Source organism: Quercus suber, unplaced genomic scaffold (assembly GCF_002906115.3).
Source record: "Quercus suber isolate HL8 unplaced genomic scaffold, Cork oak 2.0 scaffold_143, whole genome shotgun sequence".
In the NCBI taxonomy this organism is placed as follows: Eukaryota; Viridiplantae; Streptophyta; class Magnoliopsida; order Fagales; family Fagaceae; genus Quercus; species Quercus suber.
This window is the reverse complement of record NW_027069604.1, coordinates 481374-552655: the sequence shown is the minus strand read 5'-3', so window position 1 is coordinate 552655 and position 71282 is coordinate 481374. Positions and strand designations below refer to the sequence as shown.

Here is a 71282-nt window from a genome sequence, read left to right as displayed (position 1 = left end):
TTAGCGATCAGGGTATATATACCCAAGTAGTATTTTAATTAAGGATAAAGTTTCGCTACAAAATCGATTGTAGCCTTAGGCTACAAACTCACTCAATATCTTTTCATTGAAGGTGAATTTTGACAAATCCACCATTGGATTATATCTTCTTCTTATATCCTCCATGTTTGCAAAATTTCAAGAAAATTAAAGATCAATAGCTATGTCATCGATAAATTTTTAAATTGTAAGTTTTTGTAATTTAAAATTATGCATAAAATATAATATTATAGATTATATTATAAATAAAATCCGATTGACACAAAAATTAACATATGTATTAAGAGTATAAAGAACATGTAATTCAACGGTTAGAGTTTCAAAATATGCACTAATATTTATTTTATTGAGTAAATTTGTAGTTTAAGACTACAACTAATTTTGTAGCTAAATTTTGTCCTTTAATTAATAATGAATTGAATGAAAGTGATGATTGCGGAGCGGGGGGAGAGGAGGCTAGGCCTAGGGTGCAGTCAATCCTCTGAACTGTTATAAAAATAAATAAAATTGACCCATGGAATGGGATTGCGTTTGCAGGCAGAAGGAGCGCAATGATATTGTCATGGCAATTCCAATTGGCATTTGGGGGAGGACATTATTAGAGTAGATAGACAGTTTTTGTGGCGTGTTTGTAAAAAAATAGTACTGTATGTTGTTTAGGATTAGGATGAGAATTAATATGAGTCGCACCTGCACCCGCACCCGCACCCGCATTTTATTATTAATCGGTCCCTTGTGTTTGTGTTTGTGTGTTCCTCTCAGACTCAGTTTTATTATTGAACAATACTACATCTACACTACTCTGTCTCCTTAACTTTAATAGTTAATTCATTTTCAGCGTGTGTTGTGAGTTGTGAGCTAGTTGTTGTGACTTGAGAACGTTACTAACATTACGTGATAGAGATAGATTCATTATATAATAAATAGTATAAACTAGGAAGGGCCAACTCCAAACTGGAAGGGGGCCAGAGAGAGAGACAGAGAGAGACGGTGATTCCAATGTTTGATTGAAATTTCGATCATAACTTTGTCTATCGTTCGTTTTATAGAAAAGTCCCAACCTTGGTTGGTATTTGGTAAGGGGAAAGGGAAAGTAGGGTCTAGAACTTTTTAGAAGAAGAAGAAGAAGGTAGTTACAAATATCATATAGATACTACTACTTCAGTCTTCACATATGATATAGTTATAGTTACAGTTGGTTGAAAGAGGAAGAGGAAGAGGAAGAGAAAGAAGAAGAAAGGGAAAAGAGGGTGTGGGTGTGGATGAGATGGTGATGGAAAGGGAAGAAGAGGGCGGTCGAGTAGTATTTAAGGGAAGAGAAGAATTTGGATTGGGATCCAATACATTTCAAGCTATTCTAGCCCTCGGAATATGGCTGGGAGCTATTCATTTAAACGTCGCTATAGTCCTCTTCACCTTCCTCTTCCTTCCTTTTTCCAAAGCTCTCTTGTCAGTTTTCTCTCTCTCAATTTCTTTATTTCTTTTATTAAAATCAAACAAAATTGCAATTTTCAATCTTTACCTATTTTCTATTAACAGGGTTTTGGGTTTGCTTGCTGTATTAATGTTCATTCCCATCGACGAACAAAGCAGATTAGGCCGACGTTTGTCCAGGTACCTCTCTACTCTCTACTTCACACTCTTTTCATTTCCTTTTTTTCTTTGCCTACTCCTATCTCTTATCTATTACTACTCTACTATTTGCCTATTCTCAAAAAATTTTAAATGCTCTTTTTTTATTATTATTATTAATTTTGCAGGTATATATGTAAGCATGCTTGTAGTTACTTCCCAGTGACTCTGCATGTAGAGGATATAAACGCCTTCCATCCCGATCGCGCTTATGGTTTGTTTTCTTTTCTATTCTGGCCCCCCCTTTTTTCTTGTTGTCTTACTTTAATTTAAATTTGCTATCTTCAAATTTCCTGAATTACTATTACATGCCTTCCCTTGCATTATTTGATTATTATTCCACCAACAAATCAATTTGCCCACATGTTTTTATTTTTATAACCCATTTCAATTTCAAGCTTTTTACTGCCTTCCATCCAACTAACTTCCTGTCCTAGTCCTTGCATTTATTAAGCCTTAATTTTCTTTCACACCACAATCACAAGGTAGTATTGGATGAAGGGAAAGGGACCCAAATCAATTATCTTTCCACACCAATCACATCATGCACCCCAAGCTGTTGGTTGGGTCTTCAACACTGGTGTATTTGCTATGTGCACAACTAAAGTGAAAATTTTGAGCCTCAATCACAAAATGTAAACAGCGCTTAAGTTTTAGATAAATTATTTTCAACATTCATTTCTAAAGCGATTTATTATATCATGTTTGTTTGTTACCTTCAAGGAGCAGTTAGTGAATTGCAGAGGGTTCACCTTTGGAACTTACCTAGTCTACTACCGTTTCATTTATTTTTTCACTTTTGCCTTATGATTTATTGTGGAGGGCACTTAAATGTCATGTTTCGTTAATCAAATATGAATGTGACAGCTTGATGGAGTGACAAGATTGGTTTTTGTTTTACCGCTGGTATCATAATATCCTTTCTCAAGTTTTTGTATACACACCAACCGTCCCTGTAGGTGGGATGGTACTTCCCATTGCACGAAGTGCTTGGGGGTTCATGGGAGGGGGGGTTCATGGGAGGAGGGGTTCAAGCTACAGGGTCAGAAACATATTGATGTTTATATTTCCAACCATCTCAAAAATAGGTTTTGCGTACGCTCATAGAGAGTTTTCTGTAGTTCTTAGTTTAATAATTGAATCCAGAGAACTCTTAGTTTAATAATTAAATCCCTAGACCTATAATTCAACAGTGGTTGTTATTATTAGGATGAACTAAGATGTGGAAGCTGAGCAATATGATTTTGGGTGAATACCTGGTTCAGGTTTTGGAAGATATATCAGAGAGGTGGTGTTGTTACTTGATGCAGGGAAGGTGATGGGCTGTGATATGATTTAGATTAGATGTAAAGAGAGTAGCTTAGAACACGTTGATAGGTGGTTAGGCACCTTAGCACACAGTTCTCAAATAAAGCTCTCAAGGCTTATTTTGAATCATATACCAAAACTGTTTTACAAAGTGCTTATGCTACTTATACTAATTGTTTGGCATTGGCAGCCTCTAGATGGTTGACAAGTGTCTAAATCCTATTGGTGAATGCTTAAGAAATCATCTAACTAACTAACTAATTAGTTACGAGAGGATTATGATATAGCTACTTGAAATGGCCTACATCAGGACTCTCCATCTTAAGAAGCACTTGACCTCAAGTGTTCTTAGCTGCCATAAGATTTGTATGAAGTTATAGGATGATACAGTTGCCTTGTATGATGAGTTTGCTGTTGTTGCAGCACACCAAATGCCGCTGCTTCTGCACAGCCAAGTCCTACACAAATGAAACACTAATGTAGATGCATCTGCATCAGGAGGACTCCCTTTCTTGAAAGCAAACTTGTCCTCAAGTTTGGTTGACCCTCCAGTTTTAAAGACTTTTCATCTTGACCATTGGTTTGGGATTTGTTTTCCCCTTCTTTCATTGCTATGCGTAGTGAAGCACTATCTTGTACAAACTATGTGTGCTGCACCTTCCACCCAAGATGGCTTGCCTATTGTATTCACATGTTTGTATGGCAACTTCATCACAAAGAATGGAATAACAACCTCTTGAAACTCAACTTCATCTCCTTTATTTAAGCAAGACAGATTTTGTTGAACCTTCAAATCTTGCTTGGTTAAAATCTCTTGAGACTCCATACTCTCATAACTACCTTTCTCAATTACCAAGTCACAACTTCATCCTTCAATGTTGAAACCAGTAGGAAAGAGTGTAGGTTTATGCTGTTTGTCATCCTCCATTTCTTGTTTTGGAACTTTCATAGCCCTTGTCGCTATTGAAAAGTCATTTTCTTTCTCAACAATAGCATCTACTCCTTTTTCCCTATACTGTTCATAAACAGGTTCAGCCATACTTGTTATGCAATCACTCAATTCTTGTCCTTCCTCGCCATTTTGTTCTTCAATGCAGCTATCAAAAATAGGCTCCCTCATATCTTGGTCTTCTAACTCTTTAATCAGCAAAGAACACAAAGTTCTCAAATTAAAGCTCTTAAGACTTATTTTGATCACATATCAAAACTGAATACAAAGGAGAGCCTAATCTGCAATTTATACAAGCTGCACTACACTAGCAGTTACTGGATTGGCTCGATTAAAGACTTAATCTGATTGGTAATTGGAATCTAACCAACTAAAATATTTACCAAATGAGTACAAATGGATCTAAGTGACTGCTATGACAATAAAAACCTCTAACCCACTGTTTGGACACAAGCAACTATTTCTACTGGTTTTGTGTTCAGCTACAAATGTAAAACTACTTAAATGCCCTGCATCATTACTCCTACTGGGTTATCAGAGGTTGGCACTATAGAACTTGTATTCTGCTAAGAGATATTCTTTAGCTAACTTACACGTTATTGCACATTATTGTAGTCCCATGATGAGCAGGTCCTATACATTGCTTGTCTAATGATTAAAATCTTTGCTTGCTTTGTTTTTTCTAATTTTCCAACTTTCATTCTTTCACTGGATGCCCTTTTTTTTTGTTGGGGGGGAAGAAGAAGAAGAAGAAGGTAGTTACAAATATCATATAGATACTACTACTTCAGTCTTCACATATGATATAGTTATAGTTACAGTTGGTTGAAAGAGGAAGAGGAAGAGGAAGAGAAAGAAGAAGAAAGGGAAAAGAGGGTGTGGGTGTGGATGAGATGGTGATGGAAAGGGAAGAAGAGGGCGGTCGAGTAGTATTTAAGGGAAGAGAAGAATTTGGATTGGGATCCAATACATTTCAAGCTATTCTAGCCCTCGGAATATGGCTGGGAGCTATTCATTTAAACGTCGCTATAGTCCTCTTCACCTTCCTCTTCCTTCCTTTTTCCAAAGCTCTCTTGTCAGTTTTCTCTCTCTCAATTTCTTTATTTCTTTTATTAAAATCAAACAAAATTGCAATTTTCAATCTTTACCTATTTTCTATTAACAGGGTTTTGGGTTTGCTTGCTGTATTAATGTTCATTCCCATCGACGAACAAAGCAGATTAGGCCGACGTTTGTCCAGGTACCTCTCTACTCTCTACTTCACACTCTTTTCATTTCCTTTTTTTCTTTGCCTACTCCTATCTCTTATCTATTACTACTCTACTATTTGCCTATTCTCAAAAAATTTTAAATGCTCTTTTTTTATTATTATTATTAATTTTGCAGGTATATATGTAAGCATGCTTGTAGTTACTTCCCAGTGACTCTGCATGTAGAGGATATAAACGCCTTCCATCCCGATCGCGCTTATGGTTTGTTTTCTTTTCTATTCTGGCCCCCCCTTTTTTCTTGTTGTCTTACTTTAATTTAAATTTGCTATCTTCAAATTTCCTGAATTACTATTACATGCCTTCCCTTGCATTATTTGATTATTATTCCACCAACAAATCAATTTGCCCACATGTTTTTATTTTTATAACCCATTTCAATTTCAAGCTTTTTACTGCCTTCCATCCAACTAACTTCCTGTCCTAGTCCTTGCATTTATTAAGCCTTAATTTTCTTTCACACCACAATCACAAGGTAGTATTGGATGAAGGGAAAGGGACCCAAATCAATTATCTTTCCACACCAATCACATCATGCACCCCAAGCTGTTGGTTGGGTCTTCAACACTGGTGTATTTGCTATGTGCACAACTAAAGTGAAAATTTTGAGCCTCAATCACAAAATGTAAACAGCGCTTAAGTTTTAGATAAATTATTTTCAACATTCATTTCTAAAGCGATTTATTATATCATGTTTGTTTGTTACCTTCAAGGAGCAGTTAGTGAATTGCAGAGGGTTCACCTTTGGAACTTACCTAGTCTACTACCGTTTCATTTATTTTTTCACTTTTGCCTTATGATTTATTGTGGAGGGCACTTAAATGTCATGTTTCGTTAATCAAATATGAATGTGACAGCTTGATGGAGTGACAAGATTGGTTTTTGTTTTACCGCTGGTATCATAATATCCTTTCTCAAGTTTTTGTATACACACCAACCGTCCCTGTAGGTGGGATGGTACTTCCCATTGCACGAAGTGCTTGGGGGTTCATGGGAGGGGGGGTTCATGGGAGGAGGGGTTCAAGCTACAGGGTCAGAAACATATTGATGTTTATATTTCCAACCATCTCAAAAATAGGTTTTGCGTACGCTCATAGAGAGTTTTCTGTAGTTCTTAGTTTAATAATTGAATCCAGAGAACTCTTAGTTTAATAATTAAATCCCTAGACCTATAATTCAACAGTGGTTGTTATTATTAGGATGAACTAAGATGTGGAAGCTGAGCAATATGATTTTGGGTGAATACCTGGTTCAGGTTTTGGAAGATATATCAGAGAGGTGGTGTTGTTACTTGATGCAGGGAAGGTGATGGGCTGTGATATGATTTAGATTAGATGTAAAGAGAGTAGCTTAGAACACGTTGATAGGTGGTTAGGCACCTTAGCACACAGTTCTCAAATAAAGCTCTCAAGGCTTATTTTGAATCATATACCAAAACTGTTTTACAAAGTGCTTATGCTACTTATACTAATTGTTTGGCATTGGCAGCCTCTAGATGGTTGACAAGTGTCTAAATCCTATTGGTGAATGCTTAAGAAATCATCTAACTAACTAACTAATTAGTTACGAGAGGATTATGATATAGCTACTTGAAATGGCCTACATCAGGACTCTCCATCTTAAGAAGCACTTGACCTCAAGTGTTCTTAGCTGCCATAAGATTTGTATGAAGTTATAGGATGATACAGTTGCCTTGTATGATGAGTTTGCTGTTGTTGCAGCACACCAAATGCCGCTGCTTCTGCACAGCCAAGTCCTACACAAATGAAACACTAATGTAGATGCATCTGCATCAGGAGGACTCCCTTTCTTGAAAGCAAACTTGTCCTCAAGTTTGGTTGACCCTCCAGTTTTAAAGACTTTTCATCTTGACCATTGGTTTGGGATTTGTTTTCCCCTTCTTTCATTGCTATGCGTAGTGAAGCACTATCTTGTACAAACTATGTGTGCTGCACCTTCCACCCAAGATGGCTTGCCTATTGTATTCACATGTTTGTATGGCAACTTCATCACAAAGAATGGAATAACAACCTCTTGAAACTCAACTTCATCTCCTTTATTTAAGCAAGACAGATTTTGTTGAACCTTCAAATCTTGCTTGGTTAAAATCTCTTGAGACTCCATACTCTCATAACTACCTTTCTCAATTACCAAGTCACAACTTCATCCTTCAATGTTGAAACCAGTAGGAAAGAGTGTAGGTTTATGCTGTTTGTCATCCTCCATTTCTTGTTTTGGAACTTTCATAGCCCTTGTCGCTATTGAAAAGTCATTTTCTTTCTCAACAATAGCATCTACTCCTTTTTCCCTATACTGTTCATAAACAGGTTCAGCCATACTTGTTATGCAATCACTCAATTCTTGTCCTTCCTCGCCATTTTGTTCTTCAATGCAGCTATCAAAAATAGGCTCCCTCATATCTTGGTCTTCTAACTCTTTAATCAGCAAAGAACACAAAGTTCTCAAATTAAAGCTCTTAAGACTTATTTTGATCACATATCAAAACTGAATACAAAGGAGAGCCTAATCTGCAATTTATACAAGCTGCACTACACTAGCAGTTACTGGATTGGCTCGATTAAAGACTTAATCTGATTGGTAATTGGAATCTAACCAACTAAAATATTTACCAAATGAGTACAAATGGATCTAAGTGACTGCTATGACAATAAAAACCTCTAACCCACTGTTTGGACACAAGCAACTATTTCTACTGGTTTTGTGTTCAGCTACAAATGTAAAACTACTTAAATGCCCTGCATCATTACTCCTACTGGGTTATCAGAGGTTGGCACTATAGAACTTGTATTCTGCTAAGAGATATTCTTTAGCTAACTTACACGTTATTGCACATTATTGTAGTCCCATGATGAGCAGGTCCTATACATTGCTTGTCTAATGATTAAAATCTTTGCTTGCTTTGTTTTTTCTAATTTTCCAACTTTCATTCTTTCACTGGATGCCCTTTTTTTTTGTTGGGGGGGGGGGGGGACCCCTATATATATATATATATATTTTTCTTTTCTTTTCTTTTTGATATAGGGAAGTGGTGTCCTAACATTTGGCCAAATTATTCCACTTGCTACCCATGAGACACCATGGAAATCCCATAAACCAATATTGTGGTGGATTGAACTTGGGACTTCCGGGTTTACATCACACTCCAAACCTAGGAGCCCACCACCCCGGTGCCCCTAGGGGATCTGGTTGTCCTTGTTTAGATAAAGTACTAATTTTGGTCTGTGTTTCATGCAGTCTTCGGTTATGAACCACATTCAGTTTTGCCAATTGGTGTTGTTGCGCTTGCTGACCTTACAGGTTTCATGCCACTTCCAAAGATAAAGGTCCTTGCCAGTAGCGCTGTAAGATTTTTTTTTTAACCTTGAAGTTGTTCAATATATTCATGGAGCCTTTCTCTGCATTCAGTCTCACTCAACATGTCTTAGAAAATTATTAGGTCTTTTACACGCCATTTTTGAGGCACATATGGACATGGTTGGGTCTTGCACCTGCAACAAAGAAAAACTTTATCTCCCTTTTGAAAGCTGGATATAGTTGCATCGTAGTGCCAGGGGGAGTGCAGGAGACATCTCTTATGGAGCATGGTTCTGAGGTTTAATCCTTTTTAACTCTTCCTTGTGTTCTGTGTTTACGTCTAGTCAATATTTACATGTACTCATCCATTTCTTTCTTCTAAAAATTGAATGCCCTGTGTATCCGTGGTTTACTCCCCAAGAGTGGGTCCAAAGGCCCTTTGCCTTGGTGAGGTTCCACATCATTAGGGGGAAAAAAATCAAATAGGCAATATTGAGCACTTTCCTGATTGTATAATCATCTAAGTTTTGTTGCATTGAACTTTGATCATAGACACCCCCCACCCCCTTGTCTCTCTCTCTCTCTCTCTCTCTCTCTCTCTCTCATGCACACACATACATAGATACGAATCTAGAGGTACCATTTCCTTTTTTTTTTTTTTCTTGCTTGGTTAAATTGGGGATTTACAGTCGTGCCTCCTTTGTAGATTGCCTTTCTTAAGACGAGAAGAGGATTTGTTCGCATAGCCATGGAGATGGGCCATCCTCTGGTTCCAGTTTTCTGCTTTGGTCAGGTAATGACTCTCCCTCTCTCTCATATTGGAATATCTGGTAAGTAGTAGGTTTAGGATTCTAATTGTCATAGTTGCATTGTGCCTGATATGCAGTTAATGGTTTTGTTTTATTGGTCTGTGATGATACTGGTGCAATTGTTGCGCAGCCAGTTGGATCAATTTGTTGCAGATTTTGCATGGCCCACATGTCAATCGCTTACTATTATGTTGACTAATATTTTGTTGTCAATAGTGCATTTTGCTTTACCCAAAACAGTTAATTTATTCTTATTCTCCACTCTCCTCTGTAATTGTGAGACAGTCACACATCTATAAGTGGTGGAAGCCGGGTGGGAAGTTGTTCCTGCAATTTTCTAGAGCTATCAAGTTTACCCCAATATACTTCGGGGGAATTTTAGGGTGTGTATGAATTCCTCTTCTTGAATTCCTTTTGTTTTACTTTTTGGCCTGTGACTTCTGGATGCATTTGTTTGAGAATGTTTGCAGCAAAAGCATATGGAAATGTGGAGAGATTTGACTATTATCTAGAGTTGGTTTTCTCTTTTGCAGATCTCCTGTACCATTCAGACATCCAATGCATGTGGTGGTGGGTAGACCAATTGAGCTCAAGAAAAATCCACATCCCACGATGGAAGAGGTATCAAATTTTAATGCCACTGCAAAATTTGAGCATGGTTATTTATTTATCAATGTCGATCCCTTGGGAGTTTCACTTTATCACTTTTTAGTGGAATCATCCGGGTGTTGGAAGCTGCTCAGTTTGCTGATTTGTTCGTTTTCTCTCTTCAGGTCATTGAAGCTCATAGTCAATTCGTTAAAGCACTTCAAGATCTCTTTGAGAAGCACAAAGCACAGATTGGCTATGCTGACCTTCAATTGAAAATTCTTTGATTAGATCTTGATTTGTATACCATATGTTCCTCCATTTCTATTCAATTATTATATTTGTCATAGTTGGGTGAATAGAAAAATAAGGCATCGCAGCAGTCTTTCCTGAACATGATCTCTATTCAATATCATTTTGATCCTCAAAAAAGTGTGCCAATTTAGTCCCCACTCGTACTCAGCATGTTTCATTGTTACCCTTGCCATCATTTGGCTCAATATTACAATTACACTTGGTGTGTGTTTGACACAAATTAAAAAGTCAGCTTATTTTACTATTTAACTTATTTTAGCTACTATTTATAAGCTCCACTATATTTTTTAATATTATTCATGAACCTTTGTACTATTTCAGCTAATTTTTACTTTTATTTACAATATTTTCAACAAAAAGTTTTCAATTTATAAGCAGATTCTAAACAGATCTTTACAAGGAATATGGCAAAGAGAAAATTATTTCTTGCTAAATTTTGGGTAAATGCGACCAACAATAGGCGAAGATTTATAAAAACAAATTAACAAAAAGTGTTTTGAGACCTGAGAGTATGGTATGTTGGCAGAAAAGAGTGTCCTATCATCATTATCACCTTCACTCTCATAATAGTCAGAAGAAGAGTTCTCGTCTTTTGCCAAATCCATCACACGATAATGAGAAGAGTTTGCCTTTTCAAAGAACTCCCATCTCCTTTCATATGGTAGGAACTTGTCGTTTTCCCATTGCCAGTGATGGCTAATGGAAGTCATCAAATACGTTTCAAGTTTACCAAAAAGAAAATACCTTTCAAGTTTACCAAAAAGAAAATACCTTTCAAGACTCAGTACAATGCATCCAGAAATGCGACAAAATATTCACCTCCATTTTTAGTGCCTTAAAAGAGGGTTTATGCAATGCTATTTTCCATATTACAAGTGGGAAAAATATTGAGCACGGGACTAAGTGTGCGTTTGGAAAGCGCGTTTTGTGCTTACCAAACGTGTTTGCGTTTCTATCTTTTTTTTTTTTTTTTTTTTAGCATTCCCAGAGACAGAGACATAAAAGCTGACAGTAGCCGCATTTGTTGACTTTTGTCCATGAACAATGCATTTGTGCACTGTTTACGGACCCATAATTTTTACTTTCAGCAACTTTTTCATTAAAAATGGGCCCTACGGTACTATTCACACATTTAAAAATTAAATTTTCAACATCAACTTCCCCCACCTCCCCTCTCTCTCCCTAATAAAGTTGTTCACCTAAACCTACCAAATTCAACTCCACTCTCCCATAGAGGCACTCACCTAGTGGAAGGGCAGGATAGAGGTCATGGAAGAGATACTTCTCTTTACAATTGAAAGGTGTCAATAAGAAAGCCAGAGAAAAATTCAGCATAAACTGACGAGTCATTTCAATTCAAAACCCAACCCCCTCCCCGCCTTTTTTTCTCGACTCAGAAAAAGAGAGAGAGAGAGAGAGAGGGTACTGTCAATGTCATTCAGATCTCAGTCTTTCATTCCTAACTTAATGTTTTGAACTTTAACTGAAAGCTGTAATTTTTGGTCCTCAATATCTTTCAAAACTGAAAGCAAATTAGCCCGGTACACTTCACATTTTCTTTGCGCGCGTTCAAGTTGGTGCGCTAGCTTTTGGATTCTCCTGTCTTGCTCATCCTGCAGGCATATGCAATGTTCATTCACACCATTCAAAACAAACGAAAAAAGGAAAAAGGGTTGGGGGGGACCAAGAGTCATATGATGAGCATTATTATCATTCAACACAACATCAATTTAAATATCAGTTACACTAGAATCAGTATTTTTCACACTGAATGTCAGTTGGGAAGATTTGAATCTTGTTCTTCCTCCTGTTATGCCATTAGCACTGAGCTACAAGGGCTTTGAATGAATTTGAGCAACTTCTTCAATCCATATGTGAAAGCAACCTTATACATGTCAAACGTACCAAACAGTTTTCTCCATTGCATATAATGTTCCCAACATATGTTTTTGTCAGATATACTTACAGGATCTATTCTATTCCCAACTGCACCCCAAGGTATTTACTAATTTATCCAAAATCCTAATATCCATTCACAGAAGGGGTCAATAACCCTCTAGTCATACTAAGCCTGGATAGTTACATGTCTTGACAACTTCTACTTCCCGACATAGTCCTCAAAGACATTTGCCATTATATACCTGATAAAGATATGTAAGTGATTTATCATTCAATCCTGGTCATTCAAGTTTTGAATATGATATGTACCTTTGTTTGAGACCAACTCATTTTTTCTGTATGCATACTGATATAAAGACTAACAAGTGTCCCAACAGGATTCAAATTAGAACCTATAAATCAAGACAATTAGAGATGGGTTCAAGCTACACAATTCTCAACTATTACTCCTTAAAAGAAAAAAATTTTTGATTCCAATTAGATCTAACACTGGAACAAATACTGCTTTACGTCACTGAATTTTCCAAAGGTGTTCCTCTCACACAGGTTAGAACAGCTCTTTCTCACCAATGTCATCTTCAGGTCTCGTCCTCAAGACCTGGACAGCTCAATCCCACCTAGATACTGAGAAGCTTGGCCTCTCCTCTGCTCTTCTCAGGTTGACCAAGTCCAACTGAACGAAGGCTTGGTGGGTTGCCAGGATTGCACCCGTCAAAGAAGTACCAGAACCTCTATAAACCCTCTTAAACCCTTGGCGCATAATAGCAAAGGGCATAACTTCTTGTCAGGTCTTTAAAACGATGATTGAATAAAGAGTGATTGATATGCAGCAAACAACGTAGCAGACATAAAGAATTTGCAAAGCATATGACAATCTATAACAGTTGCATCCAAGCTCATTGGCACCACTTTTAAGTACCAAAATCCTCTTTGGTTGAAACAAATAATTTCAATTTGAGGTTCAACAGAAATTTAACGGATAAAATCTTAATCCAAACTATTGGGGATCTATTATATTGATTGAAAAAAATAAAATGAAGCAGTGACTATGAGAAAACCAGACCTCATGGAATCATGTATGAGAAAACCAACTTTATGAATATTTTTTATAAGAGAAGAATTCAAGAGAGAAACAAGGGGAGAAGGGTTTGCATTAAAGAAAGGAGAAACTAAGAATACAGAGCAGGTTGATAAGAAGGAGAAGAGAGATCAGAGAGTAGATTGAGTAGTAAAAGATGATGATGAGAGAATTTAAGAAAATAAACCTATGTGGAAGGTGATAGTTAAATCTAATAGATATCAAAGATCTTAAAAGCGTGTAGCATTTGAAAAGTTACACTAGTTGTAAGCTGAACCGATCTCATATATAGATCTGATGGAAACAAAGGAATTATCAAGCCATATATAGATCTGAGGACAGAGGTACCAGTTCTGTTACAAATAGCATATGTCATGTATTAGTTTACTAATGCTTAATATTCATACAATCTAAAATGGTTAGGGCAAACAATACCATCTCTATAAAGGACACTGAATTACTTTGAGATTAAAAAAAAAGGGTTCTTCATTCTTGATTTGCAAGTTGATTGGAAAAGAAGTGAAACACTAGCCGGATAGATGAGTGCCATATAGCTGCTAAAGCCCAATCACTAAGCTAACTTGCCAAAAAGGCATATGAATTCCACTGGCTCCTTAAAAATGAACAATTGCTTGCACTACGAAGGAATTATGCAATTAAAGAATAAATTATCCAAGAAGTGCCATTGCTTTTTTTTAATAATTGAAATAAAAATAAAAAATAAAAGGAAAAGAAAGCAGATGAGAAAATTAGAAGCAAGATAATGGATATGGCTGGCATGAGATGATACAGCGCATATCAGAGCCGAGGAGGTCACAGATTGTAAGTATATGAGTCCTAATGATTTTGGTAATCTGTTAAACAAGATTTTGAAGAATACTAAACTCTTTTGGGGGTTGATTATTATCCAAATCATGGAGATGGTGGATAATAAAAGAGAAATTCAGACATGATAGAACAGAGGAAAGGATTCCCCGGGAGCAGGCATTGTCGGATGTCCAGAGACAATCATAGTCCGCGAGAGAAATGACCATAGAATATAAACAATCATAGTCCATTCACAACAAAATAATGAACCATCACTAAAGCACTGTAAATATCACAAAATTCAAAGCAGAAAGCACTATAATATAGTACAGATTTGAGCACTATAAGGATTTATAAACACGTTGTAGCCCAGTGCTGAAAGCATGACAGTTGGAAGGGGGGTTATGGTTGTTCATGTAGAACTCAGAGAAATTCAGACCCATAAATAAAACTTCTATAAAAACAGTTTAGAACAAGTCTGATTTGCATAATTTGGGACATCTTGACAAGTGAAGGATAAATCATGGATGTTTTCAAATTTCAACACACCAGTACAATATCATTATATTATTACATGACTGGTAAAAAATTTACTAATTTTTTTTTTAATAAGTAGGTAAAAATTTTTACTAATACCAACATTAGAGCATATGTGAAACCTTTTCAATGCTAATTTGTTCTTTACATAAATATTATTTTCAGTAAAATTATAAGTCAATTATAACGTCTCCCTTTAGGATAATTATTATGAAGTACTTGTTTTCTATTTGAATGGTTATCATAATATGGTCGTTGAAATTAATCCCAAATTCAAGTTGTTTCCATTTCTTTTTTATTTTTTGAGATTCCATTTCTCATTTAAATAGAATTAATATTCCCAATTAAATGTCCAACCTCTTTTACTTGTTACAAGAATTTTGGTCGTTCAAACTTCACCTTAAGGAGTCCGTGCTTTTATGTGTAGCATAGATAATTAAAAAGCGTAAGTGTATCCTATAATTCTAAGTAGAGAAAACCTGTACAGTAAGTTCATACTTCATATTATATACAAAATCCGAGTTATTTATTTGCTAGAAGAACAGAAATAAGCCTTGAGAAATGTTCCAAGGGATAAAAATAAATAACTTATTATTTATATTAAACTAAAAAGAAAGTAAGAAGCAACTAACTGAAGTAAAATAACAGAAAACAACTAACCACAGACAGAGGTTGTTCTAAACCACTTTGATGACCCCCACAAGTATTAGTTGCTACACTTCCTTGATGCAGACAATCTTCTCTGCCAGTTGCATTGACAAAGGCACTTTCCCTGCTGTTCTTTTTAGCAAGAGCAACTTTATTTGCAGCTTCCTGAAGAGCACCCACCGCCACATTATAAATTTCTGCAGTTTTAACTCCATCATCAACAAATTTAAGGGCCTCATTACGAAGATTATTGTACCGAACAGTAAGTGATTCTCGTGAACCATTCAACAGATTGCTGGCACGTTCCTCTAATATGACACCACTCTTGGCATTCCTTGTCCAACGTTTTAAAACATAATGAGATGGTAGAGTGAGAACATTTGTCACCCTAAAAACTGTCAGTATGTGTCGGCAAAGAAGACCAGAGAACTCAAACATCTGGCAACTGCAAGTTGCTTTCATCTCATGAATGTTAAATGAAACAAAGTAAGCTTTATGATTTTCCCCAAATTTCGCAACTTGATATGTTGTGATTACCTCCTCATCAACTTTGGTTGCCAAAAAAGTCATTGTCTCAACCAACTCCTCTTGAAACTTCATAAATAATTTCCTTGTGTAAAGCTCAGCTGCCTGTTTCTCCATGGGGGATGGGGTCTTAAGGACAGAAGCAGTGTTTATCGTATCATAATCTGCCTTGACTTCTTTTTCATATCGACTTTCTAGAGCCTTTTCATACTGCTTAACAAACAGCTGTAGGGTTGTTGATGCATTGACATATCCGTCAAAATAAGAGTTTATACTGTCGCTGCGTTGTGTTATTGACATTTCAGCAAAGAATGTATCCCTCAAGTACACTGGGACCCACTGCCTCCTGTCAACATATATTGTTTGTAGCCATTCATGTTCCCTGAGATCATATCTATCAATTAGAGAGAACCAACAGGACTCGAACTCTTCAATGGATTCTGTCATGTTGACACACTTGTGGAGCTCTGCTTCAAAATTGGGATGTTCAGAAAGCACATGGGATAGCTTTTCTTGGCATTCTTTAAAGATGTGCCACTTGCAGAAACGGTGACGGGTCTCAGGAAGAACCTGAGTAACAGCCAAGCGAATTACCCGATCATGATCAGAGGTGATTGAGACTGGAGGCCGCCCAGACATTGCCTCGAGCCATGTTTTAAACAGCCAGACAAAGGATGCCTCAGATTCATTTATGAGGAGAGCACAACCAAACAACACAGGCTGTCCATGATGGTTAACTCCTGTGAAAGGCGCAAAGGGCAATCGATAGCGGTTTGATCTGTAAGTGGTGTCAAAGGTAACTGTGTCTCCAAAGTAAGTGTAGTTAGTCCTTGCCTTGGGATCAGCCCAGAAAATATTGCTCATGCACTGATCCTCATCATCTCCCTGCACAGCATAGAAAAGAGAGCGGTTCTCAGCTACAGCTTGCCTGTTTCTCAAGTAGTCCAAGAGGAGCTGGGTGTCACCTCCGAGGGTCCTTTGGCGACTACTCCTCATGTAATTCCTACAGTCACGCTCTGTGAAACCAACATTGCTAATTCCACCATATTCTTTAATGAGTGCAGACATAATTCCACTGGGGCCAATCCCAGCACCCTGCAAGGTATCTATCAAGGACTTAGCGGAACCAGAGACATGACGATGAGAGCGGAGACAGTGGACCTTATCTGGGGGGACCAGCTCATGGTTATGGTCTCTGACAAAATTGGAAACAACCCATCTGGCAGAATGAGAATCCTGAATTTTGACAACCAACATGGCCTTACAACCAACACGGGTTTCAGCACGGGGGCGCTTGACCCTGCCATCAACATGGCCAGGTTTGTCCTTGTCCTTGTCAACACGGAAGCCCTCTTTGGCACAGACAAAAGACCTCTGAATGATGGCGCCATCACGTCTGGAGCGGCGAGACATGCTGACACGGGTGCTGAAGCCAACACGGCGGGCATAGGAATTGTAGAAGGCCTTGGCAGCTTCTTCTGATTCAAATTCCATTCCCTCAAAAGGTTCGAGATTAGTGTCAGGTGGAGGGATGGTGGTAGTAGTTGAAGTTGAATTGTGAAGAAGGTGATCTTCATCATCATGGACATCAACAACATTGAGAGGGTGGTCAATGTCCATGGCATCATCAGCGAGACCAATCATGTCAAATTCAATGACCTCGTTACCCAGCTGGGTCAGAGGTTCAAACTCCATTGTCACTATAGCTATAATGGCCTATGACTATGAGCTAAAAAATCCTATTCATACTAAAACAATTACAAATTCCAAACAATCAAACCGGTTCTGAATACAGTACAATACAACAGAAATAGAATGACTGAGGGAGAGAGCGTGTAAAAATTAATGTAAAAAAGAGAAATGAATAATGATATGATAATGATGATAGCTCATCTGAAACTGAAATCATCTGGGATAATAACCATTTACAAGAAAGAGACAACTCTAAACTAAACTAAACTAGTAGTAGAAGTAGAAATAGAATAGAGTAAAAGTACAACTGACCGGACCGCACATTCTTCTTCTATTAAATACAAACAAACATTTCTCAAAGCAAAAGCAGCTCCAGGCTCCAGCTACAAACGATTTTGGTAGACAGACAAGACCGAGTGAGAGAATGTAACTTTGGCGGAGTTGGGTTTTGTTTTTCAACTCACTGTTTCAATTTCAGTTTTAGTTCAGTTTTAGGGCTTCTGATATTATATTTGTCCCAACCATCAGGACCTTCATCTTTATACCCGTTCGATTCATCATCAATCTTCTCCATCCTTCCATCCTATCCATCCCTTTTCTTTTTCTTTTTTATTAGGGAATTACATTAAAATTATTTCAAATTTGCTCCTAAATTTAAACTTCCAAAATTTATTATATACTTTCATTTTAAGGCATTTACCCTTCCCACTTATTTTTTTACCTAGTACAAAAACAGATATTAGAGGGTAAAAAGATAGCTACCTTAATAATGTAAATCAATAACCAAGATAAAATAAAGGCTTCAAATTAAAACAGTTTCATAAGTTTAAGACTTTAATAAACAAAATTAAAAATCCACTTGCTTGAGAGTTTCTCCTTCTCAGCCTGTTTGTATAATAACTAATCCATCATTATTATTATTATTACTAGTCGTAGATCCACGCGATACATGAGAATAAATAATTATTTTGTATTGTAAGATAATGTATAATTTTTTGAAGATAATTTATTCTCTCTAAAAATTAAACAATTTATATTCAGTCCAATTAGGTCTATATTTTGGTTCATTTAATCAATTTCGGTACCCCTTCAATCCATTTTAAGACTAATTGGGACTTAAATTGATTCTTTTTGTAGGTTTTCTTATCAAGTTTTGCTTGAAAATTCAATTTTTCTTTTAATTTTTGGGTTGAAAAGTATGAAATTTTATTATACTTGAGCTCAACTCTTTAGTTTTGAGTTAAAAATACAAAGAAAAATACTAAAATAGACATTAAAAATTAGAAATATGAGCCTTAAAAAATCAAAATGATAAATATTCAAAAGTCTTATTTGGTCCACATTGGTTCTATTCGGTCCATTTTGTCCTCTTTGATCCACTTTAGTCTTATTCGGTCCTGCTTAGTCCATTCTTCCCTCTAAAGTTTTATTCGGTCTAGTTCGGTCTATTCAATCCACATTTCCTCTATCTCGTCCACATTGGTCCTATTCTGTCCACTTCTGTCCATTCAGTTTACATTGTCCCTATTCGGTCCACATTAGTCCTATTCTGTCTACTTCAGTCCTTTCGGTCCATTCTATCTACTTTAGTCCTTTCGGTCCATTATATCCTATTCGGTCTATTCTATACACTTTGATCTACTTCAGTCCTATTCGGTCTTCTCTGGTTCTATTTGGTCCATTTTGTCCACTTTCGTACTATTCGGTCCATTTTGTTTACTTCGGTCCATTATGTCCACTTCCGTTCTATTCGGTCCATTCACTCGTATTCAGTCCTATTTAGTCCACCTTGTTTCTATTCAGTCCATTCGGTCCTATTCTCTCCATTTGGTCCACTTTGTTCCATTTGGTCTAATTCGATCCATTCAGATCACGTTGATTCATTTTGGTCTACTTCGATCTATTTTTGTGCACTTACATAATGGGAAAAAACATGTTTGGGTTGAAAGCACTTAATTTGAATCCAAATTTATTATAATAAAAAAATCTCAAACTCTTAATATCTAAAATCTTAAGCATAGCATTTATTGTTGCTATGCTTTTGTTAAACCACATTAATGAAGCATTTCAGTCCAATTCGATATGACTAATTTGAAGTGGAAGTCTTTCTAAACATAAAAGTTATGAATATACAAATGTAATCTTTAGGACAATTATTCATTTTTTTTTTATGTCCTTACTTTTAAATTAATTGCATGAATTTCATTATTTATTTAAGCAAAATAAATATACATACATACATACATACATACATATATATATATATATGTATGTATGTATGTATAATTTTTATTTAAATAAATTATTCATTCTTTGAAAGGAGATTATTATGATAATCAAAATTCATATCAAACTTACACTGAATAAGTTTAATTTATTCTCTAAATTTTGTTGGAGAGAGAGAGAGAGAGAGAGAGAGAGAGAGAGAGAGAGAATACTTGTGATGAGGAACTAAGAAATGCTACACCAAAACGTATGAACCTAAAATAGAGTTTTAAAAATCACAATGATTCATCAATATCAAGTAGAATTGCAATAAAGAACAAACAATCAAGAGAAAGAGCAACTTTTTCAAAACAGAATATGAGAGAGAATAATAAGAAATTTATAGAAAATAATATGAAAAGGAAAAAAAAATATAGTAATAAACACCAAATTATCCAAGTCATGTTATGTAATAAAATAACATTGTATTCTTATATACTATCTTTATAATGCAATATGATAACATCTATTAAATCAAAGAGAATAAAAAAGTAAAACAACTTAAAAACACAAAATTTAATCGCATCAACCCAAGTAGAGTTCCAAATAATACAAAATTCATCAATCTAAAGTAGAGATGCAAGAAAAAAAAAATAAAAAAGTCCACAAAAAATGAAGAAAAAAAATGAGAGAGAGAAATAACCTTTTGTGCATGGAAAACGAGAGAAAGAAAGAGAGAGATATAACATTTTGTGTGTGAAAAACATATGAATAGAATGGAAAAGAGAATTGTAAATTTATGGTAAGAGGAGGGAAATAAAAATAATAATAAAGGAAGATAAAGGGATAGAGAAAAAGTGAGATTAAAGTAAAAAGTAGTGGAGAAATCAAAAAGTAAAATGGAAGGGAAAAGTTAGGACCCGTTTGGATTAAGGGAGGAAAAAAGAATCAAAAATAAGAGAGAAAATGTTGAAAATTGGTGGATGATGTGGCTCAACAAAAGCATCAATAAATCTTTTAGATATATATAGATTTCAACAATCTAGTAAATATATGCATCACATAAAGCTTATTAATTTTTCACAGACCTGGTTTTTTGTTTTTTATTTTTTTATATTTATTTATTTTATTTTAGATCTCATCTTGCTCACTGTCAATTCAACTCTTTTAATTGCTTTATTATGCTGTTTTTCTTTATCATATAAATTCTTAAATCTGTCAAGGTAGATAGTGGCTACTTTATAGATGAGCAGTTATTATTATTATTTAATCAATAAGATGATATCATACCAACGGTTGTTTTGCAGGAGGAAGTGCAAATTAAAGCAGTAGAACAAACTGATGCAACGTACCACAAAGACTGCACCAAACCCGAATGAACTGCACCTTTCCTTTCACAATGACTATGCCAAACATTGGCAAGGCAATATGCCAGTCGCTTTTAATCATTTGCATCATATGTCATTGTTATAATAGAAAACATATATATATATATATATATATATACACACATATATACACACAACACAAAATGACATTATGTTGTTGGTCCTCAACATAATTCTAAGAGAACCTTGAACAAGAAAGATAGGAGATCCTCAACATTATGTTAGTATTAGCTAGTTGATTTAGACCAGAAATATATTACTAATGTTTTGTGTCTACGAGAGAACTCTCTCAAGTCTCAATCATTATGAAATTTATAGGTGATTTTTTATGCAAGTAAAATTATATTATTTGAAAATGAAAACAACTTCCACTTACCTTCCCTATGTTTCTAGTAGGAGCATTACAAGCATTAAAAAAGAAAAGAGTTTGACTAACATATCACATATATGATCAGTGTTTACCCAGAAACTACTCAAACATAACAATATCACAGCGGATGTGTAGCTTGATAGTAGGAGTCATCGAATTGCTTCACTTGATAAGTGGTTTGAGCAATTGCCCCAGCAAAGCCCCAGTGGTACATATGGTATTATCCATTACCGTCACGTAACGTGGAATAGATGAGTTCACACTGAAGACTTCCTTTTTCATTCAGCAGATAAAATAAAAAATAAAAAATAAAAAATAAAAAAGCAAAAAAACAAACAAACAAACGATCACAAAGCTCACAAATAGGCAAACAAATCCTTTAATGCTTTCATAATCTCTTCCGAGTACTCAAAATATTCTCATCCTTAAATTGGGTCCAAAATGCTATTTTCCAAAGCTCACAAATAGGCAAATAAATACTTTAATGCTTTCATAATCTCTTCCGAGTACTCAAAATATTCTCATCCTTAAATTGGGTCCAAAATGCTATTTTCCAAAACTCAACAACACCTCAACCAAAAAGAAAGGATAATATTATCAAATAACATCAAAGGGCTAAAGAGTCTAGAATTTCAGGTTATGCACTTCGAACTGCTCCCAAAAAAAAAAAAGTTGCTGTATTCTTGCTGCTGACAATTGTAGTGGCCATGATTTTGGAGCTCCCACTCACTATTGTCTGCAACGGTTAAAAACACCCAATGTGTAAGTCACAATCTCTGAAGTCGGCAGAGGAGATAAGGATTAATCCCAAGCATCAATCATTAGAATGCCCTAGTACATAAAAATAAACCAAGTTTGTAAACAGTAAAAACATTGAAAAAACCAAAGCATATATGAACAAATCAATCTTCACGTTAATAAAAAGCAATTGGTCAGCACTCAGCATCAAGCATTTAACGATGAAGAAGATCAATCTCAAAGTACAACTCCAAGCCATTGAGCTTTGAATAAAAAATTCAACAACTAAAGCATTGTTTTGGGACAAGTTACCAGCCAGAAGTTGGGGAAAAAATTACCTAAAGCTTGAGAATGTACATCTACCTATGGCAAATTACCTAACTAGTAGTTCCTCCACATGACTAGGTACCTCAAAAAAAGGGTATTCAAGACCGGAGGATAACAGTTGCAAAGCAACTGCGATGACTAGGTACCTCAACAAATTGAAACTAGACGTTTTTGTCTAAATGCCTTCACCTATTTGGCACATAAATTGCATTTCAGAATACTAATACTGATAAACTCTCTTTGATGGGCTTGAGACATTTACTCTTCCACAATTTATGTATTGTCTATAGGGCTCCTTGTAAGTTTTCTCTTATTTACTTCTTCTAAATCAAATAACATTTTTTTACTTACCTTGATATCATCTCAACCACCCCAGAACAAGCTTTTGTTGTTTGCTCATTTATCCCTACCATAGATTATTGTCATTCACTCTTTCAACAATTCTTCATTTGTTTAAAAGTATTGACAAAAGAACATTACAGCCACAGAAAACAAAAAAGCTTCTCATCCTTTTTAAAAAGCCATCAAGTGAAGCTAAATAAATTTAAAATTAAAAAAAAAAAGTAAAAGAAAGATCATTTTCCTCTGAACTTACTAATCATCTGTTTCAAATCAAGCATGAGAATTTTGTGGTTAAATGACTAAAGGAGTGTCAGAATTGTGTGGCTAAATAATTAAATTTATCATTGTTTGTGTAATTAGACACCTGCAATCATTGATTTAATCTGTTAGAAGTGGAGGATATGAATTGTTCTTTGATGCAATACATTGAACTGCTAGTTGGGAATCTGATTCTAATCCCAATTCCAAGCCAATTGTAATCCATAGTACTAGTATGGGTACAGATATTCAATTAAAGAGAGAATATCGTTAGCCAACATCCCTTATCAACTCAAAGAATGTACCCTGCACAGGCCAACAATGGAAAGAAAGGCATCATTCTTTGCATAGTATGTCACAGCTTCTATCTAGCCCCCTCTTTTTCTTTCAAACAAATAATGAGATTCCACCAATCTATTCTCAACTAGAGTATGTATCGAATAGTTAACTTACTTACACCTAAAGAAAAATGATCCCGCCCCAACAAATTAAAAGATATATACTTTTCTCAATGCTTAAATCATTCCTATTCCATGCTTTGCCTATGGCCTAAAAAGAATTGTGTGCCAAGTCATGTCATGATCCATGGTGCAGTAAATCCACCTACATACAATTTTGCTTCACTTATTTTGCAATTATATCTGCCCTCTCGGAATTGCTCTGTAATAAAAACAGCTGCTAATACTTAAAAGGCATTGCTTCACTTAACCATTAAATTCCTTTCCATCCCACCACCACAAGAACATGGCTGAAAATGCCTATTGCATTGCAGGGAAGATCGTGCAGCTGCTTGGATCCCTTATTTACGAGGAGCTCAGCTCAGCATGGGGCGTACAAAGCGATCTGAAAAAGCTTGAGTGCACCGTGTTAGCCATTAAGGTTGTACTCTTAGATGCTGAGGAGAAGCAAGAAAGTGACCATAGGCTGAACCATTGGCTAGGACAGCTCAAAGATGCGGAGAATGTCTTGGATGAATTTCAATATCAAATTCTGCAGAAGGAAGTCCTGAAGAGATGCAGGAGCACTCGCAAAAAGGTGGGTTATTTCTTTTCTGGTTCTAATCCACTTGTATTTCGTTTTGAAATGGCACGTAAAATCAAGGGTATTAGGGAGAGAGTAGATGATATTTCAGATCTTAAGGCTGAATTCAATCTTGCTGCACGACTTGAAGATAGGAGGACAACAATTTACCGGAGGGACATCACCCACTCCTTTATTCCTTCTCAAATGTCATCGGTAGGGATGATGACAAAAAAAAGATAATAAATCTTTTGATGCAGCATGATGTTGACGAAAATGTCAGTGTAATTCCTATAGTTGGGATTGGAGGTTTGGGGAAGACCACAATTGCCAAGTTGGTGTATAATGATGAACAGGTGGTTAGACATTTTCAATGAAAATGTGGGTGTGTGTGTCTGAGGATTTTGATGTTAAAAGATTGATAACAAAATCCTAATCAGCAGTTGGTATTGATGAAATTTGAGCATAGATCAGTTGCAATGCGTTTAAGAGAACATATAAAAGATAAGAAATTTCTTCTTGTCTTAGATGATGTTTCGAATGAGGATCATATAAAATGGATTGAATTGAAATTTGTTACTTGGCGGTTGCAATGGAAGTAAAATCATAGTGACAACACGGAAAGCTCTGTTGCACTATTATGAGCATGCAAAGTCTTACAATTTAGATGGTCTATCCCAAAAGGATTGTTTGTCTTTGTTTGTGAAATTGGCATTTAAGGAAGGAGAAGAAAACAATATCCAAACCTCTTAGAAATTGGAAAAGAAATTGTCAAAAATGTAAGGGGTTCCATTGGCAGTGAATACTTTAGCCTGCCTACTCTATTCAAAAGTTGATGAACATGAGTGGATATCTATTAGAGATAATGAGATATGGCATTTAAATCAAAAGGAGAGTGGCATCTTACCTGCATTGATGCTCAGTTACAATCAATTGCCATTTCACTTGAAGCCATGTTTTGCATATTGTTCTATTTTCCCTAAGGATTTTGTATTCAATAATCTTCTCTTGATTCAATTTTGGATGGCACATGGAATTCTTCAATCACCTAAGGATGAAAATCTAGAGTTGGAAGATGTTGGCAACTTGTATATAGGAGCTGTTGTCGAGATCTTTCTTTCAAGATGTTGAACAAGAAAATATCTTGTATTTTACCTTTAAAATGCATGATCTTATCCATGATCTTGCACTCTCAATTGCCAAAAGAGAGTGTTCAGTAGTACCAAGAAGTTCACCCTTGCTCAGAAGTTTGTCACCTGTCATTTTTAGACAATGGGCAAGAAGTTACAACACAATTAGAGAAGTTGAGCAAAGTTCAGACTATTATTTTCCAAATAGACCAATCCATGTCCTTACTTGAAACATGCATCTCAAGATTTAAGTACTTGCGGGTGCTTGACCTGAAAAATTCATCCTTTGAGGTGTTGCCAAGTTCTATCGGAGTTTGAAACATTTGAGATATTCGACCTTCATTCTATCACATAATCAAGCAACTTCCAGATTCCATTTGCAAGCTGCACAGTTTGCAAACTTTACTGCTTGAAAATTGCCACAATCTTGAACGGTTGCCGAAAGGTATAGGGGACATAATCAAGCTCAGGTTTTTATGGTTACAACAAAGCATACCTACTTGTCAAAGAAGGCAGTAGGTGCTTGAGTTCTCTTCGATCTTTGTGGATATGGAGATGTGTGAATCTAAAATGTGTGTTTGAAGGGATGGGAGGGCCGCCTCACCTATCTTCGAACATTGGTTGTTGGAGATTGTCCAAGTTTGACCTCTTTGACATTGAGTATCAAACACCTAACTGCCCTAGAGACCCTGATAATTAGGGATTGTAAAGAGCTTAGTTTGATGGAGGAGCGGGAGAAGAAGACAATCAAGATCTCAAGTTGAGCCTCCAAAATTTAATGTTTTTCGTTTACCAAGTTGGAGGTTTTGCCCCAATGGCTTCAAGGATCTGCAAACACTTTACAGCTCTATGGATTGGAGGATGTGAAAATTTCAGGCTTTGCCGAGAGTGGTTGCCATGTTTGAAATCACTACAGATACTTTGGATTGACAATTGCCCTAAGTTGTCATCTCTACCATAGGGGATGGAGGCACTAACAGAATTGTTGATATATGGTTGTCCTGATTTAAGTAGAAAATGTAGAGAAGATTGCTCATGTACCACAGATTGTTCTTGATGAGGGTAGCGTAAATTTACCAACACAAGATGATGAGGTAAGGGCAGATTTGTCTTGTTATTAGTATTTTTGTCCTATTATTATAATAGTCTTTACAACTTTTTTTTTTTTTTTTTTGTGCTATGAACCCAAACCCCCTATTTCATTTATATATAAATTAAAAAAAAAAAAAAAAAAACCAGCTAAAGCTCTCTGTCCAAATTAGATTCAAATTAAATTAAAACCAAAAATATCTTTTTGGATGAAATTGAATTTCCAAAACTAAACTGGTCTTCTAAATATTTATTTTCCCCACACTGATTTAGAAAAAGAGAGAGAGAGAGAGAGAGAGAGAGAGAGAAGAAGAAGAAGAAGAAGAAACATTTAATCCTATTTAATTCACGGAGGAATTGAATCTTGTTTCTAGAACATTGTGTTTCGATGTTTGGGCAGCAAGGTATTGACACGTAAAATCTTAAATGTACATATTAAATTTTTATTTATTTATTTTTCTTTTGTATAATCATTTTTCATAGTATTATCCTTATGGCTAGTTTTAGATATGCTATATAACTACAAATTTCATTTCAGGAGTTCAATACAAGTCACAACCAATAGAATCTAAATGTTGCTCAATTCAAAGTCACAAGTTCCTTCCATAATTCGTAAGCATTTCTTCATTACAATTTGGATTACAATATGTAAATAAATAAATACTTATGTTATTTAATTTGCTTTTAAGTGATGTAAATAAATAAATATGTTATTTTGCATTTTGTATTTTATGTAAAAATAAACATTTATGTCATTGTAATTCAAAGTAAGATGTGTAAATAAATAAACGTGTTACGTGTATACTACCCTAACTACATTCTTGTGCATAAAGTTGAGAGATCCATGGATTAATATGTTCAAGTATTTGTTCTTACATTCATGTTTTATGATTCTTTTTGGTAGGCACTAAGGACTTTGTGGAATAACAAGCTTAGTTACTAAGAAATGTGGGGTATAACAAACATTGAATAGAGTGATATTTGTATCTAAAATTATAAGTTTTCAGTTCTATAAGTATTAACAAAAGAACATCACTGTCACAAATAACCAAAATGTTCTTTATCCTTCTTAAAAGCCATCAACTAAAGATAAAAACCCCAGATTATTTTGTTTGAACTTATTGCTCATTTGTTTCAAATTAAGCATGCCATATCTAAAGTCATAGTTCATTGACTCTATCTGCCTAGCATATGCCCACATTTCTAGATTTACATTCTCCTTTCTTTTCCTTGGTCATTAAAAGCCCCATTCATATGGTAAGCACAACAGAATAACTTCATTATGTCCTACATGAATGTCCATAACCAACAAGTAAAATATGTTATCGAAACTTAAGCTCACTATAAATCGTTCATGACTAGAAAATATGTTATCAAAACTTAATCTTCATTCATGACAAGAAAACTAACTGTCACAAAAATTTTAAAAAAAAAAAAAATCCTGATCTGATTATTTTCCATCCAGTTAGAAGAACAAAATTGGTGTCATACCCGTTTAATAACTCAACGATAAGACTTATCACTAAATTCATTCAGTTCTATGTCATCCTTGGAATAATTTTTCTTACGCCCATAGTTAAGTTTGTCTCCTTTCAGACTTGTCATGTGACAAAAAGTTTTAAAATACTTTGGGCCATCCTAGAGAAAATGATTAAATGAAAACGATCCTAAATTAACTCAATGTAAAGCATATCAGAGTCATTTGGCGGCTTCGTCCTTTTTGGCCGAAGATCTTTAAGATTATACTCATGTTTTTCCTTAGAATCATATTGAATCCCTTCTAGTCTCCTACTGTTCAAGTGCTTCCAATGAAGGGGAGTCCCTTAAGTATTTAAAACTGCCAGCAAGTATTGTGCAATTCGCTCCTCACCTACCACTGAATCTTTTACAGACCCTTCATGTGCATTTAAGAATTTGGTAAGCATTATCAGATAGAATAAGGAGTACAATGTGACAAAAGTAATTTCATATTGACTTGAACAACTACCCCCAACCCCCAAAAAAACCACATATACTGAAGCTGAATCCAATTTCTTTATTGCAACCAAATCAGCTCAGGTTGAGTAGTCTATGACTTCTCTTAATCGTGATTGTAGAGTCACTTATTTTTGAATGTTTACAACACTGATCTTTCAAGCAAGATTAGCACATCTAAAACTAAAAAAGCATGCAGGTAGCTATGTGTATATGTTTGTGCACATTCACATGTGCACTGTAAGAAATCTCACAAGAAACTAGAGAGAAATTATTTGCAAGAGCATGATACCTGCAAAAGCCGGCTTCAGTTCTGTCTCTATGTCAGGGATCCTTAGGACCAATACACCCGGAGTTTCTAGGACATATATGCTAGGCCGATGCACAATCTGCAGCTTAACAATTCAATGTCAGCATTTAAACATACATAGATGTTGAACCAAAAGAATTCAACAGCAGATCAACAACAGAGGGAGAAAGGAAACAGTAGATAGAATAAAAAATAAGATTTTAAAAAGAAAAGGAAAGAGGCAAATGATTGATGATTTAGCCTGACCTTAAAAACATGTCTTTAAATAAAGTTTATGCAACTGATTCAGTGTTCGTTTGGGAATAACTTATTTAATTTTTTACTGAAAACTTTTTGTTAAAAGTATGCTAAAATATACTTGTATTTTGAAAAAGTGAGAAAAAGTAAGAAAAAGTGAGGATTTAAAAAAGTGTAAAGAAAAACTAAAAAGCAAAAAACTAGTTTATAAACTAGTCCCAAACTAGCTTGTTACAAACTTTTCTTTTTATATAAGTAATGCAATTTTGTTGATATCAAAAAAATAGTGTGGCCCAACTACACACATGAATCTATCAAATCAAAAACAGAACATAATGGCTGACTATGCAAAGCTGACATCCAGTCCAACAAGGTTCTAAAGATAAATAATTTGAGATCATGCAAAGCTCTCTCCGTATCCTCAAAATTCCAATTTTTCCTCTCTCTCCATAAGCAACACATCAAACAATGCCGGGGCAACCATCCACAAATTCCCATTCCAATGACGACAAAAACAACCAGGCCAGCAAACTAACAACTCAGCAACATTCTTCAACATCACCCAACAAACTCCAAATAAACCAAACACCATAGACCACAAATTGGCAATAAAACCAGATACCTAAACCAGATAGTTTATTTTCCTATTCATGTAAAGCTACAAATGCTTGCCAGCTAAAAAAGAAAATCAAAAGTAAAAAAATAAATAAGAATTAGTAAGACAGTTAGCAAAATTGGGTTGGGGCGTGGGGGCAATCAACCAATTAAGTCAGAAATAAATTCCTTGCAATCAGTTTGCTTCTCATAAAAGCAACAACATCAACTGTGAAAGACACAAGAAACTAGACTTTCAGTCTCTCTTTACTTTCTAAGGTAATAAACCATAAGACACAGAATCTCTTCACCTTGTATCCAGCAATATCTTGAGTAACACCAGGAGTGGGACGACAGTAGCACGCTTCATCTTCTCCTGCACTATGAAAGAAAACAAAAGCAGTTATTGTTCAATAAAATTTAATAAACTTCCCCATAGTTCCATTTAAAGACAATGACATTTAAACATAATCTAGCATAACATAGTAACAGCTTACCAGGAAAGCAAGACGATGCAATTTGATGGATCGAATTAATTAAAACTGACTTAGTAACGTTAGGAACGCCAACCATGAAAATAAGTAGAGTAGCTTCCCTTGAAATCACTTCCTTCGGCTTGAACTCCACTAGCTTGAGAAGCTTTTGGTACATGAACCATGATAAAACACCATCATCACCTCACGCATTCTAAAATATTAGAGAGAGTGGACAAAGACACTGATTGACACTGACACAGACATTGAAACAGACAATATAGGACACGACACGAAAGCACCATAACTCTTGAAAAATTAGGACAGGATTGCTACAACAAATAATTAATTAAATGAATAATATATCTTCATATTTATAGACATATTTTATGTTTAGTTTAAGTTTTAAAAGTAAATAATTACTGTCAAAATTTTTTAAAACATGTCTAAAATCAAATGAATCTTTTTTAAATAAATAAATAAAAAAAATGCTAAAGTTCCATTTTAGTCTCTTGACATTTACTTCAATTGTCAAATTAGTCCTTAAGATTTATTCTTAGTAAATTTAGTACTTCATTTTGTGAAAATGAGATAATAATTCGGTCCTTCTGTCCAAATCTTTTATTAAAAAATATACACATATTTATACTTTAGTGCATTCTGTGTAAGAGATCAATAAATTATTAAAATTTATTATCACACCCCTAGGTTTTTTTTTTGTGATTAGAGAATGTAGTAATCCCAAATTATAATAAATGCTCTAAATTAACCCTTACCCAAAAAATAGAAGAGCCTCTGAGCACGCGCATGAGCGCGTGCTCAGAGGCTAGTATTCCGTAATTATTATCCTTTTTTTGCCAATTTTGTTTATATAGTAATCAACGTGTTATTAATTGGAAGATAATGCTATAATTTAATATTAACCTATATGGGGAGGAAAAAAAGATCCATTGAATAAATCTTATAAATAGTGCATATAATGAAAATACATAATGAAATCGTAACAATAAAACTATTTACAAAATACATGAGGTGACCTTTACAAAAGCTATTGTGAAAAGATGATGGATCAATGTAGAAAAGTGAAATATTTACATCAGGTAAAACTATAAAATAAGTCATTACATCTGAAACATAGAATATGTGAACTTATTAATATTATGCCGGCTACGGTGGAGAAGTTGGTGGAGCAATGTCATTTGTTTCACATTCTAATTACAAGTATTTGTTCTTACATTCATGTTTTATGATTCTTTTTGGTAGGCACTAAGGACTTTGTGGAATAACAAGCTTAGTTACTAAGAAATGTGGGGTATAACAAACATTGAATAGAGTGATATTTGTATCTAAAATTATAAGTTTTCAGTTCTATAGAAAGTATTAACAAAAGAACATCACTGTCACAAATAACCAAAAAGTTCTTCATCCTTCTTAAAAGCCATCAACTAAAGATAAAAACCCCAGATTATTTTGTCTGAACTTACTGTTCATTTGTTTCAAATTAAGCATGCCATATCTAAAGTCATAGTTCATTGACTTTGTCTGCCTAGCATATGCCCACATTTCTAGATTTACATTCTCCTTTCTTTTCCCTGGTCATTAAAAGCCCCTTTCATACAGTAAGCAGAAAAGAATAACTTCATTATGTCCTCCATGAATGTCCATAACCAACAAGTAAAATATGTTATCGAAACTTAAGCTCACTATAAATCATGACCGGAAAATATGTTATCAAAACTTAACCTTCATTCATGACAAGAAAACTGTCACAAAAAAAAATAAAAAATAAAATCCTATTCTGATTATTTTCCATCCAGTCAGAAGAACAAAATTGGTGTCATACCCTTGTAATAACTCAATGATAAGACTTATCACGAAATTCATTCAGTTCTATGTCATCCTTGGAATAATTTTTCTTATGCCCATAGTTAATTTTGTCTCATTTCAGACTTGTCATGTGACAAAAATTTTTAAAATACTTTGGGCCATCCTGGATAAAATGATTAAATGAAAACGATCCTAAATTAACTCAATGTAAAGCATATTAGAGTCATTTGGCGGCTTCGTCCTTTTTGGCCGAAGATCTTTAAGATTATACTCATGTTTTTCCTTAGAATCATATTGAATCCCTTCTAGTCTCCTACTATTCAAGTGCTTCCAATGAAGGGGAGTCCCTTGAGTATTTAAAACTACTAGCAAGTATTGTGCAATTCGCTCCTCACCTACCACTGAATCTTTTACAGACCCTTCATGTGCATTTAAGAATTTGGTAAGCGTTATCAAATAGAATAAGGAGTACAATGTGACAAAAGTAATTTCATGTTGACTTGAACAACTCCCCCCAACCCCCAAAAAAACTAAATATACTGAAGCTGAATCCAATTTCTTTATTGCAACCAAATCAGCTCAGGTTTAGTAGTCCCTTAATTGTGATTGTAGAGTCACTCATTTTTTATGTGTGTATATGTTTGTGCACATTCACATGTGTACAGTAAGAAATCTCACAAGAAACTAAAGAGAAATTATTTGCAAGAGCATGATACCTGCAAAAGCCAGCTTCAGTTCGGTCTCTATGTCAGGGATACTTCGAACCAATACACCCGGAGTTTCTAGGACATATATGCTAGGCTGATGCGCAATCTGCAGCTTAACAATTCAATGTCAGTATTTAAACATACATAGATGTTGAACCAAAAGAATTCAATAGCAGATCGACAACAGAGGGAGAAAGGAAACAGTAGATAGAATAAAAAATAAGGTTTTAAAAAGAAAAGGAAAGAGGCAAATGATTGATGATTTAGCCTAACCTTAAAAACATGTCTTTAAATAAAGTTTAAGCAACTGATTCAATGTTCATTTGGGAATAACTTATTTAATTTTTTGCTGAAAACTTTTTGTTAAAAGTATGCTAAAATATACTTGTATTTTGAAAAAGTGAGAAAAAGTGTAAAGAAAAGCTAAAAAGCAAAAACACTAGCTTATAAACTAGTCCCAAACTAGCTTGTTACAAACTTTTCTTTTAATATAAGTAATGCAATTTTGTTGATATCAAAAAAATAGTGTGGCCCAACTTTACACATGAATCTATCAAATCAAAAACAGAACATAATGACTGACTATGCAAAGCTGACATCCAGCCCAACAAGATTCTAAAGATAAATAATTTGAGATCATGCAAAGCTCTCTCTGTGTCCTCAAAATTCCAATTGTTCCTCTCTCTCCATAAGCAACACATCAAACAATGTGGGGGCAACCAGCCACAAATTCCCATTCCGATGACGACATAAACAACCAGGCCACCAAGCTAACAACTCAACAACATTCTTCAACATCACCCAACAAACTCCAAATAAACCAAACACCATAGACCACAATTTGGCAACAAAACCAGATACCTAAACCAGATAGTTTATTTTCCTATTCATGTAAACCTACAAATGCTTGCCAGCTAAAAAAGAAAATCAAAAGTAAAAAAATTAATAAGAATTAGTAAGACAGTTAGCAAAATTGGGTTGGGGGGTGGGGGCAATCAACCAATTAAGTCAGAAATAAATTCCTTGCAATCAGTTTGCTTCTCATAAAAGCAACAACATCAACTGTGAAAGACACATGAAACTAGACTTTCAGTCTCTCTTTACTTTCTAAGGTAATAAACCCTAAAACACATAATCTCTTCACCTTGTATCCAGCAATATCTTGAGTAACACCAGGAGTGGGACGACAGTAGCACGCTTCATCTTCTCCTGCACTGTGAAAGAAAACGAAAGCAGTTATTGTTCAATAAAATTTAATAAAATCCCCATAGTTCCATTTAAAGACAATGACATTCAAACTACATAATCTAGCAAAAAAATAGTAACAGCTTACCAGGAAAGCAAGACAATGCAATTTGATGGATTGAATTAATTAAAACCTACTTGGCAACATTAGGAACGCCAACCATGAAAATAAGTAGAGTAACTTCCCTTTAAATCACTTCCTTCAGCTTGAACTCCACTAGCTCAAGAAGCTTTTGGTACGTGAACCATGATAAAATACCACCATCAGTCATCACCACACACATTCTAAAATATTAGAGAGAGTGGACAAAGACACGGATTGACACTGGCACAGTCATTGAAACAGACAATATAGGACACCATAACTCTTGAAAAATTAGGACAGGATTGATACAACAAAGAATTAATTAAATGAATAATATATCTTCATATCTATAGACATATTTTATGTTTAGTTCAAGTTTTAAAAATAAATAATTACTGTCAAAATTTCTAAAAACATGTCTAAAATCAAATGAATCTTTTTTAAATTAAAAAAAAAAAATGCTAAAGTTCAATTTTAGTCTCTTGACGTTTACTTCAATTGTCAAATTAGTCCTTAAGATTTATTCTTAGTAAATTTAGTACTTCATTTTGTGAAAATGAGCTAATAATTCGGTCCAAATCTTTTAGCAAGTTAAACAGTTTAAACATGATATATGTTTAATTCTGTTAAAAAATATATACAATCATCAAACAATAAGATCTATGAAATGACAATGTTTTTAGTAAAATTTGTAATTTAAAATGAATGCTTAAATTGCATCATTGGCTAACAGATTTTTTTATGTAATGATCCTATTGAGTAATTTTTTACATGGTGAGGGAATCAATTGAATTTCAACCTCCCAAAAAGAATCCTCCTAACAAAAAACAAAGAGGACACGCGTGGAGTGTCCAGGCGTGTCCGACACGGACACGAACTCGAGGTGTCCGTGGTTGACAGGTTGTTAGCACGCTATATTCACTAATAACAAACCTTGTGCACAGAGGTTTTGATATGGGCATTAATGGCGATGCAATCTTGATGACGTTTGTTAGGGTTGTCCAAGTCTTTCTTTTTTGGCGGAGAAGAAGGGAATGAGGACTTCAACGACAACACCCGCGTGTCTCTGATGGGCCCATCACCACCACCACCGGTGTTGAAACCCAATTTCAAGCCCATAATCTAACACACAAACAATAACATGTTGTATGGTTTTGCCGTTTCTGAAGGAACAGTGTCTCTTTTTTTAAGTGGCTACTGGCTACTTCCTTGGTAGTGGAGCTACTCGTAGATAACGTACAGCAAAAAAATAAAGAAAAAAAATAAGAGAGAGGAATAACATTTTGTGTGCGGAAAATGAGAGAGAGAAAGAGAAAGAGAGAGAGAGAGATAACATTTTGTGTGTGAAAAAAGTATGAATAGGATGAAAAAGAAAATTGTAAATTTATAGTAAGAGGAGATAAATATAAAAAGAAAAAGAATAAAGGAAGACAAAAAGACAGAGGAAAAGTGATATTAAAGTAGATGGTAATAGAATAATGAAAAATATAAAATAAAAAGGAAAAGTTAAGGCCTGTTTGGATTGAAGGAGAAATGAAGAGGAGTGGAGGGAAGTAGAGTAGAATTGACTGAAAATATGCTAATTTTTGGCTAAATATACTTTATTCTACTCTCCTCGTTTCCTCTCAATTCAAACAGACCATTAGAAAAAGTATAATAATAAGTTGGAAAATTAATAAGGAAAAAAAGAATTAAAAATAAGAGAGAGAATGTTGAAAATGGGTGGAAGATGTGGTCATTGATGTGGCTCATAGTCAATTCAACTCCTTTAATTATTTTAATATGTTGTTTTTCTTTATCATATAAATTCTTAAATCTGTCAAGGTAGATAGCAGCTACTTTATAGATGGACAGTTATTATTATTATTAATATTTATGTACAGTACTTAAGTGTTGTTCCTTAGATTCTTTTCTTAAGATTCTGTCACGTGGCTTTCTTATAATGAATGGAAGTATACTTTTTAAGTTAAGCAGCTACATGACAAAATCTTAAAAAGATAACCTAAAAGGCAATACTTAAAATATTGTATATAAGTTTTGTCCTACTATTATTATTATTATTATTATTATTATTATTTTGATAGGGCAGTTATTATTATTATTATTATTATTATTATTATTACTTAACCAATAAGATGATATCATACCAACGTTTATTTTGCAGGAGGTAGTGCAAATTAATGCAGTAGAACAAACTGATACAATGTACCACAGGGACTGCACCAAACCCGAATGAACTGCACCTTTCCTTTCACAATGGCTACGCCAAACATTGGCAAGGCAATATGCCAGTTGCTTTTAATCACTTGCATCAGATGTCATTATTATAACGGAAAACATATTTATATATACGACAGCTAAATGACATTATCTTGTTGGTCCTCAACATAATTCTAAGAGGCCCCTGAACAAGAAAGATAGGAGATCCTCAACATTATGTTAGTATTAGCTAGTTGATTTAGACCAGAAATATATTACTAATGTTTTGTGTCTACGAGGGAACTGTTTTAAGTCTCGATCATTATGAAATTTATAAGTGATTTTTTATGCAAGTAAAATTATATTATTTCAAAATGAAAACAACTTCCAATTACCTTCTCTATGTTTCTAGTAGGACCATTAAAAAAGAAAAGAGTTTGACTAACATATCAAATATACGATCAGTGTTTACCCAAAAACTACTCAAACATAACAATACCACCGCAGAAGTGTAGCTTGATGGTAGGAGTCATTGAATTGCTTCACTTGATAAGTGGTTTGAGCGATAACCCCAGCAAGGCTTCGGTGGTACACGTGATATTACCCATTACCATCACGTGACGTGGGGTCGATGAGTTTACACTGAAGACTCCCTTTTTCATTTAGCAAAAAAAAAAAAAAAAAAAAAGAGATCACAAAACTCACAAATAGGCACACAAATCCTACAATGCTTTCATAATTTCTTTCGAGTACTCAATATATTCTCAGCCTTAAATTGGGTCCAAAATGCTATTTTCCAAAACTCAACAACACCTCAACCAAAAAGAAAGGATAATATTATCAAATAACATCAAAGGGCTAACGAGTCTAGAGTTTCAGGTTATGCACTTCGAACTGCTAAAAAAAAAAAAAAAAAAAAACTTGCTGTATTCTTGCTGCTGACAATTGTAGTGGCCATGATTTTGGAGCTCCCACTCACTATTGTCTGCAACGGTTGAAAACACCCAATGTGTAAGTCACAATCTCTGAAGTCGGCAGAGGAGATAAGGATTAATCCCAAGCATCAATCATTAGATTGCCCTAGTACATAAAAATAAACCAAGTTTGTAAACAGTAAAAACATTGAAAAAACCAAAGCATATATGAACAATTCAATCTTCACGTTAATAAAAAGCAATTGGTCGGCACTCAGCATCAAGCATTTAATGATGAAGAAGATCAATCTTTAAGTACAACTCCAAGCCATTGAGCTTTGAATAAAAAATTCAACAACTAAAGCATTGTTTTGTGACAATTTACCAGCCAGAAGTTGGGGAAAAAATTACATAAAGCTTGAGAATGTACATCTACCTATGGCAAATTACCTAACCAGTAGTTCCTCCACATGACTAGGTACCTCAAAAAAAGGGCATTCAAGACCAGAGGATAACAGTTGCAAAGTAACTGCCATGACTAAGTACCTCAACAAATGGAAACTAGACATTTTTATCTAAACGCCTTCACCTATTTGGCACATAAATTGCATTTCAAAATACTAATACTGACAATTCTACACAAACACAGTGATGTTCAGCTTATAAACTCTCTTTAATGGGCCTGAGACATTTACATTAGATGCCCTATGTAAGGTTGCATACAACTAACACACATAATATATGGGAAAACTATTGTTAACTAACATCTTATGGAAAGAGTGCATTAATACAGATACTTAGGTCTAAATAAAGAAGATGCGCCTCATTTAGAAGGCACCTAAAGCCTCTAACATCTATCAAGCAGTATTTTACACTCTTCTGCTCCTTTTTTCCATTAACCCCATTCTAAAAGTTCTTAGGACTTGACCACCAAATATAGCTAGTTTATAAATTCTTAAGATAATTTTGAAAATTTTGCCAGAAAATCACCCAAAAAGAAAAGAGAAAATTACTAAAAGCCCTGAGCATGAAACCACCTTTCACTCCCCTAAACCTGGGAGTAGTATTTGTTAAATATTCCAATGCACCAATCTATGAGCTTCCTTGAGCTAAAAAGAGGTACAACAGAAAAAGGAAAAAATATACATACATATATATATGCGCGCAGGAAGGAGAATATAAGCAACTCTGCTAAACCGCAGATGTGTAGCTTGATAGTAGGAGTCATCGAATTGCTTCACTTGACAAGTGGTTTGAGCAATTGCCCCAGCAAAGCCCCAGTAGTACATGTGATATTACCCATTACCGTCACGTGACGTGAAATAGATGAGTTCACACTGAAGACTCTCTTTTTCATTCATCAAAAAAAAAAAAAAAAAAAAAAAAAAAAAAAAAAANCCAAAAATTACTCAAACATAACAATACCTCCGCAGAAGTGTAGCTTGATGGTAGGAGTCATTGAATTGCTTCACTTGATAAATGGTTTGAGGGATAACCCCAGTAAGGCTTCGGTGGTACGCGTGGTATTACCCATTACCGTCACGTGACGTGGAGTCGATAAGTTTACACTAAAGACTCCCTTTTTCATTTAGCAAAAAAAAAAAAAAAAAATGAAGAAGATCACAAATAGGCAAACAAATCCTACAATGCTTTCATAATTTCTTCCGAGTACTCAAATATTCTCATCTTTAAATTGGGTCCAAAATGCTATTTTCCAAAACTCAACAACACCTCAACCAAAAAGAAAGGATAATATTATCAAATAACATCAAAGGGCTAAAGAGTCTAGAATTTCAGGTTATGCACTTCGAACTGTTCAAAAAAAAAAAAAAAAACAACTTGCTGTATTCTTGCTGCTGACAATTTTAGTGGCCATGATTTTGGAGCTCCCACTCACTATTGTCTGCAACGGTTAAAAACACCCAATGTGTAAGTCACAATCTCTGAAGTCGGCAGAGGAGATAAGGATTAATCCCAAGCATCAATCATTAGATTGCCCTAGTACATAAAAATAAACCAAGTTTGTAAACAGTAAAAACATTGAAAAAACCAAAGCATATATGAACAATTCAATCTTCACGTTAATAAAAAGCAATTGGTCGGCACTCAGCATCAAGCATTTAATGATGAAGAAGATCAATCTTTAAGTACAACTCCAAGCCATTGAGCTTTGAATAAAAAATTCAACAACTAAAGCATTGTTTTGTGACAACTTACCAGCCAGAAGTTGGGGAAAAAATTACATAAAGCTTGAGAACGTACATCTACCTATGGCAAATTACCTAACCAGTAGTTCCTCCACATGACTAGGTACCTCAAAAAAAGGGCATTCAAGACCAGAGGATAACAGTTGCAAAGTAACTGCCATGACTAAGTACCTCAACAAATTGAAACTAGACATTTTTATCTAAACGCCTTCACCTATTTGGCACATAAATTGCATTTCAAAATACTAATACTGACAATTCTACACAAACACAGTGACGTTCAGCTTATAAACTCTCTTTAATGGGCCTGAGACATTTACATTAGATGCCCTATGTAAGGTTGCCTACAACTAACACAGAATATATGGGAAAACTATTGCTAACTAACATCTTATGGAAAGAGTGCACTAATACAGATACTTAGGTCTAAATAAAGAAGATGCTCCTCATTTAGAAGGCACCTAAAGCCTCTAACATCTATCAAGCAGTATTTTACACTCTTCTGCTCCTTTTTTCCATTAACCCCATTCTAAAAGTTCTTAGGACTTGACCACCAAATATAGCTAGTTTATAAATTTTTAAGATAATTTTGAAAATTTTGCCAGAAAATTACCCAAAAAGAAAAGAGAAAATTACTAAAAGCCCTGAGCATGAAACCACCTTTCACTCCCCTAAACCTGGGAGTAGTATTTGTTAAATATTCCAATGCACCAATCTATGAGCTTCCTTGGGCTAAAAAGAGGTACAACAGAAAAAGGAAAAAATACACACACACACACATATATATATATATATGCGCACACACACACACATCACAACATCCAATTGACCACTCAGGAAGGAGAATATAAGCAACTCTGCCAATGCCAATGTCATTGGAGCAACATAAATTTACTACTCCACAACTGTTTCATTCATTTATTGTACATGGTATAGTACGTATGTGTGTATGCATGCGTGCGCAAAACATGAAAATTATCCTTTCTCACAAATAAATGTGCATCACAGAGAAAGAAAGGGTATGCTGGTCCCCCCCCCCCCCCCCCCCCCCCCCCACCCCCCGGGGGAAGTCCTTAAGAAGGTCACCATTACAATATATAGACACATTAAAATTTTCAGTTCAATTCCGATAAAATGTAGCGACCAACACATCTCCATGGCTTTTCACCAATCAAGATTAACTTATTCTACTTCTAGTTTAATATCTCAAGCCAAATTATGGTTGCAGTAGCTTTATGTGTCCTAGAGACATTCATTGCAAAGTAATATGTACACAGCACATCATTTTTTTTTTATAGGTAATATGTACACAGCACATCATTCCATCAAAAGGAGGTATGAAATGTCTTGTTCACCTCCTTGCCTGCATTGCCATCTATAAAATTCAATTCTACAATTACAGTTGCCCAAAAAGGATTGATTGAATTATAAAAAAAATTGAAACGTGAAATACAGTTAAATCCTATTTGTTTTTTGCAGAGGGTTTAAAGCAGAAAATTCACCTACTCCTTACTTAAATTACAAAAGAAAAATATAGACTTCCACAGAGAATAGAGGAAAAAATTCCCTGGCAGAAGGTGTCAATCTTCCAAAAAAAAGAGAAACAAGAATATACAAGGATGTTTCGTAATAAATAAGCACGAAGAGCCTTCAAACTGTCAGAGGCAATCATAGTCCATGAGAGAAATGACAAATAACCATAGAAGGTTAGAATATAGATATACACATACATACATATATAAATGGTTAAACAAACACACAGCAGAAGCTCACAGCAGTGAGTCAAAAATTCATCACATAACCATTATTCAGTACTCATTAAAAAGGGACGTAAGAATCTTATTAGAAACATTACCTTATATCTTTTTCTTTTTTTTTGGAGAAGTGCTTATATCTTTTACCATATCACATGCTACTCCATTAATAAAACATAAAATTCTTAACTCAACTTCTTAACTTGTAGCATCACAACATAATTTTTTTGATAGTAATAAGACTTTTTATTAAAGGAAATGTACACTCTAACCTATATGACTTAATCACAACATAAAAATGACCTATATCACTAAATCTTTCCAAATATCACCAGTTTCAACCAACTATAGGATGGTACAGAATTCTGCACTTAAAGGATCTATAAAGCCATCGTAGTCCGGCCAAGAAGGCATGCCAGTTAAAAGGGATGGTATGGTGGTTCATGATTGACCAATGATCACATTAAACTCAGAGAAATTCATGCAGTAAATAAAACTTCTACAACAACAGTTTGCCTTATGTCTGATGGCATAATTTGGGACTCCCTAAAAAGTGAAAGATAAATCAATGTATGTTTTGAACACACAGCACAATATCATCAAATTACATGACTGGTCAAGAATTTACTAATACTAACACTAACACTAGAGGGCATGCAAATTTGTTCTTTACCTAAATATTCATTTAGGTAAAAATAATAAGTCAGCCAAAATTCCAATTCTCACATCCAAGAAAACAAAAGGAAGACAAAATTCTAATTCTCATTTAAGTTATGTAAGATTAAGAACCATTACCCTTCAAGCTTGTGCAACCACCTCCTTCTCCTCCACATCATTTGTAGCAGCATTTGGCTCTGCGCCCTCAGCATCCTCGGTGGGCGGCTGAACCTGCTCGTCCTCCGGCAGTGGCTCCTCCACGTAATCATTCTCGAATGCATCAGGGGGCACTTCATAGATTCTAACCTGTGGTTTGGCTGGGTCTTTCACAAGCACATACTTCCCCTCATTCAACTTCATACACAAGTCCACAATGGACTTCACAATCCCCCACATATTCGAAGTATTCAAATTAATCTGTGAAGCAAACTCCCTTGGCTTGTACCCGACAACTGCCAATATCACATGGTTGAAATGATCACGAGGATGAACCCGAGAGACATACCCCAGTTTCATCATATCGGCACTAGCTAGCAAAGCCTGAGCCGTCCATTTGGCCATCTTATTGGCATTGTTCTTTAGCTCAGTGGCCAACACAGCACCTCTCTGAGTCTCGAGCTTCTGCCTCCAATCAACACCGGAGTATTTGGAGTCGAATTCGTTGAGTGCATTCAGAGTTAAGAAGGACCTCTGATTGTTAATCTCAACAACACTCTGTACCTCACACCGAGCCACCAAGTACATATCGTTGTCGAGCTTCCAGCGCCTATAGCGATATGCCACAGAGGCAACCTCTTCTCCTTCGCTGGCGAAGGGGTTAGGCTCTTCGAATGCGACCTGTTTCCCATCCCTAATGAGAACCTGCTGGGAGAAATTCTGGTTGATGTAAGCAGCCTCCACGCCGAGGGAATAGGAGGAATTGATATCGTCCTTGGCCTCAGGCAATGGCTCCTGAGAGGTCTCGTGGACAGAAAGCAAATCGAGCTGAGAGCCATCGCGCTTATCGAAGAACAACTTGTTCCCGACCCTCTGGACCACAATGTCCCATGAGTAAACAGACCTGGGCGCACACATGAGGGTAGAGAGGATGGTGTCAGTGGCAAAGACGGTGGCTTTGTCCTCGTTGGCGAGGCGGCGGATGACAGGGTCATCAGTGGTGGTAACCTTGAAGAAATTACGGTTTTTGAAGCGTTCAAGACGGCGCTCATTCTTGGGAGTGATGCGGTCAAAAGATCGATCGTAGAACTCGAGAGCACCGCAGAGGAGGAGGTCCTCGGGTTCAGGGACGGAGAAGGAGAGCTTGGAGAAGGTGGAGAAGGGGATCTGGTCAAGCATGTTCCATTCGGGTTGGATGTCGACGGAGGATTTCAAAGGCTCTCGGCGCATCATGTTGTTGGCGTTGGAGCGGTTATTGTTATAGTGACGGTCGCGGCGAGCGCGTTCCTTCTCGGCCTCACGCTTTTTGGCTTCAACTTCCTCGTCGCGGCGTTGAGGGAGCTGGCGTTGTTGCTGGAACCTCCACTTAGGGCCGAACTTGGGCTTAGGGGGAGGCTTGCCGTCGACGAGACGGAAGGAGGAGTCGTCATCGGCGGCGGCGGAGGAAGGGAAGGAGTCGTCGTTGGAGAAATCGAAGACGGAATCGGAAGGGTTCTTGGAGCGGTTCTGGTTGGGGTTGTTGAAGTTGGTGCGAGTCCAGTCGGCGATACGGCCAAGCTTATCGGAACGGGAGAAAGGGGCGAAGGGGACGTTGACAGGGAGGTTAAGGTTGAGATTCGAGGAATCAGGAGGGCCCCATCCGTCTGGGTTGAAGGGGACTTCTCCAATTTCGAACTCTCCTCCTACCATCATTATTTTGTTTTCTTTTGTTTTGTGAGAAATTAGCTGATGGAGTGAGTGATACAGCAACAGGCAACAGGCAACAGGCAGCGGCTTTCTTTGTAAAACCCAAACACAGAAAAGAAAAGAGTAGAAAATTGAAACCCCAACCCTACGTGATGCTGTTGATATTGATATAATCGCGAAATACCATTCATACCCTCTTTATTTATTTTTTTTTTTAAAGTTCTTATTAGTTCCTGACTGTATTTATTATTAATCAATTAATTGAATCGAAACCGGACCAAATAGAAATAGATAAAGAAAATAACCAAAAAATTTAACATACACGCACAGGTGATCGAATCTCTCAAGGTGGGATCTCTCTTTCTCTCACTATTTTGGTTTTTCATAATGCTCTTTCTTTTGTTTGTTGAAGTCATCTGTTTCTACTTTTCTTCTTTCTAGCTTAGTAAATGACGCCTGCTACTATATCTAGTGTATACTAAATAAATGTATATAACGCAGATCCTTATTATCCTTGTTATTCAGATGCTAAGAATGTTGTAGCTGTTATTTGTTATAAGCACAGACTGTTCACCATTATCAACATGATGTTCTTTTTATGCAATAAACTTTGATTATCTATCCACACACAAAAAAAAAAAAAAAAAAAAAAAAAAAAAAAATTGGAGAAACCACTGCTCTTTATTATATATATATATATTTTTTTTTTTTTTTTAAGATTACTCTTTGCTCTTTACTAATTGAGCTTGTGGGTAATTACAGTTATATCCTTGCGCTTCAAGGATGAGTTTTCTCAACCTATAGTATGTTTGGTTGGAATTTGAAGGTAGGATAGAGAGGATAGAGAATAAATGAGAGAAAATATGATTGAGTGTTCTTAGAGAACCTCACCCATTACACTATGTCCTGTCTTATATTTCAGAAAACAAATAAATAAAGTAAAAAAAAAAGGGTCAAAATGTATCATTCATCTCAATTTGCAATTTATACTTATTGTCCAATAAAACTATAAGATTTAATTTGTTAGTGTTTAAAATGTCATTAAAAATATGAAACATTTAGGCCTTATGTGCTCATAAGCACTTCATTTTATATAAATTTCGATGTAAAATTTCAAGTCTTAAAAATCTAAACTATTAACATAAAGGATTGTAGGGTCACGATTTTCAGACCAAGCCCAAAATGTATGGGATCTTAGCCCAGTGAGCCCAGTACAATAAATTTGTAGAGAGTGGGTCAAAGAGCTAGGTTTTAGTGCACGGGATAACAGTTAAAATGGATTTTCATGACGATTAAACAAAAATGAACTGAGTTTATCAAAGAAAGTTTGTCCTCAGCACAATCCGAGGAGCTCTGCTCTTGTATATATTGGATGACAATGGTTACAGGAGTTCTTGAGATTGCTATAGTGCTTTCTTTTCCTTTTTTCCAGCTTCCTCTCTATGGTAGGTTTCTCCTATTATGTAGTCCTCTTTAGACAATCTTGGTCTTCCACTTATTGATCATCCAAGCCTATACTTGAGTGTCTGTCCCATCAGACACCCTCTCTGGCGTTCTATGAGTTGCGGTAACCGAGGTAGCACTATTCAGGGGTCATTTCCTCATTAATGCGGCCAAGACGTTAGTTGTAGGCATTTAATGCGAAGATGACAGCTTCTCCTTGAATTGCTCTTCCACCATGCTCCCATGATTGGCCCATTGTACTCGTCCTTCTTTTTGGAATACTCTGGAGGGCTACCTTTGATGGCGTGCCGCTCTTCCCTTCTATGATCTTGGTTCACCGAGAACAAGATTATCCTCGGCGATATTCCTCGGCAATTTGGGCTTTCTTCGTTCGTCCTCAGACATTCCTTCCTCCTCGGCATGGGCCTTGGGCTCAGTATAAAATGGGCCGGAGATGCCAAATTCTTTGGCCTTACAATAGCCCCTCAAAATCCTGCTGTCCGGATCCTCAGACAGAGAGAAGGATTTTGATATCTTCGAGTCTTTGTCATGGCTTATCAAGTCTTGTCTTCCGTCAGCACCTGAGTCTCTTCACCTGCCCAAGGCACGTTCCTGGCGCTTCAGTATACGGAGTGCGCCCTCATTAATATCTTTATGAAGTGTCGCAGATCCAACGGTTGAGGACTTCTTCTGAAATTGGGTGGGATTTATTTTGCTTGTAACTCTTTCTTTGAATTCCGTGCGAATTAATTTCCGCTAGATTTCACCTTCTATATAAGGCACCCTAGGGGGATCGTTCTTTCACATTTACAGACCCTTGAGTTCTGCAGGAACCTCAAGTTCTCAACCCTTCAGGCATTCCCAAGGACCTTGCCAAGATCGTGATCAAGGCCTAGGGAATGAAATGGCCCTGGATAAAGGCAAGGGTAAGGAAACCAAGCCCCCTTCAGAAACCAAGGATGCCGTCCAGATCCTAGATGACACAGTTAAGGTAAAGGAAGCAGAGGCCAAAGATGTTCCTATCTTTCAACCGAGTAAGAAAGAAGACCCTCCTCCTTCAGCCAAGAACCGAAGCAGGTGTAGATCGCATCAGACTTTTGGTGTGACAAAGTTTCGGTCTCACCTGGCGACATATATCATGTGTGCATAGATGTGAAAGTGACCCAAGGCTGATCAAGCAAATCGACAAGGACAAGGATAAACGGGTTTCCTGTTTCTCAACCTTGACAGCAGGACATCTTGCAGTTAGGAGAAAAGGAGTCCATCAAGCGTTTTCGCCTCTTCTTCTTTCTCATCGCCAGTACCACCTATACTGGCTCGATTGCTGCTAGAATAAGATTGTCTACCATTCCCACGGGTTTTCTCTTTTTATAGTTAGTTTTAAAACAAGCTTGCCTAAGCCACTTGGTATATGATGTACCTTTCCTTTATTTAATAAAAAGGGCTGCACTTTTTACTTTATGAATCTTTCCTTTCTCTACAGCAATTATTTCATTAATGGGTGTATTGTTATTTTTCCCTACAATGGGGCTTAGAATTGATGTTGTTAACGGTAACAAAAAGTTGTCACCCTAATTTTAATAAAACCGACAGTAGCACCCGGCTGCTAATTTTAAATATGTTAACTATGTAGGAATAATTAGGAACATAACCCTGTGCTATATACCGTAAACTGTGCAACCATCAAAGAATGTTGGATTTAAAGTAAGTGATCAGAGGGGACCATTGGGTATTAAGGCTCTGTTCGACATTTATAATGACGTCAGAGCGTTAGTTTTTCCCAAGCATCTGGTCCGAGGATCCATGCATGCCTTAGATTCTGTTTGAGCACTTGTAAAGAGATGTCATAGCATTAATTTTTCCAAACCATGTGGTCCGAGGACTCAGGCATGGCTAAGGCTTTGCTTAACACTTAGCAGGAGATCTGAGGGACCCAACATACCCAAGGTTCTTCTTAGCAAAAGGTCTGAGGGACCCGACATAGCTGAGGTTCTTCTTTTATTGAATGGGTAACAAAAAATGTTAAGCTCACAATGCAAATTTCCTTATAGATTTGTGATCCGAGGAGCCATGCAAGACCTTGGTTCTGTCTAACACTTAGATAGTTGCCAAAAGTTATTAGTTTTCCCATAGGCTTGTGGTCTAAGAAGCCATGCAAGACCTTTGTTTACATCTTTGTTGAGTGGGGAAAGGGTAGGCGATTCGAAGAGCTAGACTCCTTTTAGATTTTGCTCATCACTTAAATAGATGCTTGAAGTAGTTAATCTCCTCAAGGGCTGTGGTTCAAGGATCCGTACAACACCCCAATTCTGTTCAACCCTTAGGTAGTTGCCGAAAGTTATTAGTTTCCCCATAAGTTTGTGGTCCAAAGTGCCATGCAAGACCTTAGTTCTGTCTAACACTTAGATAATTGCCAAAAGTTATTAGATTTCCCATATGTTTATGGTCCGAGGAGCCATGCAAGACCTTGGTTCTGTCTAACACTTAGATAATTGTCAAAAGTTATTAGTTTTCCCATAGGTTTGTGGTCCGAGAAACCATGCAAGACCTTGGTTTTGTCTAACACTTAGATAATTGTCAAAAGTTATTAGTTTCCCCATAGGTTTCTGCTCCGAGGAGCCATGCAAAACCTTGATTCTGTCTAACACTTAGATAATTGCCAGTGTGTATTAATTCCTCCAAAGTAGGAGGTCCGAGAACCCGTCATAGCTAAGCTTCCGCTTAACCACTTCAGTAGATTAGAAGATATCAATATAGACCTTCCAGAACTAGCCCCGCCACGGAGCCCCTTGAATCACTCTGTGTTGCTGCCACTTCCTCTAACGGAGGTCCAGCGAACTCGGTCACCAGATTCACAAGGACCTGACCCTTTATAGAAGTACGAGGCATGTACCTGATATCAGAAGCCCCTAGAACTGTGCCCCATTTAGCAATCCTCCCCGTATAATCCGCATTTTGGAGTATAGACCTAAGTAGAAGCTGAGTTAGGACAACAACTATGTGTGCCTCATGTAGTGTCTTATTCACATAGTAAATTGGCCACCATAATGGCTTTCCCTAGGAACTCTTACTGATGGGGGCCTAATCTTTTCTTAACTAACCGTTGCACTCAGTAGCACACAAGCTCTTCCCCATAGATAGCGCCAATTGTAGGGTCACGATTTTCAGACCGAGCCCAAAATATATGGGATCTTGGCTCAGTGAGTCCAGTACAATAAATTTGTAAAGAGTGGGTCAAAGAGCTAGACTTTAGTGCATGGATAACAATTAAAATGGATTTTCATGACGATCAAATAGAAATGAACTGAGTTTATCAAAGAAAGTTTGTCCTTGGCACAATCCGAGGAGCTCTGCTCTTGTATATATTGGATGATAATGGTTACAGGAGTTCTTGAGATTGCTATAGTGATTTCTCTCCCTTTTTTCCAACCTCCTCTCTATGGTAGGTTTCTCTTATTATATAGTCCTCTTTAGACGATCTTGGCCTTTCACTTGTTGATCATCCAAGCCTATACTTAAGTGTCTATCTCATCAGACACCCTCTCTAGCGTTCTGTGAGTTGCGATAACCAAAGTAGCACTGCTCAGGGGTCATTTTCTCATTAATGCGGTTAGGACGTTAGTTGTAGACATTTAATGCGAAGATGACAATTTCTCCTTGAATTGCTCCTCCACCATGCTCCCATGGCTGGCTCATTGTACTCGTCCTTCTTTTTGGAATGCTCTGGGAGGTTGCATTTGATGGCGTGCCGCTCTTCCCTTCTATGATCTTGGTTCACCGAGAACAAGATTATCCTCGACGATGTTCCTCGGCAATTTGAGTTTTCTTCGTTCGTCTTCGGACATTCCTTCCTTCTTGACGTGGGGCTTGGGCTCAATATAAAATAGGCCGGGGATGCCAAATTCTTTGGCCCCACAAGGATGCTTTAGAAGAAATAGCATTAATCAATGAATAGGAATAAAATTAAGATATATCAAATAAGCAAATAATTATGATATTTTTTAGCAAAATAAAATGGCTTTTGACTTCTTGTGGGAGATGCAGTATTCACGTTAAGAGACTTTTTAACTACAAGAAGATTTCAAAAAGTGAACAACAATTTTTTAAAATTTGATGAAACCACAAATTAATAATATGTATATTTTTCGTTATCAAATATCAATATAGGAATATGGAAAAGGCAACAAAGTTTATCACAATTGCATTGCATAGCTGTTGAAAAAGCTCATCACTTATATATACTACAAGATATGTGAGTAATGAAACATCACATAGGCCCATTGGAAGCAAATGATGTACTTGTTGTAATGGGTCACCCTGTCTTTCATGGTCTATCTTCCTCTTGGAATTTTCAATAACAATGCCCTAGGCCCTTGTATTGAAACACCACCAGTCTTGTAGCGTATGTATGGCAGATGTACCCTCTGTTGTATTGCACTTTTGGCTATGGCCTATCTGGTTATTCTTTAGAAGCTCATATTTTGTACAAACTATAAACTTTTTTTCTTTTTCTTTTTTTGATGTACACTCGGCTGTACAAACTAGAAACTAGTTTAGAAGCAAAACTGAACTGGTACGACTTTTACATGGACTATTAAACGGAAGCAGCTATGATGTGGAAAGTGGAAACCAAAGGCAATACGATACATATGATCATTCCTACTTTTCGATAACCAATGTAGTTTCTGATTGAATGTTTAGAAGTACTAGAAAACTGAAGAAAACACTTACATATTTGAGAATGTTTTTTCATTTTTTTATGCTTATATTTTGAGCAAAGCTAGTGGGCGTGTTAAAGTCAAAAGTGTTGTCTGAACTTTGAAGAGCTCAATACTTCCAAGAGTCAGGAATGAGCATGTATGGTCTTTTGTAAACAACGTAGCAAACTATAGAAATGCTAATATTTCTAGAACAAAATTCTGTCACGCCAAGAGCACATCAAAATCTGGTACTTTGAATTTCTTTTACTAATATAAGAAATGTGTTTTAAAATAGGCAAATTTTCTAACCAAAAACTTCAGACTAAGAGCCCGTTTGGTTATCCATTTTAAACATTAGTGTTCAATATTTAAACACTGAATACTAGTGTCCAAAAAAAAAAAAAAAAATGCATTTGGTCATCCATTCGTGTTCAGGGTTGTTTGGAAAACATTGTTCAAAAACCCATTTTCAAAATGATGGTTTTGAAATCACCTCTGGCCTGTTTTTAAACAACAAACACTAGTGTTTAGTGACAATTGGGTAATTATTTTGAACACTGTATGGGCCCACCTGGTCAGACATTTCTGTGTATTGTCTCCTCTCTTCCTCTCATAGATATCCTCTGCCCTCTTCACGCCAAATCCATCTGCAACTACCTAGATCTCATCTCACCCATATAGTCAGAGCTTAACCCAGCGGCATTAATCTCACCCGCCACCGTAACTCCCCTCACCAGCCCATATGACCGTAGTCAAAGGTCTCTCCCTCACAACGGATCACCACACCATTGATTACTCAATCCAACGCCATTAAAAATCCTCACCGACCCATCCAAAAGCGTCTTCTACACACTCAGCTTACACTGTATCACCAACCTCAGTCAATCACATTAACTCCTTGCTCAAAATCATAACCAAAAGCTTTGGTGAGATTCAAACCTGGATCTTGGAGTGATGGGTCATCGGCAACAAAAGCTCAATTCGTTACTGGGTCTTGGAGTGCTGAAGGTGGAGAAGAGATCTGGGGAACGCGAAGCACAGCCGTGGATCAAGGAGCTGCGTCGATGGAGAGATGAGGAGCATGGGTTTTGTTTTCTGCTCTCAGAGAAGAGAAGGGAAAAAGGGCAACGAGAATATAAGATGTATTCTCTCTCCTGAATTAAAAAATTGATATTTCGTACAGGTGTCAGTTTTTTTTTTTTTAAATCAAACACACACGTACCAAACATATTTTTATGTTTTTTGAACACTGAAACATGTTATTTAAACCATGATACCAAACACTATTTTTTTTTTTTTTGTTTTATAAACACTAAAAACACGTTTTTCAATGACGCTTTTTAAACCACAGTTTTCATATCTTTTTAAACAACAATTTTTGAACTCCATGACCAACAGGCTCTAAGGCTTCTTCTTCTTGTTGTTGTACTCCATAATCTAAACTTACATGCAAGCCAAATAAATAAAAACAAAATAATGTAGATTGTTACAGGAATTGATTGCAAAAGTTTTTTCTTCCTTGAAATTCAGAAAACAGAAATGACACATTTTCTGATGAGAAGATAATAAGCACCATAATCTTTTTTCTACTTGAGGAGTCGACAAACAAATTTGCTCACCCTGGTAGATAATATTAACCAGGGTATTATCCCAACCTGCAGTTACACATTAGGAGACCAGTTAAGAACTTTGAAGTAAAATTCAGAAACCTGTATGCATCACAATACATGCTTTAAGAAAATGGCTCTCTCTCTCTCTCTCTCTCTCTCTCTCTCTCTCTCTCTCTCTCTCTCTCTAACACACACACCATTTTTCAACTTTAAAAAAAAAAAAAAAAAAAAAAAAAATGCTAAAGCCAATAAATTTGGACACAACTATGTACTTTCCTCAATGTGTTATGTAACATGTTCAAAACATATTTTAGCAAAAAGGCTAATTATATTTATGGAACACATACGTTAGCAAGAAAAGAAGAACATGCTTTCCTCTTTCTTTCTAAGAGCTGATTTCCTTTCTCTTCCTAAAGACTTATAAAAATTGTCATCAGTTCTAAAGAACATGATTTCCTGATGATTGAAAGAACTAGATATGGTTCAGGCCAAAAACAAAAACACACACACACACACACAGAGAAAGAGAGAGCCTTGGTGAGATAAAAGAACCAAAAAGATACCGCTCCAGTTGTTGAAGGTGCAAACAATGCCTTGAGATTGATCTTTCTTGAAAACACCCTTAAGTAGTGCTTAATTGCATATAAGATTGGTCCCTGTCATGAAAGTGTGAAATGTTTAAATAAGAAGAAGAACAACAACAAGAACAAAATAATAATAATACTAATAACTACATTTATTTAGATTATGATGATTGCGTAATGAGCTTCCCACCCCTCACCCCTTCTAAAAACAATTGTTAAACTTCTAAGGTAAGAACTTCAAAATCATAATAAATCTCATTTTTAGCAAAGGAGGCGGAGGGAGCAACCTTCTTTTCCTCCTCAGAAGGAAGCATTAGTTTATTTGAATTGTCCACAGAGACAGAACAGTTTTCTGAAGGAAGAACTGCTTCTGAGGAATTCCCATGGAGTAATTTTGAAGTGGCCCCGCTAGGCTTCTTATTGCTAGTGAACTCATCTGCGTTGACTTTTTCGTTGACCTTACTTGAGAAAATCCTCACAATATTGTAAACATAGGACCACAAATAGATGGCTCCAATCTGAAGAACCCAATAAAAGAATGTCAATCATCGTCATGCTTAAGGATTATGTTCATGCACCACCATGCATATATAGTGATGCTTTACTTGTGGTGAATGCAATATAAGAAATAAGAATCTTCACCACTTAATTTCCTCTAATAACTATATTTGTCAATGTATTTATGCAGATGCTCATTGTGAAACCATGGATGATAGCTTTTTTGAGAAAATTGCTATGCCAAAGGTTAGAATGTGTGGTAGGTTTCAACCCATCAAAATGATGTCTCATAATCTGAATCTTATAAAATTGATGAGCAGTCAGGTTGATTAGTACATATTATGCAAATTTTTATGATTAAGATTATGTACAGTTATCCTGAATCAATACAGACAAAGCTAATGAAACTGCATACCGCCATAGAAAGTGAAGCATAAGCCATTCCATATGTATGGCAGACATCAGGTGCTCCAAATGGACTACCTTTCTCTCTACATACTGCTGGGATGATAATTATCGGCAAATTTCCCATATTCCCTGTTCACATCAACCCAAAACATGAACTTATATATTTTACCCAAGGGATGAATTATATTCTATTCCCCTTATAACAAGGGGTATACAAACTCAGGTTCTCCCAATTGGAAGAATTGAACAATGCTACCAAATCACAGGGCTCTTTGCCAAAGACTGCAATTTGTTGGTAGAGGACTAGGCTGATAGGCAAACACAGCACTGTCACAAACATATGGCAATTCTGGTGTCCATAGTTTCCTTGGTTGAAAATGATGGTTCATGTTGTAAAGGATTTTATAGGTGGCTACCTGCCGCACAGCAACCCAATATCAGGCCCTTCAGATGTTGGGGAGGTCTTGTGATTTTAATCAGCACCCAACCTAGTGCTGAGCCAATTAAGAATGTACCCAGAACATTGAATGGCATGAACCACCTACATATTTAATTAAAGTTTGAACAAAACATGAGATGAAAGGGAAAACAGATAACTTTAAATAAATAAAACAGCACATTCCATAAAAAACATAGGTACGTGTTCAGTGATCAGTGATCAGAGTGATACTCACAACAAAACAATGCTGTCAAAAGTTATTGTTTTAGCCAGGTTGCTACTCACAAGTGCCGGATTGAACACAAAAAATACCACCTATCAGGAAACAGAGCGTGTGACTGTTAGTCCATCCAGTCTCAGGAATTTACCATTTTTTTAAGCATTTATTTGTTTAATTGGTAAGCCTCGTGCCTTTAAGCCTAAGGATTATAGATGAATGGAACTGGAGTGCAAGAACTATTGCTTACAGTATTTAATTGCTTCCTCGCATTCTCCCCCAAGATATCTATATGCTCCAGTGCTAGAAATGAGCCGAGTGCAGTCAACAATAGCACTTTCAAAACCGGAGCAGATGCAACAAAAAATAAATCCACAAGCCCCATTGTGACGATTCTTCCAAGACATTAAGTAAACCACTTAAAAGCGTTAGAAAAGATGAGACATGACTTTGACATCATATTAGAAAAGATAAGACATTACTTTGATAAAATATCAGAAAATGTGATATAACATTGATAATTTGATAGTATGATATAGTATATGAAAAAATATGACGAAGAAAATAAAGAAGGCAGAAAGAGAACGCTGGGAATTCATGTGGCTTGGCTTGACACCAACATCCACAAAGGAATGTCAACATATTTACCATTAAGCTATATGTATTACTATTATGAACCCATGGTAGTAGGGTATTTGTAGTGTGCTAAATCCTAGACTAATAGCTTATTAAACCAGGGTAAGAGTATATTTATATAGAAATGTTCTCTATACTTTCTATGTAAGATCCAGCAGCACCAGTACTATGAGCTGGTTACGGAGGAACACATTTTTCCCTAAATCAACAAATAGACCGAATTTAAACATTCAACACATACAGAGTCATACAGACATAGACAATAATACGCAATAAAAGGGTATGTGCAACAACTTATACAACAATTTACAGATACACAATGAGTTGCCAAAACAAATGTATATGCTGAGAAATAGTCGTTCACTGGAATTATCATTCTTTTCTCTTTTTTTTTCTCAAGAAAAAAAAAATTGTGCTCCTCTGCTCTTTATATGAGAAAAAACTTACAAAGAATTTAGCTAGGAATGAAGTTGAGATGAGAGAGAAATGATCCTTGAGCCCTGCAGAACTGAAGAGAGAGAGCAAATTGGTTGACAACAACTTGATTATAGTAAATGAGAAAATGTACATACCATGCTAGCTAGCTAACTACGTGTTGATGTTCAAGTCATAGTAGGGGAAGATAAATAGTGAATTTGAAAGTGGCCATGCAAATGCATGGAAAAAAGAGTTAAGTGAAACCTGCTCAATTTGGTTTATTGTTGTTTGTTAGAAATAAGGTGCAGGTAGAGGGAGAGAGGATATAATAAGAGTTAAGGAGAGGAGCATGGGTAAAGCTAAGCTAGTTAATACGCTCAATGCTAGTTCATGTCATGTGAGCTATGGAGTAGGAGAAGTGAGTCCATTTTAATACTTTTGTCGCACCTCCAACTTGTCTTTGGATTCCGAATTTGTTGAAACCAGAACTGAAGTTTTAATGTGACGATGTGTTATTATTTACGTACATGCAGGTAATTATAAATATAAAGCCAATAGCCCCAAGAGAAAGAACTTAAAATACCAAAAAAATAGTATTTGTATTTGTGTGACTGAGCTCCACCAATTGGTAATAAAGTTTGTCGTCTCTCTAATAAATATAAGTGTGAGATTTTGGATGTTTGTGGAAAAGGAAACACCGCACCCAAGGGCCTGCTCACTCTTTCTGTGTGTCTTGTGAATGGCATCACTCTTATGTCTGAACGCTATGCTTCTTTCCGTATCGTTTCAAAACTTACTCCTCCTTCCTGTTACCTTCCTACCTCATCCTTTCATATGCTGCTTTTCTTTCTCTCTTGTCCTATCTATATTTTAATTAATGCCACTTAACTTTACTTGCTTTCTTCTCTTCTTTTAATATTTTTTTCTTTTGAATTAAAAGTTATAGATAAATTGTACTTTCTTGCACCTTGAAGTAATATGGCCATTTGTAATGTACCTTTTTCTATAAAATTATAAAATAAAAAAATATAAAAAATAAAAAATAAAAACTTAAATTTTAGATAGTAGTCCGGTATATTATATTGCCGCTCTTGGGTGTTGTTATTGTGAAAGCTGCACACAGTTGGGGCATGGTGGGATCAAGTTCATTATATCAATTTATTCTAATGCTTCAGTATGCACTTCCACCTGCAATGAGTGTAGGTATGATGAACTTTTATGGTTAAACATTCTTGATTCTTTGCCTTGTCCTCTGCATTTATGATCTTGTTGCCAGTAGCATCCTTTTATTATTGTTCTCTTTTAAAACTCTAGAATTTTTGGTGCTCATCGAGCTTAAGATAATTCACAGAAGTACAGTGGCCCTAGCTACAGAAGGTGCCAACTGTTTTTCTTCAGGTTCAGATGGCCATTCAGTTTTTAGGACTGCAGATATTCATATATTTCCGGAAGCCTTAGACCTTGTTTTTTTAGCTTTCAGCAGAGGTTTCATGTTGGAAGAGACCACTAGATTTTTTAACTGAGTATGTTAAAGAAGTAGCAGTCATTCATCCTTTGTTATTGACGCCTGGATTCCAATACACAATATATAACTTGTCTGTGTGCTTGAAATGTATGATTTGGCCTAATGTTGCTGTTACTAAGCTAAAACTTTGGCTGTCCACTAGAATGAAACACAGAGTTCAAAAGGTTAGAATCTTATTCTGTAAGTTCAATGATCCATTCCTTCTTGTGTGAATGTGAAAAGAGAGTGAGCTTAGGCAAGGCCATTGGCACTTGCCTCTTGCCATATTACCTATAAACTCCTGAAATGCTTCAGTTTGTATATGTTTAAAATCCAAAGTTAATATGTGGAATGAAATTCCATTTGAATGAATGCATTCCATAACTCAGCATACATGAGCTAAACTCAAAATATATGGAAAAAGGAAGTTTTATCCTCTCATTTCTTCGATTTTCCACTGTAGAACCGCCCAAGTCCTTTCTTCATTAATAATTTTCATATGAATATTCTTATTGTGTTTGCCACTCGTATGAACTTGGCAGGTACGATTACTCAGTTGTTTGAGGCTGGTGAGAGTGAATGTTCTGTTATCATGCTATGGACATATGCTGTGGCTTCATTCTCTCTTACACTGTGGTCAACCTTCTACATGTGGATTGTCTCATAATTTATATTCCTCTAGATTTGTTTTAAATAACCTTGTGTCATTCCATGGTCGTACCACCGCAAGGCTATATAGCATAAATGTAATTTTAGTTCCAAAAGGTGAGGTTTGCATTTCTTTATTGTTTTGACTCTTTGTTGGACAAGAATTCCCCCATTTTGAGTGTGATGTTTACAGTTTAATTATTTTGAGCATTGGCATGAACCATATCGGAACGTTGAGTCAATTTTTATTTTTAATTTCTAAGATATTTTACATTTAATTTGTGTGTGTATATATAATCAATATATATATATATATAATTTGATAGTGACAATGAGGGAGGGAAAATTTGAAGTGTTGTTTTTCTAATAAAGGAGATCAAGCTGTGCGGGCTAAGCTATAAAGCTTTTGACAAAATTTAGCCAGTAGCTGTAAATAATAACATTTATGTTTGATCTTATATTTTTACTTTGTTGGGGTTGGACTTGTTTTATAAATTAATAATGTATGTCTATATATTGTATGGAAGGCTAAATTTATCCACACAAAAAAAAAAAAAGCAACATTATAAGAGAGAATGTAATCTGTGTGACCTTACTGAAATCTAAAATTTAAGTTTTTTTTTTTTNTTTCTAAACTGATTTAATTTTTCATGCTTACCTTGATTTAGACTGTTCTGCCTCAAATTGGCAAAATAAATTTCAAATTTTCATCTCAATAAGTTTTATTTGTCCTAATCACTACATCTTCTATCTTTTAGGTTTAAGAAGATCAGAAGTAGGCGTGTTACTCGTTGTAGGTGTTATAGTAATCCGGTATATTATATTGCCGCTCTTGGGTGTTGTTATTGTGAAAGCTGCACACAGTTGGGGCATGGTGGGATCAAGTTCATTATATCAATTTATTCTAATGCTTCAGTATGCACTTCCACCTGCAATGAGTGTAGGTATGATGAACTTTTATGGTTTAAACATTCTTGATTCTTTGCCTTGTCCTCTGCATTTATGATCTTGTTGCCAGTAGCATCCTTTTATTATTGTTCTCTTTTAAAACTCTAGAATTTTTGGTGCTCATCGAGCTTAAGATAATTCACAGAAGTACAGTGGCCCTAGCTACAGAAGGTGCCAACTGTTTTTCTTCAGGTTCAGATGGCCATTCAGTTTTTAGGACTGCAGATATTCATATATTTCCGGAAGCCTTAGACCTTGTTTTTTTAGCTTTCAGCAGAGGTTTCATGTTGGAAGAGACCACTAGATTTTTTAACTGAGTATGTTAAAGAAGTAGCAGTCATTCATCCTTTGTTATTGACGCCTGGATTCCAATACACAATATATAACTTGTCTGTGTGCTTGAAATGTATGATTTGGCCTAATGTTGCTGTTACTAAGCTAAAACTTTGGCTGTCCACTAGAATGAAACACAGAGTTCAAAAGGTTAGAATCTTATTCTGTAAGTTCAATGATCCATTCCTTCTTGTGTGAATGTGAAAAGAGAGTGAGCTTAGGCAAGGCCATTGGCACTTGCCTCTTGCCATATTACCTATAAACTCCTGAAATGCTTCAGTTTGTATATGTTTAAAATCCAAAGTTAATATGTGGAATGAAATTCCATTTGAATGAATGCATTCCATAACTCAGCATACATGAGCTAAACTCAAAATATATGGAAAAAGGAAGTTTAAACTACCCTTTAGCAGGTTTGCTCCCACTATCAAAGTCATAGATGGAATTGTTGCCTCCCTGCAAGTCAGATTTAAAACTGATGAGAATAATACACACAATTCTTAAACTAAACCCTAACAAGGTTTCCTCACACCAAGCTTCAATAATTTTGTTTATGGCTTTCCTGATTTTCAAAAAAAAAAAAAAAAAAAAAAAAAAATCAATGGGCGATTAGGGAAGAACTGATAGCTAAACCCAAAGTATACTCTACTGAAATATCCTTTAAAGAGCCCATTGAGGCTTTGTTGCTTGACAACATTGACCAAAAATCCTGTGGTTGATGATGTTATAATACTTACAGTTCGCTAAGATAATATATTTTTCCTGGATATGGAGTAATGTACAATTGAAAAGGATTATTGACATATGGGTAAAACTTATATACAATTCTTTAGGTGTTGTCCCATAGATTCCCTAAATAAATTCAACAACCTAATTTTTGCCCTTGACATGTTAGGCCACACTTCTGTCATTTCAAGTCAGGGAAAAGACCTTAGAAGATGTGATGCTAATAAAAAGGCAAATGCGTGAAAGAAGATAGTGCATAGACTATCTCTTGGAAGTTGGGAGCAAGAAAATTAAAAATGTTATATAAACGTATATCCTGCAAGCATATATGAAACTTTAAGGATTTGATGTGCGAAATCTCAGGGCCACGATAATCAACCCAAGTCTCAACCATCAGGAGCTGTACAGAGTATGTAATAATTAATACCCCAGCAGAGATGCAGAACTAATGATCACACGAAGCGGAGCATTATCACCAATCATTAGCGTTCGAATTGGAGAAACTATTCCGATGATAAACCCTGCAATCTAGAAAAGAAAACAAGTAGTAAATTAATGGTTCCATTCATACATTAAGTAACAACTCAATATCAAACTTTGTTTCAATTTAGTACACAGACAATCTAACATGCCATAGACAGGTCTTTTGCCTGCTGCTTGTTAAATGAGCTGGAGCATGGCATGAAATTTTGAAATAATTCTTATATGAGATTTCAGACTTCGAAGTACAACCAAAGTACATTCAAATATTTTTTTAGCCAGAGGAAAATCACATGGAAAATCAATCTTTATACTGATTTCACAGAAGATTGACATGAGTCTCTATCATTCCTTAACTTCATGGGGAGTGTATTTGATCAAGGCTAAAAGTATGATCAAGTTATGTATTTTTAAAAATAGCAGTGCTATTGACAATGTAAAATAATTTATCTGTTCTTGCAATGAATGTATTCCTGACAGAAGACTGAAATGTATTCGAACAACCAAATTTGTCAACTTGGTAGGGTTAAAAAAATAATATTATTAAATAGAACTCTCTCAGGTATCTTGCAAGGATTATAGACTGAAAACAAACAGATACCTTCTTTCCAAACAACATAAATATTTTGATCATGCAGAATATAATAAGCATTATGAGCATACCACTCCAATGGTAGATGGTGCGAACAACATCTTCAGATTGATCTGTCCTGCAGACATCTTGATGCACTGAATAATCTGATTCAGAACAGTCACCTGCCGATTTTTTTTTTTTATTGGGACAAGTGGTACTTTATCACAAAGTATTAGCCACCAACATTAAGAGAAATTTTCTCTTATAGTTATAGGTAAGGATAACGTCATAAAGGAACTACTGCATTGAGATGCTTCAATGACTGAATTCAGCTCCTTTAAGCTTTCTTTTCTCAAACGTGACACACAATTGGAGACAGGGAGATGTATTATGATGTTTGACATTCATTTGTCTGGAAAGGTGAAATAGAATATTATTGTATATATTCAAGTCAACAATTACTGGATCTATGATTTCCTATATCAGAACTACATCTACCTCTCCTGCGTGTCTGCTTACTTGCTAGGTCTACGGAGGGGGTATATATAAAGGAGAGCTTCCCTTTGATCCTCAAATGCTAAGAAAAGCATACCTCCACTAAATAGGATTTTTATGATCAATTTGATGACTACACTCTTCTTAAATCCAAATGATGGTATACATTTTGAGAAAGAAAACAGATTTCAAATGAAAATTTTCTTTGTACTGAAAAAAAGAGGCAATGTGTCGCTTTTGATAGTAATGCTAGCTAGGAAAACCTTTACTTTCCCCTCAGATGTAGTACGAGTCACATCAACTTGATTTGAATGGTCATCAGAGCTTGGACAATCCCTTGAAGGAAGCAGTGATTCTGTGCAAGTCTCTGGAAATGTTTCTGCGCTTTCGCCAGACAACGTTATGCTGATTGTGGAGTCATGTGTATTGACATCTTTTATGGTATTATTTGCATATACCCGCATTATCATATACACATAAGACCATATATAAATTGCTCCAACCTGAAGCATTAGAGTAATTAAGATATAACAAGTTAAAAATAACATTAATCTCATTGAAAAATGAAGAGCAGTAAGACATGCTAAAGAATTTCCATTCTTGCAAAGGTAGGAATTCTCTTAGACAGACATCGTCAGTGAAAGCCATTCAAAAAGTGGCTGTAACGTAGTAAATCAAATCAACTGCCAGCTGGAACATGTTGTAGCTAAAATTGCATGGACAGACATCCTAAATTCATACAATGACTTCTTTTTTCCTGTGAATGAATACATATAAGCATAAATTGTTAATTTCTCTTTTAGGCAACTTAAAATATTAGAATTATAAATCATACCGCCATAGAAAGTGAAGCATAAGCTTCTCCATATGTCGAGCAGGTGGATGAATCCCCAAATGGACTGTTTGTTTCATCACAGACTGCTGGAACAATAATGAGAAGCAAGTTTCCCAAATTTCCTGTTCACATTTCATTAACAAAACCCCATGAAATATCAAACTTGTGAAAGGATAATATTTCCTTCCATATTGTTAAAGATATCAAGGCTAAACCCTAGTCAAGGCCTAAGTCTATTGTCCATATTCGTTAATCCTACTTAAAATGCAAGCAATGAAATCTTCATTTTACTTGTATTGTAAGTCAGGTAACCCTAAGATTTAGCCTTCCATAAATACCCTACAATGGGTTCAATATAATAGTAAAGATGTAATTATCAATGATTTTCGCACACGAACATAGACTGTTAGACTGAACTACATTCTATCTCTCTACATTATTTTATTTTCTTCTTTCTTTTCCCTAGAGCCCAAATGAATGGAGAGGATCCTAATATGTTATAATAATTAACCACTAAATTTACAAATTTTCTAACAGTTACTTTGAGATAATTAGTAATTTATCATAGTATCAAAATTAGTTAAAAGGATTAAGACATCACGGAATATCAGAAGAATATTAGAAAGATATCCAAAAGCACCTGCCGAACAGCAACCGATTACAAGGCCATGCAGATGTTTAGGAGTTCTGGTGATTTTGACAAGTATCCATGCAAGTGCTGAGCCAATAATAAAGGTGAGAAGGATATTCACTGGCATGAACCACCTGCACATTTGCATTTGTCCTATTGTTACTTAAAAGATAAGAAAAAATAGCTTCATTGAATTAGATGAGATCCCACCCACCCCCCAACCCAAAAAAAAAAAAGTATCGAGCGGAGTAGGGAGATAATAAAACTTACAATGTAACCATGCTGCTGAAAGTAATAGTTTCAGACAAGTTGCTAACCATGAGTGCAGGAGTGAACACAAAAAATACAATCTGTTACATATATAAAACTAAAAAAATGTTAGTCCTTGGTGGGTGAGTGCATATGCGCGTGAATATGGGAGTGCAAAGGAAGTAGTATCTCATAGAACCACTGTATGCAATGACTCCCTCTAGGGGAGTATACAAGTTTTTGTTTGGGAGGACAAGTTGTGGTACTTATTCATTAGTCAAGATAAACTCCCACACAAACACATAGAACTTAGTATCTTCTATCAAAATTATTGTACATTATACTAGACAAGGCATGTGAGAATGATGGCATGGTTGGGTCTACCATACATGTGGAGCAGCTGTGAGCAAAGGAAAAGGAACACTGGCTAAAGGAGGGATCTTTAACTCATGCCAATGGCGTGATCATTTTGGGGAAGAGTGGGATTTGCACCTAACATAGACAACCAACACTTGCACAAAAGGGAGATAGCAACCTCCCATGGTCACACACACTCTTACACAGTCTAAAGATCTAACTTGCACATACAATTAAATTCATTCAATGATGATTTTTCATAGAATAAAATTCATCTTTTACCAAATTTCATAGTAAAATCCTTAAAGTTTTCATTTTCAATATAAATTACCAAAATGAGTGAAAAAAAAAATCATTTGAAGTAATGAAGTTTTTAAAGAGATTAACAATTCAAAACTATAATAGATAGAAGAACACATTTTATAATACAAAATAAAGTTGGAAAAAATAAAATACCTTCTCTATAACTACTAAACCAATTGGACAATTCTTTTTTTAAGAGTATTGTTGGATTAATTCAAATATTTTGGGGTAGCTCTTAGGATAAATTATTAAAATGTTGAATATTTATATGTAGTATACATAAATTTTCAAAAAAAACAAAACAAAAAAACAAAATTGGGGGAGCCATCATGTATGTATCTTTGCACTTGACTCCCTCACATGCAATGAGGAAGCCATTTGCATGCAATAGTTCCATAAAATATTTTTCCCGATGATGAGCAAAGACAAAAGATTTTGTACATAGAAATAAAGCAAAGCATAGCGTAGAATAACAATATGTCCTTCAGAAATATATAGGAGGCATCTGCACAATTACTAACCGAACCTGGAATTTTAGCATAAATATGGTTTAAAGCATTTGAAGATAAGGATTTGGACCTTGATTTTTAATTAAATGAATTGAATCAAGTATAAGAAAGGAGTAAATTCTTTCCATAGATGAAATTTATGGATGAATTTAAATTTTATTAATATATAGATTTAAGTAGAGTTAAAATATTATTTCAAATTCATAATATCAAAAATGTTTTTTGTTGTAGCGAATTCTCAAAATGCAAATTTATTATGTATTGTTAAATTCATATAAAAAAATTATACTAGGAATTGCTCTTTAAATCCTTAATCTTGAACATAAATTAGTGTACTTAGATGTATGTAATGAAAATTATTCACTACTCCAATATAGTATCGCGAACCTCCTAACTCTCACATGAATGTTTATCATAATTTTAATTAATAGAATGTTCCAAGCTAAAGATTGAAACTGGTATGTCTCTTTTTTTTTTTCTTTTTTTTTCTTTTTTTCTTCTTTTTTTAAAGTTTATACAACAACCTTATGTTTCATAAAAATGAACTCCCCTCTGTCCTACATGAAACAAAGGTTTGTTTAAATAAGTGCTGTCAAGATGTTGAAATAATCATGTAGGACTAGGATCACAACTTTGATTTCAAGATGTTGGTATACTTTTATTTCGGTTTCACTTCCTTAATAATTTTGTCCACACAGACAGAACAAGTAGTAGTATGTTAACACGAGGCTTGGTAGCAGCTTTTTACGGAAGTGCATCTTGAATAAGCGAACAATTCTCAATGGATTCAAATCAAAACTCATAATTTTAGCTTTAGTGTCAAATTTCTATGACGCCCATTAATTAAATATATATATAAGCCTGTAAAAAGGGCACGCCATGGCCACTCGTCTAAGACCCAAACTAAAAGCTAAAAGCAGGGAGTGACCCCCCGCAAAGGAAAGAAGCATTGAAACACTAGTCAAATCTTCTTTAAACACCCACTTCCACTTTCACTTTTCATTGACATGTTTTAATTTAATTTATTGGGTTGGGATGAATTATAAAAATTAAAATTAAAATTTAAAAAAAAGAAAAAAAGAAAAAAAAAAGAAGGTGTGTTGTGTTGTGTATGTGCGCACGCGCATGGGTCATGGTCATGGGTGTCATTGAAACAAAAACAACGCTGGAAGTATATGACTTACATTGTTCAAATGATGCCTTCCTTCTGGGCCCAAAAGACCTATCCGGTCTATTGCAAGCAGTAATCCAACGGCAGTGATGAGTAGCGTTTTCAGAACTGGCATCAATGCAACAATGAACAGATCTAGGAATTCCATTGCGCACGCACCGACACTGTTTCTCCACTCTAAGGAAAGTGACCAAAGCAACCCCTACGTTCAATTCATTACTATTTTCAAACAAAATATGGTGGGCATGCATATATAGGATAACATGTTGATTAAAATATACCATCTATCTCTATCATTATTAATTATTTCTACAATTAGGTATAATCCTAATATATTGTTTGACTTTTCGGTGAATGGTAATGTCTATTCTTGTCAGAATCACTGTTTTCTTTACAGCATCAACATAACTATAGTGTTTAGAGCATTTAAAAGTTAAAACCGCGTTAGAAAATAATAAACTTCTCTCTCAACAAAAATTCGAAACAGTCTGAGACTGTTCTCTACCAAGAAAACTCCTTTTTTTCTCTCCCTTCCATGATAGACAAAAAGTGAATGTTCTCTCAAGTAAAATAGATAAAGTTAAAAGAACCAATCTTAAATTAGAATATATATATATATATATATATAAGATAATGAATAATTTTGTTAAAAACAAGTAATTGTTGAATTTTGGATTTTACATGTCACATGCATGGATTATGGATATGCTAAGGATGCAAACCATTGCTCTAAAGATTGGATTGAAATATACATCTTCCGCCAAGAAAAAGAACAGAAATTCTCCGCAATCAGAGGCAGTATCATGTCCCCTAATTATCACTTTTGAGTTTTGACTGCTTACCAGACAACTCTCTCTCTCTCTCTCTTTTTAATATTTCCTAATGACCTTACAAACAATAATAATTCTTTAATGGCATGTTTGGATGTTTAAAAAAAGAGGGGGAGTAGAGTAGAGGGAGGGAGAGTAATGCAATTACCTTGTTTGGAAGTTTTTTAAAGAATGAGGGGAGGGTTTGGAGGAGTTTGGAGGGGTTTGGACTCCCTCTAACCCTCCAATTTTAATTCTCTCAAATTGGAGAGATTTGGAGGGAGAGTAGAGTACATAAACTATTGACCAAGTAAATTACCTAATTTACCCTTATTATATTAACAAAATTACACAAGGGGAAGGGCTAATTACTCCCTTCCCCCTTACTAATTTTAAAAACATCCAAATAAGGTGGAGGTGAATCATTCTCCTCTACTCTCCTCCCCACTACTCCCCTTCCCTCTACTCCCCTCTACTCTCCTCTCTCTCTAAACTTCCAAACAAGCCATAAATGTTTCCTAAACTTAGACAAAAGTTATTTCCCAATGACCTATAAACAATTTTTTTTTTTAAATGATTCCTTAACTTAGATAAAAGTACTTTGTTACCTGTTGTATTGTAAATGATTTCTGTCAAAGGTACAATGCAAAATATGAGAAGCGTACGCTGAAAACCAGCTAAAATAATAGCACCATCTTCCTGTAAATTCCAAAATATCAAGTTCTACAACTTTGCCACATGCCACATGTGAAAGTGGTAAACAGTCTTTCACAATTGCCACATCAAAATTATGTCTCAGAAAGTTGCCATCTTAGAGTTGGTGTAAAGTCTAGAATACCTTAATTTTTTTTTGTTGTTGATAATTTTGAACCCAGCTTCACCCTCAGCCAGAACTTATAAGAGGTAACAGTTGAGCTAGAGCTCACTGACAAAATGATTTTTCTTTTTCACGAATAAGAGATGAAAATATACAGTACTAAACTGGAATAATGAGAGAGAGAGAGAGCTGAAGCTAGAAAGCAACCGGCCAGCTAAAGACCAGTAATTTACAGGCCAATTGAGTTGAAATGGAATTGTCAAATGAAGACCACCTTAAGTAGATCTGGAATGCGAAGTTGAATTTGTACTAAAATGAATAATAATGAAATGCACAATATATATTCATGCAGCTGCAGCATATTACTGAAAAGAAGAAGTAATTTACCTAGCAAGCTACTAACACGGTACCAGAGCTGGTAATTGATCGATATCCTGTGCAAATTCAAGCTAACAAGTATGCCAGTGGAGGTATAGAATATCAGACTCTCAGGCGGCCTTGTGTTTCTGTGTGCAAATATATGACACATGCATCTCTCGATCCCTTTAACTGAATTATTGTCCCGTTTCTATATTGGAAAAGTCAACATTTGTTGTTTACGTTTGTGAATGGAAAACGCGAGAGAAGATAACAAATAGTGAGTCTGAGAAGGAAGACAGAGAGCATGTGTATTGTCAATTGTGTAGTATTATTGGAAGAGTAGCATCAACATCAATCACGTTTATAAAGAGGAGAATAACAAAAAGTGACTTAATTATTATTATTATTAAGAGAAAGATCGAGAAGAATAACAATTATATATAATATGAGAAAGAAATACTGTAAAACATATTGCATTAGCTAGCTACGTACACTATTAGCTATGCTAGCTAGCTAGTTGTAAATTAGTAATTAATCTGGGACCAAACCAAAGCCAAAATGAAAGGAATCTTATCACTTCCTGTGGGGTCCACAATTCCGTGAAACCACGACCCGGAACCTCATAATTACTCATTAATCATGCTTTTTTTTTTTTCTTTGAGGAGAAATCATGCATGATTATTATTTCATTCCTCAATTATCCCACAAAATGAAGTGAATGGAATCCTACTAATCCTAGCTACATTAACATGTGCTTCACCTTCCATTCTTCACCGCAACAACCTTTCTTTTTATTATATTTATTTGTCTCTTCCTGGGTCCGTAATCAGTATTAATTGTGTCTGTCTCAACTCTGAATACTACTCACTCACACCACCATTATATTAATTAGTTCCAGTAAGTAATTAAATAAAAAAATAAATCTATCCGGTAGTGCTACTGTATATTTGTAGTAAGTTGTTAGTATTTCATAAATCTCTACACTCATCTCAACTTGCCTTTTATTAGTTTCGTTAAACTCACACCATTACTAAAACTATATACAATAATTAGTAACGCATAGCAAATTATAAACTCAAATACACATCCCACAACAACAATTAATAACGCAGAATAAGTTATAAACTCAAACACAGATTCCACTGACGTGAGACAAGCTCATGAAATGTATGTATATATGTATGTTAGTTTCGTACTTTTGTGTTCAGTTCAGTACTGCTCATGTCATGTCATGTCATGAGTGCTACATCCTGCAGCCTGAAGAGATCCTTGCAGAGCCAAATTATTCTCCATATATTAATATGATTAGAGACTGTTGTGTTGTACGTCCTTTCTTTCGCGATTTTTGAGGTGATGAGTCTGATGACCATACAACATGCGCTTTTGCAGAAATAACAAGGTAATTTGGTCCATATATGCATACAACATGCGAACTCGTGCTTTTATATTATAAAATAGCAAACTCGTGCTTTACAAACCAGATGTAAACGCATGATTAATTAGGAACCTCAAGCAGTATTAATTATACTATTATATTAGGTACTAATATACTCCTATATATATATTATATACATAACACAAAAATATATTATTAATTAAAACTTATAAAAAGCAACACACACCTGCTTCACGTTTCCATTACTATAAATATATAGTATATGTCTAGAAAATATGTGTGTTGCTTTTTATAAGTTTTAATTAATAATATAGTTTTAATTAATAATAATATATTCTTGAAATTAAGTTGTTCACGTGCTGATGCAGTGTTTGCGCACACAGACACAGCACACAGGGTATGATTTTCTAGTTTTTTGGTTTTTGTTTTTTGAGAAATAAGTTTCTAGTTAGTGGCAGTAGGTGTAGTAGGGCTGTAGTGGTGTGACAACATATAAATATATAATAATAAGTTTTGCTTTGGCCCCACTCCGTGTTATTGTTAGTGCAACTGCAATCAAATATTGCACAGCGCGTGCCAACTACATACCCACTACCCACCCCTTGGTCCCATTCTTCATCAATAATATGCCTCAAAATTTAGAAGCGTCTTAAACATTTGACGCGTGTATTATTATTACTGAATATGTACATTGATCGGGGCCACCACAAGTTTCGCATGTTCCAATGTGTTGGGGTGTTATGTTACACAATAATCTTTATTTTTTTTTTTTTGAAAGGAAAATCAACTTCAATTAATTAGAAAGAGACAAAGAGTCTACAACCAAAGCTTCTGCAGCTGGTGGAGGGGTATCCTCCAGCCACATGCAATCCTCACTAATATTTCTAGCAAAACGAGCTAGAGAATGCGCTACCCCATTTGCGCTACCCCATTTGCACTACGCCTAATACATTGAAAGTCCACACGTCTCAACCTTCCAGCCAAGAGATGAACGTCATCAACAAGATTTCCCAAGCGAGACCAATCTGATCGATTAGAAGCTATAGCCCGCATCACATTCAAATTATCACCTTCCACGATTAAGTCACCAAAACTAGCCTCCATTGCAAACTCCAACCCTCTCCGACAAGCCAGGACCTCCGCCTCATCACTGTCCGTTACTGCAGGTCCCCTCGCTGACATCGCAGCCATAACCTGACCATCACCATTCCGAATAACCACCCCAACACCTGAGGCTGAAATATCCGAGAAAACCGCGGCATCAAAGTTCAGTTTGTACCTCGTTCCTACAGGAGGTTGCCACCGATGTGAATGGGCTGAAGACTCAGGAATTGCAAGGTGAGTTCGAGCCTCCACAAACTCCGCAAGAAGACAGCGAGCACGCCCAATCAACGTGCCTGGTTCCTGCAACAAACCACCAAACACAACCCTGTTCCTACGATGCCAAAGAAGCCAACAGAGCACTATAAAAAACTCAAATACATCCAATGGCATCTTATGCCACATTTCCTCAATTAACTGAATCACAGAGCTTTGTACAGTCAGCCCCTTCTGCAACACACGTTGTGAGCAACCAGCCCACACATCTTGAGCAGCATTACACTCCCACAATGCATGAAGAATTGTTTCAGGGCCTAGTTTGCAGATGGGACACAATTCATTCTCAACTATCTGTCGTTGCCGAAGTTTTTCAAGTGTTGGAAGAATATTATGGCAAGCTCGCCACATAAAGACTTTGATCTTATTTGGGATGCGCAGCTTCCAAATTTTGGCCCAAACAACGCTACTTGACCTCAAATTGGAACCAGCACCTTCCAAGCTAGACTCCCTCACAAGAGTCCTAGCTGTATGATAACCAGAACGCACCGAGTACCGTCCATCTTTATTATGCAACCAAACCATCACGTCTGGAACATATCGTCTGCACAGAGGGACCCGATAAATAGCCTCAGCATCCAACCTACTAAAAACCACATCAATGACAGTTCGGTCCCATTGGAAAGTATTCCAATCAATTAGTTCTGACACAACCCAATCATCCACAACTACATTCGGAGGAATAAGGATTTTATTTGTGGGATGGCTAGGCAACCACTTGTCAGATAACACCCGAATGGAAGATCCTGAACCCACACGCCAACAACAACCTCTCCTCAAAATAGGCTGAGCAGCAAGAAGGCTTTTCCAAACATATGAGCTTTTTGGATGATCAACCGCATCCAAAAAAGAGCACCGGGGAAAGTATTTGGTTTTCAAACACCGATAGAGAAGAGAATCATGGTTAGTCAACATTCTCCACCCCTGTTTCGCCAGCATAGCTAAGTTGAAACTTCGGATGTCTCTGAATCCCATACCACCCTCCTTCTTTGGCTGAGCAAGGGACTCCCAGCTCTTCCAATGTATCTTCTTTGCATCCCCACTTTGACCCCACCAAAACCTGGCACACATCATGTTTAATTCATTACACAATTTCGTTGGGAGTTGAAACACTCCCATCGTGTAAGTAGGAATCGATTGGGCCACGGCTTTGATAAGGACCTCCTTCCCTGCCTTAGATAGCAGCTTCCCTTTCCACCCCTGAATCTTCTTCCAAACCCTCTCCTTAAGGAAGGAGAAAGCTTGATATTTTGACCGGCCAATCAACGTGGGTAATCCCAGGTAGGATTCAAATTTGTCCACTTCCACCACCCCCAATGAATTCTTTATCCAATCCCTTTGCCCCCTCGATGTATTGCTGCTAAAATAGACGGATGATTTTTCAAAGTTAATACATTGACCAGAAGCCACAGCATACAATTCTAATACATCCGAAATCACATGCACTTCCTCCTGATTGGCTTGGCAAAACACGAGCGAATAATCAGCAAAAAGCAAATGAGAAATGGAAGGAGCATACTGACAAATGGACACACCATGAATCCGGCCTAACCCCTCCACCCTGGTCAACAAAGATGAAAATGCCTCAGCACAAATCAAAAATAAATAGGGGGAAAGCGGGTCGCCTTGGCGAAGCCCCCTAGTCGGCCTGAAATTACCATATGCCTTACCATTGATCCGAACCGAGAAAGAGGAAGAAGTAACACAACCCATAATGCGGTCAATCCACCCTTGAGGAAAACCCAACTTGATCAACATTCCCTTCAAAAAAACCCATTCAACCCTGTCATACGCCTTACTTATGTCCAACTTCAGAGCAAGAGCCCCTTTTTTGCCTTTTTTCCGACCATGCATCGCATGCAAAGTTTTATAGGCCACAATCACATTATCAGTTATCAGCCGGCCAGGCACGAAAGCACTCTGAAAGGGAGAAATTAATTGGGGCAAAATCAACTTTAATCTGTTAGCCAACACTTTTGAAATTATTTTATAAATAACATTACACAAGCTAATAGGTCTAAAGTCAGACATTTTTTCTAGGTACTTCACCTTAGGGATGAGCACAATATGGGTATAATTTAGTTCAGGTAACATAAGGCCAGTATTCAAAAAATCCAACACAGCATTAGTAACATCATTACCTACAATATGCCAAAATTTCTGATAGAAAAGAGCATTCATACCATCCGGTCCCGGAGCTTTGGTTGGTCCCATCTGGAAAAGCGCCGTCTTCACTTCCTCAGCACAAAACTCATCAGATAATATACTAAGCATATCAGCAGATATCCTAGGATTAACAGCATTAAGGCATTCCTCCACCCGGTCACATCTCCCAGCAGAAAATATATTCTCAAAATACTGTACAGCCACCTCGGCCACATCCTCAATCCTATCAACCCACACCCCCTCAGCATTTTTAATACCCTTTATAAAATTTCTACGCCTCCTTTGCGATGCCTTAGCGTGGAAATATTTTGTGTTTTTATCCCCAGACTTCAGCCAAGACA

The 71282-nt window shown here is 35.9% G+C and overlaps 5 protein-coding genes, 5 long non-coding RNA genes and 1 pseudogene across 12 annotated transcripts; 3 read left to right on the top strand and 8 right to left on the bottom strand.

The window, feature by feature from the left end:
* The first annotated feature begins 4667 nt into the window (after positions 1–4667).
* On the top strand, positions 4668–10472 carry LOC112038844 (diacylglycerol O-acyltransferase 2D). The gene is made up of 9 exons (XM_024071699.2): positions 4668–5003; positions 5094–5168; positions 5315–5400; positions 8452–8558; positions 8654–8809; positions 9218–9304; positions 9606–9703; positions 9854–9941; positions 10094–10472. The coding sequence occupies exons 1-9, from the start codon at positions 4822–4824 to the stop codon at positions 10193–10195; spliced, it is 981 nt and encodes a 326-aa protein (XP_023927467.1). The 5' UTR covers positions 4668–4821; the 3' UTR covers positions 10196–10472.
* A 1053-nt stretch (positions 10473–11525) lies between these two features.
* On the bottom strand, positions 11526–17928 carry LOC112038688 (protein FAR1-RELATED SEQUENCE 5). Its single transcript, XM_024071524.2, has 2 exons — positions 15205–17928; positions 11526–11836 (listed from the first exon to the last, which is right to left on the bottom strand). The coding sequence occupies exons 1-2, from the start codon at positions 17410–17412 to the stop codon at positions 11669–11671; spliced, it is 2376 nt and encodes a 791-aa protein (XP_023927292.2). The 5' UTR covers positions 17413–17928; the 3' UTR covers positions 11526–11668.
* A 3809-nt stretch (positions 17929–21737) lies between these two features.
* On the bottom strand, positions 21738–25278 carry LOC136068945 (uncharacterized). The gene is made up of 3 exons (XR_010630241.1): positions 25213–25278; positions 24965–25105; positions 21738–22203 (listed from the first exon to the last, which is right to left on the bottom strand). It is a non-coding gene; the product is annotated as an uncharacterized LOC136068945 (long non-coding RNA).
* A 3015-nt stretch (positions 25279–28293) lies between these two features.
* LOC112017786 (uncharacterized) lies at positions 28294–29878 on the bottom strand. Its single transcript, XR_010630244.1, has 2 exons — positions 29703–29878; positions 28294–28639 (listed from the first exon to the last, which is right to left on the bottom strand). It is a non-coding gene; the product is annotated as an uncharacterized LOC112017786 (long non-coding RNA).
* A 1213-nt stretch (positions 29879–31091) lies between these two features.
* Positions 31092–35594, bottom strand: LOC112040799 (short integuments 2, mitochondrial-like; annotated as a pseudogene).
* Positions 35595–38468: 2874 nt separating this feature from the next.
* LOC112040753 (eukaryotic translation initiation factor 3 subunit D) lies at positions 38469–43442 on the bottom strand. 2 transcript variants are annotated; one of them, XM_024073650.2, is made up of 2 exons: positions 41598–43442; positions 38469–38744 (listed from the first exon to the last, which is right to left on the bottom strand). In XM_024073650.2, the coding sequence occupies exon 1, from the start codon at positions 43305–43307 to the stop codon at positions 41601–41603; it is 1707 nt and encodes a 568-aa protein (XP_023929418.2). In that variant the 5' UTR covers positions 43308–43442; the 3' UTR covers positions 38469–38744; positions 41598–41600. The 2 variants fall into 2 exon arrangements, with proteins under 2 accessions (XP_023929418.2, XP_023929417.2); XM_024073649.2 differs by having other exon boundaries at positions 38469–38839; positions 41598–43440.
* Positions 43443–48079: 4637 nt separating this feature from the next.
* LOC136068946 (uncharacterized) lies at positions 48080–51234 on the bottom strand. Of its 2 annotated transcripts, XR_010630243.1 has the most exons (3): positions 50384–51226; positions 50016–50307; positions 48080–48667 (listed from the first exon to the last, which is right to left on the bottom strand). It is a non-coding gene; the product is annotated as an uncharacterized LOC136068946 (long non-coding RNA). The 2 variants fall into 2 exon arrangements; XR_010630242.1 differs by lacking the exon at positions 48080–48667 and having other exon boundaries at positions 49679–50307; positions 50384–51234.
* An 89-nt stretch (positions 51235–51323) lies between these two features.
* On the bottom strand, positions 51324–55254 carry LOC112040759 (protein PIN-LIKES 1). Its single transcript, XM_065776857.1, has 8 exons — positions 54518–55254; positions 54284–54344; positions 53451–53595; positions 53219–53298; positions 52961–53085; positions 52552–52673; positions 51926–52156; positions 51324–51710 (listed from the first exon to the last, which is right to left on the bottom strand). The coding sequence occupies exons 3-8, from the start codon at positions 53583–53585 to the stop codon at positions 51465–51467; spliced, it is 939 nt and encodes a 312-aa protein (XP_065632929.1). The 5' UTR covers positions 53586–53595; positions 54284–54344; positions 54518–55254; the 3' UTR covers positions 51324–51464.
* LOC136068947 (uncharacterized) lies at positions 52325–53085 on the top strand. Its single transcript, XR_010630245.1, has 2 exons — positions 52325–52395; positions 52510–53085. It is a non-coding gene; the product is annotated as an uncharacterized LOC136068947 (long non-coding RNA).
* Positions 55255–55320: 66 nt separating the features above from the next.
* On the top strand, positions 55321–56628 carry LOC136068944 (uncharacterized). Its single transcript, XR_010630240.1, has 2 exons — positions 55321–55456; positions 56300–56628. It is a non-coding gene; the product is annotated as an uncharacterized LOC136068944 (long non-coding RNA).
* A 1158-nt stretch (positions 56629–57786) lies between these two features.
* LOC112040758 (protein PIN-LIKES 1) lies at positions 57787–66369 on the bottom strand. Its single transcript, XM_065776833.1, has 10 exons — positions 66030–66369; positions 64030–64193; positions 61698–61777; positions 61437–61561; positions 60797–60918; positions 60225–60464; positions 59556–59648; positions 58840–58940; positions 58046–58142; positions 57787–57810 (listed from the first exon to the last, which is right to left on the bottom strand). Exons 1-10 carry the CDS (start codon positions 66169–66171, stop codon positions 57787–57789), a joined length of 1188 nt encoding a protein of 395 aa, XP_065632905.1. The 5' UTR covers positions 66172–66369.
* Between the last annotated feature and the right edge of the window lie 4913 nt (positions 66370–71282).

Coding starts and splice junctions, on each gene's coding strand:
- LOC112038844 (XM_024071699.2), top strand. CDS start 4,822: ATGGTGATGGAAAGGGAAGAAGAGGGCGGTCGAGTAGTATTTAAGGGA. Junction 5,004..5,093: donor CCTTTTTCCAAAGCTCTCTT/GTCAGTTTTCTC, acceptor TTCTATTAACAG/GGTTTTGGGTTTGCTTGCTG. Junction 9,704..9,853: donor TACTTCGGGGGAATTTTAGG/GTGTGTATGAAT, acceptor TCTCTTTTGCAG/ATCTCCTGTACCATTCAGAC.
- LOC112038688 (XM_024071524.2), bottom strand. CDS start 17,412: ATGGAGTTTGAACCTCTGACCCAGCTGGGTAACGAGGTCATTGAATTT. Junction 11,837..15,204: donor TAGAACAACCTCTGTCTGTG/GTTAGTTGTTTT, acceptor ATATGCCTGCAG/GATGAGCAAGACAGGAGAAT.
- LOC112040759 (XM_065776857.1), bottom strand. CDS start 53,585: ATGGGGCTTGTGGATTTATTTTTTGTTGCATCTGCTCCGGTTTTGAAA. Junction 53,086..53,218: donor TTTGACAGCATTGTTTTGTT/GTGAGTATCACT, acceptor TTAAATATGTAG/GTGGTTCATGCCATTCAATG. Junction 52,157..52,551: donor ATGCTTCACTTTCTATGGCG/GTATGCAGTTTC, acceptor TGGGTTCTTCAG/ATTGGAGCCATCTATTTGTG.
- LOC112040758 (XM_065776833.1), bottom strand. CDS start 66,171: ATGTGTCATATATTTGCACACAGAAACACAAGGCCGCCTGAGAGTCTG. Junction 64,194..66,029: donor CCGTGTTAGTAGCTTGCTAG/GTAAATTACTTC, acceptor CACTTTCCTTAG/AGTGGAGAAACAGTGTCGGT. Junction 58,143..58,839: donor AGTTCTGCATCTCTGCTGGG/GTATTAATTATT, acceptor TCTGACTTGCAG/GGAGGCAACAATTCCATCTA.
- LOC112040753 (XM_024073650.2), bottom strand. CDS start 43,307: ATGATGGTAGGAGGAGAGTTCGAAATTGGAGAAGTCCCCTTCAACCCA.